The sequence below is a fragment of the Microcaecilia unicolor genome, chromosome 6 (genome assembly GCF_901765095.1).
Source record: "Microcaecilia unicolor chromosome 6, aMicUni1.1, whole genome shotgun sequence".
Classification (NCBI taxonomy): domain Eukaryota; kingdom Metazoa; phylum Chordata; class Amphibia; order Gymnophiona; family Siphonopidae; genus Microcaecilia; species Microcaecilia unicolor.
This window is the reverse complement of record NC_044036.1, coordinates 128,673,733-128,745,821: the sequence shown is the minus strand read 5'-3', so window position 1 is coordinate 128,745,821 and position 72,089 is coordinate 128,673,733. Positions and strand designations below refer to the sequence as shown.

The following is a 72,089-nucleotide window of genomic DNA, read 5'->3' as shown; positions in this document are numbered from 1 at the left end:
GCTGAATGTTTTTCTCATGGGAGTGACTGTGAGATTCTGTGAAATGTGTTGGCATAGTTTTCAGCTTAGTATATTGTAGGGGTCTGTGCCATTCTCTTCTTTTTGAGCCTGTATTGGGATCTTGTTTTTTACTAATTTGTGTTTCAAATTAGGTGGCTGTCGGAAGGCCAGCACTGGTGGAGCTGGGAATATCTCTTTCAGTAATTCAACCTCCTGGAGTAGTGGCTATAGATCTTTTATGATTCTTCTCAGTTTTCCTAGATCTGGATTGTATGTCACTACAAGGGCAATTCTTTCTGTGGTTTTCTTTTCTTTGTACTGCAGTAGGTTTTCTCTGGGTATTATAATGGAAGAGACAGTATTCTTGGAGATTATTTGGGGGGGGGGGGTTAGCTTTTTTGTTAGAAGGATTCAGTCAGGATTTTGAGGTGTTTGTCTCTTGGGTCAGATAAGATACAATGGCATTTTGTGACTTGGCTGTGCATAACAGATTTTTTATTGCATGCAAAGGGGGGAGCTGGAGTTGTGGAGGTAGCAGCATCTATCTGTAAGTTTCCTGTATATTTATTTTATTTTATTTATTTTTGTATTTGTACCCCACATTATCCTGCCTAATGGTAGGTTCAATGTGGCTTACAGACATCTTGGAGTACATGGATTACAGGTGTATTGGTTCAATGACATTTGACAGTTGTCTTGAAGTAGTTGGTTGCAATGTGGTATACCGTTGTGTTTGAGTAAACTGGTTATGTGACATAGATCTGTTAGGAGTGGCGCAAGCCTACTTCAGTTCTGTCCTTTGTACTGATTATGGGGTGTTCGCAGGTGTGTCTGCTTGGCTACATTGTGTCATCGGTAAGGAATTGTCTGAAAAAGTGGACTTTCAGGTGTTTTCAAAAGGGTAGATAATTATACATGAATTTTATTTTTTCGGTAGTTTGTTCCACAGTATGATGCAAATATATGAGAAGTTGGTTGTGTATGCAAATTTCTATTTTAGGCCTTGTTATCTAGGGTAGTGGAGGGTAAGGTAAGATTTTATGCATTTGGTTATGTTCATCGTAAGTAGGTCTATTAAGCTGGTTATATAGCCCAATGAGAGGCTGAAGTTTATTCTGTAGGTCAGGGAGAAGATTTGTATATAGCCATTGTTGATGGAAGCTGTTTAGTTTAGAAAGTTGACTTTTTCTGGGGCCTAGTCAATTTTGAATTTGATTGTAGAATGGTATGTATTGAAAGAACTATAAAATTGTTTGAGAATCTCTTCTCCCTTAGTCCAAATCACAAAAAAAAAAATGTTATCAATATACCAGTAGTATTTTAGGGGTTTAGTCTGATATGTATTCAAAAATGTTTTTTTCCAGTTCTATCTTGTATTGGTGTACTTAGAGAGAAGTCAGAAAACACCTCATATTTTTCCTAGGACTTTTTATTCTAATGATTGTTATTCTGAAGGTAAATTAGCAAACTTATTAAAAAAGATTTAGCACATAAAAGGTAAGTATGTGAACACTTATGTGCTCAGCACCTGATGCTCTCCACATAAGTAATTTTGTTTTGAAATTCTAGGCGACCAAAAGCAGAATAGTTCCACAAAATATCAAGGGGGCATGGTAGAGGTGTGTTTTGGGCAGGACTTGGGCAGGCACAAAATTAGGAGTGTATTTATGTTTGTTGTAATCACAATGAAAGATTGACTTTTCTGGGATTATGGTCGCCATAGGAAAAGGTTCCCATAGGGTTCAGTTAGGCTAGTCTGGGGTGGGGGTAGGGGTTAAGACTAGCAGGAAGGCTTCAGTTTCCTCTCAGTACCAGGTAGCAAGAGAGAGGGTCCAAAAGTACAGAGAGGAACAGCACACAAAGAACCACAAAAGGGACTTCAGGAATGGAATATTCAAAAGTCCTTTAAACAATAGACCCGACACAGGCCATGTTTTGGCACACGTGTGCCTGTGTCAGGGATCAAATCAAGAGTAAACTCTCGGAAATCCAAATGTCTATTTAGTCAAAAATGCAGGTAAGGTTAATTGAATGATGCTGAAGTCTTAGGTTAATATTAATCCAGCATAGTAGATCAGGCACTCGAAAGTGCAATGGAAACCATGAACTACTACTACTACTTAACATTTCTAAAGCGCTACTAGGGTTACGCAGCGCTGTACAATTTAACATAGAAGGACAATCCCTGCTCAAAGAGCTTACAATCTAAAGGACACGTGAACAGTCAGACCGATAGGGGCAGATCGATAGGGGCAGACAAATTGGGGCAGTCTGGAATTCCTGAAAGGTAAGATTTAGGTGCCGAACGCAGCATTGTCTTCTGACAACTAAGATGCCCCTGGTCTGCGCATGCCCTTCCTGTAGTAATGCCCTCTTTTCAGTTGCACTCTGAAAAAGTTACACCTAACAAGATGCACATGTATATTCAAATTGTTGCCAATTAGCACCAATAATTGATTGCTAGTGCATAATTATTGGTGTTAATTGGCTCATTATTCAATTAAATTGAACACACAAATTGTAAGCAAATATTGGAAATGAAATATCTTCATATGGGGCCCTTTTACAAAGGCACACCAAAAACTGGCCTGCGGCAGTGTGGGCATGTGTTTTTGGTGCATTCTAGACCCTTATTGTACTGAGTCTGGAAAACAGGAATTTTTTTAATGGGCCGTAAAATGGAAGTGCGTCAAAATTAAAACCAGTGCGTGTCCATTTTGTCATCTGAGACCTTACCACCACCCATTGACTTAGCAGTAAGATCTCACATGCTACCCGGTTGGTAAGCATGCAGTGCATGACAACTGCTGTTTACCACTGGGTAAGCACCCCACAATGGAAAATAGAAAATATTTTCTACTGCGTGTTTTCAGCATGCGCCAAATTCAGAATTACTGTCTGGGGCATGCAGTAGCCAAGTGGTAATGCCGATTTGGTGCCTGCTGGATGCGCATAGGCCCCTATACACCTTTGTAAAAGGGCCCCAAGAGAGATTTATTTCTTAGCTGTGGAAGAGACCAGAACCCTCTTCTTCATAATCTGGAGAGCATGGTTGGATATTAAAGAGATCTAGAAACTCTCTATATTAGTTGGGAGTGTGTCTGGAGAAGAGGGAGGAAGCAAATGCATAGGCAAAGGATTATGAAGCAGATAACAGCAAGACAGTGGGATCTGAATGAGTGTCACTCTGTGCTAGTATAAGGCCAGAGGAGTAAGAAAGCTCTTTAGACTATGGAGGTAAAGGAATTTCAGCTAGGATTTTGAAATAACCCTTCACAAAACCAACAAAAATATGTTGAAAGAATTGTAATGCGGGGTCATTTCAGAGAGGGGGCGTGACAAGATGGCAGCCTAAGCGTTTGAGGACTGGCCACGGTGAACTTGCTGAGAGCCTTGCTTTTTCTTCTCACCTACTTTCTTATTGAAAATGCCACATACCAAAAGGAAGGGGATAGTAAAGAGCCAGACGCCAACGGCTCGAACTTCCTCCCCATTTCAGCAAACACTGGACCGGTTCACAGCGCCCTTCCCTGTTGTGAAGGCGAGCGATGCCGATTTGTGAGCCGTTGGAGGAGCTCCGGCCCCCTTGGCTTTAGAAATATCACTTTCACCGCCAGATAATCGTCCTCCGCACCCAGCGACTACGGGGCAGGGAGAGGAGGAAGAGCCTGCTACGGAAGTCATTTCAGACCAAACCTCAGTTGGCGCTAACCCTCCCCTGTACGCTGAGGCAACAACTTTGGAGGGGAATCCTCCGGCGGAGATAAACCTACAGGTGATATGGAGAATGCTGCAGGCTTTAAACCAGACAATAACAAAATCTGCTCGAGATACTTCTCAACTAGTAAGTAAAATTGACTTTTTGACCAACTCTTTAGAAAAAACTAAACAAGAAGCGACGTTATAAACTGAGGTATTTCAGCAGGAAGTAAAATCTTTAAAATCAGTGACTGAATCCTTAGTAACGGATAAAATGGTGATACATAGAAAAATTGAGCAATTTGAAAATTTCAATAGAAGGCTCAATCTTAGAATATTAAATTTTCCTTGGACTCAGGAATTGAGTCCTACTGAGCTCTTTAAGAAGTATTTAAAAGAAATTCTGCTGTACCCGGACTCAGCTATTCCTCCTTTAAATAGAGTATATTATTTACCAAGTCCTCTACTAGCTGAGCCGAGAGATAGTGGCAAGAAAAATAATTTGAACAAACCTTCGAACTTTCAAGCACAGCTGGATATTTCATTAATTTTGGAGACATCTATATCTGATATTGAGCAACGTAGATCTCTTTTAATATCGTTTGTCTTTGAACAGGATTTGAACGCTGTATTGAAGTTATACTTTAAAAATGCTTTGAAAATGTTTTGTGGTCAAAGAGTGTGGATATACCCGGATGTCTGTAAAACAACTCAAGACAGGAGAAAGAAATTTTTATTGTACAGAGAAGAGACCCGAGCTCTGGGGGCAACATACTTATTGGCTTACCCATGTAAATGTCTGGTTAAATATTTGGGCGTAAAATATACCTTTTTTGAACCGGAACATCTTAAAGCATTCTTGGAGATGAAAAAACTAGCTAATAAACCTGTAGAGTAATCGATATCATTTAAGTATTAAAGTAATGGGGGTAGAAGGCCAGGCCATATATGCATTTTCTTTTTCTTTCTTGTTTAAGATCTCCTATTATCTAAATCACTTCCCCCTCAAGGCAGAATTGTGGTCTAATTAATTGAATAGCTTGCTCTTCTCCTTATTGAAAGTATTGTAAGTTTAATGCTGTAATTACCTTTGTTTTTGATCAAGTTGTACAGTGTATTACATATTGCATGTTCCGCATGTAAAAAATTTAAATGATAAATAAATAAAATTAAAAAAAAAAAAAGAAAGAATTGTAATGCTCTGGAAATTGAATATATGTTGAAGATGAAGATTCATCAGACACTATAACCAACACAAGCATAGAAGGTGTAGATTGTTGAACAAAAGACTGTACAAAGGCAAACCGATCTGCACTGTGTCAGGAGCAGGGCTATTTTTGAGGGGGTACTTGGGGGTACTGAGTACCGACACTTTTTCCATTGTCTGCTTAAATTGACCCATGGTCCTCAAGCTTTAATGAAAGAGCTCAGGCTCTACACACCAATTCCTCCTTGTCATAGATTCTATGACTGGTTGCAGGGGGTCTGGTTATGGTGGGGTGGGTCCCTCAGTTATCACCCCACCTCTGAAGGGTGGTCTGGCATTTGAGTACTAGCACCTTTTTTGCTTGAAAAAACACACTGGTCAGGAGGCTGTATGGAGGAAGTGTTCACACTGCACTATTAGTGTTGTGTAGCAGTAGGAGTTTTTGTGCTGATGTATGCATTTGTCAGTGCATTGGCTAGGATTGATGAATGCAATTTTCTCTCAGGCTTTTGCGGGTGCTCCAAAAGTGGTCATGCTATGTTCTTGTAAACCTCAGGGGGTACTTAGCCCATCTTGACTAATGTATGGCAGTCCCTTTTTGCGCTGAAGGGTTGATGACCTTTCATTGGAAGATTCTCAAATGTATGTACAGATGAAGGAGTCTTTTGCATGGAATGATTTTCAAAGGAGCACTGTAGTTTTTTCTTGGCTTTGAAATGTTCTCAAAAGTGATTCAGACATTCTCTTCATGTTTGTGACAACATTTAAGCAGTGTTTACACAAGCATAAGAGATACTTGTTTATGTGTATCAAAATTCTGCATCTTTCTTTTGAATTTTGGACAAGGTCTAAATCCTAACTTCAATTACATTAATAATGTCTGCTTTTTTATGTTTTTTTAAAGAACATGATAAAGAAGAAACAAACACAAACAGAAGAAATAACTATTTAGAAACCAATCAGTATTTAGCCAGTAGTAGTCAGACTTTTTTAAGCCCTGACTTCTATCAGATAAATTAGACCCAGATATTCAATGATAAGCCATGTCTTGGAAACAGCATTGAATATCTGGGCCTACCCAGGCATACCCTCACTTCCAGCACTTATGTGGCTCCTGGACATAGGATATTTATGCAGATATCAGCTGAATATTGGGTCCCCCCCCCCCATGGTTCTGACCCTCCCTTTCCAGTTCTACCACTCTGCTCCCCAACCTACCTGTTCCAGTTCCCATCTTTCTCACTCCCTGATTGGGTGCCTCTTTTTTTAATACCCCCCCCCCCCCCAATGCTTCTGCTCGTTAATCCAATTTCCCCTTTCGGATCCCCCTCAATCCCTTGCCCAATCTCACTGATCCCTCCCCCACCCCACCCCACCCCAATTTTCTCTTATATAGAAGTCTAATCCTAGCGGTAGTACCACAACACTACCTGTGGGGGACAGCACTGCCATTTTAAACCTGGATCCATATGGGGTAAGAGTGGAAAGGGACTGCTCCTGCCCCATCTGAATAGACCAGCAAGGATTATCTCTGGGTAAATCCTGAGGATGGCTGTGGGTCTGGGGAGAGCTCGGGGTGAGGGAGGAATCTGGGAAATTGGACAAAAGATTGGGAGGTCAGACAGGATGGTTGAAGGACATAATAGAGGGATAAGAAGGATTAAAAAGGGGAATGATCATCTTGGGGAGCTGGGGGGATGGAACTGGACTAGGGAATTCAGTGGGGATTAGACAAGAGATTGATGGTACTGAAAAAGGGAGAGGGGAGGATCAGATTGGCAAATCAGAAGTTACGCAGGTGCTGACTGATATTCACTGCTAAGCAGGAAAGATAGGACAGCCTTTTGTGCAGTTGTGTCTGGATGCTTAGCTATGCATGCACAGGCTCTGAATATGAGTCCTCCCTGACTCCAACCTTGAACTATCCCAGCTCTGCCCAGATTTTGATTGTGCAGTCTAAACTGATATTCAGCAGCATTGCCCATTAAGTGCCACTGACAGGGCTGATGTTAGACATTCAGGGGCCCAGGGCAGAAACTGGGGAGTGGGACCAAAAGCTGGCCATTAGCCTATCTCCTTCAACTTAAGGTAGACTTGGGGCCTCCTATGGTATGGGGGGCCCAGGGGAATTGCCCTGTTTGCCATGCCCTAACACCGGCCCTGGCCACTGAATATTGGCAACCAACCTGCTCAGCATGGCTTAAGGGGGTAGGAGCCTCTCTTGCCCAATTAAACCATGCTGAAAATCTATCCCAAAGTTTTTATTGGAGAGCTTTGTTTTTGTATTCATTTGGCTAAGCAGAAAAAAAAAACTAAACTCAGGATCTGAGGATACCACTGTGTGCAAAAAGGGCCACACATACTCAGAACATGCTCAGTCATTCTATTTTGTTTAACCATCTGAGATCTTGTGGTTTTTCAGAAGTCATACTGGTATGGTTCTCTTCCTTTTTAAAGGGAATAAGACAAGAAGTACATATTGGTGATTTTACATCAGAGAAAAGGGATCTTGTAACAAGGTAAAAAGTACAGTTCACAGTTCAGCTTTATTTAATATATAGCAAATAATAAAAGATATCTAAGTGGTTTACACATTAAAATTATTAAGGTTAGAAAAATGGGTAAAGACAAAAGGTGAGATTAGGTTACAGGGAGGAATTTAATTAAAAAAAAAAAAAAGCATTTATTGGTCATTTTACATCGGAGACAAGAGATCTTGTAACAGGGGTACCTCAGGGATCATCTCTATCATCTACTTTGTTTAAAATGTATCTGATACCAATTTGTCAGAAAATGAAGCCATTAGAATATACATTACAGAGTGTATGCAGATGACAGACAATTCTTTTTTGCATTTGATACATCAATTGATTGTGCAGTTTCCCATCATCAGTATATATTTGTGACTGTTGCTGATTGGATGCAGAGGAAAGAATTAGTATTAAGGGAGGGGGAATTCATCAAGGTGAAGTAAAAGTTGGCCCTTGACCACATCTTGATTTCCCGTTGGATTCAGCAACCCTTGGGATCTCAGTACTGCAGGATGCTGAATTCCTTTTTAGAGGAATAAAGCTGTTTGCAAACAGCATTCTTCCCATGGACCAGCAGCATCAGACTGCAAAGCTGCAGCCCATTGCTCCTGGGCCTGCAGATCTGGTTCCCCCAGGCTCCCAGTAACTCCTCCCCCTGACTTTAGCCTACACCCCCCCCCCCGCACATGGCCCACCCACCCACCCCCCTAAGCGACTATCATTCAAAATCATTGGTAGTTCGAGAGGAGCCTAGGGAGTCTTCATGGAGTTAATCCAGGGGTCTTTTATAGAAATATGACCCTTAGCAGTAGTCACACAAGATTAATGATAGCTGCACCATTTGGAAGCCGGAGCAGCACAAAGCATGAGTGATTGGACATCGCTCCTACCAAAGAAACCTGGACCCCATATAACCCCACCTCCTCAGACCACCAATGAATTTTAAAGGTAGCCCCTGGGGGGGGGGGCATGTGCAGGGGTGGGCTAAAGTCAGGAGAGGGGTTACTAGGAGCCTGGGGGGAACCGGTTCTGCAGGCCCGGGTGCATTAGGTTGCGGCTTTGTGGCCCATTGTTCCCAGTCAGTAACATAGTAACATAGTAACATAGTAGATGACGGCAGAAAAAGACCTGCATGGTCCATCCAGTCTGCCCAAGACAAACTCATATGTGTATACCTTACCTTGAATTTGTACCTGTCCTTTTCAGGGCACAGACCATATAAGTCTGCCCAGCAGTATTTCCCGCCTCCCAACCACCAGTCCCGCCTCCCATCACCGGCTCTGGTACAGACTGTATAAGTCTGCCCTCCCCTATCTTCGCCTCCCAACCACCACCCCCTCTTCCCCCCAACTGCTCCGCCACCCAATTTCAGCTAAGCTTCTGAGGATCCATTCCTTCTGCACAGGATTCCTCTATGCATATCCCACGCATGTTTGAACTCCGTTACCATTTTCATCTCCACCACCTCCCGCGGGAGGGCATTCCAAGCGTCCACCACCCTCTCCGTGAAAAAATACTTCCTGATATCTTTCCTGAGTCTGCCCCCTTCAATCTCATTTCATGTCCTCTCGTTCTACCGCCTTCCCATCTCCGGAAAAGATTCGTTTGCGAATTAATACCTTTCAAATATTTGAACGTCTGTATCATATCACCCCTGTTCCTCCTTTCCTCCAGGGTGTACATGTTCAGGTCAGCAAGCCTCTCTTCATACATCTTGGAATGTAAATCCCATACCATCCTCGTAGCTTTTCTTTGCACCACTTCCATTTTTTTAACATCCTTCGCAAGATACGGCCTCCAAAACTGAACACAATACTCCAGGTGGGGCCTCACCAACGTCTTATACAGGGGCATTAAAACCTCCTTTCTTCTGCTGGTCACTCCTCTCTCTATACAGCCTAGCAATCTTCTAGCTACTGCCACCGCCTTGTCGCACTGTTTCGTCGCCTTCAGGTCCTCAGATACTATCACCCTCTCCCCGTCCGTGCCTATCAGACTCTCCCCGCCTAACACATACGTCTCCCTTGGATTTCTACTCCCCAAGTGCATCAGCAAAAAGTTGGGGTTATTTTGCCATGAGTCATATTAGGGTCCTTGCATAGTAATGAGATGCAAAACATGCATTTACATATTTTACATCTCATTACTGTATAACCCACAATGACTTAATTATTGCTGTTCTATTTCTAGTCAAGAGGCGTTAGGGCCCTTTAAGTTGTATCAAGGGCCAAATAACACAATGTAAAGCCCTAACGCCCTTAATGTTGATAAGACAGAAGTGAGGTTGGTGGGAGATATATATGGAGAAAATGTACCCACCAAAGTTGATCCATGTGGCATAGAAATTCAACTCGCTCAACAGGTTCCAACATGGTAGCTACATTGGATTAAAAACTTTTAAACAGTATATTTGTAATGTGGTAAAAAATTTCCTTCTTCAAGTTGTAGATGTAGAGCAGATTGAAAAGTTGTATTCCATTAGATGCGTTTAGATTAGTTGTGCAGAGCATTATAATAAGTGTATTAGACTATTACAATGTCTTTTATTTAGGATTACCAGCATTAAGCTTAAAGGCTCTGTACATTATCCAAAATGCTGCAGCTGAATTTGTGTTTAACCATCCATATTTTCAACATATTAGCCCAGTTCTTAAACAATTACACTGGCTCCCAATGGTGAGAGAATCATTTTAAAGAAAGCTTTAAAACAAGATGCAGATCAGTATCTTTCTATGGGTCTTACATTATATCCTCCAACTCTGATATTATGATCAGAAGATGAATGACGTTTTACCATTCCAGCATTAAGAAAAATACATTTCGAGGAAACTAGGAAAAACACTTTTTCAACTGCAGGCCCTGTAGCCTGGACTTAGCTTCCTTTATAGATTATAATGACAACTGATACGGAAACTGCTGAAGAGATATTTATTCACTAAGGCCTATAAATGTGTTGTGTTGAAGCCAAAGTTGATGATTAAATGGACACATAATAATGAACACGTAATGATGAAACACAAACAGGCAATAGCAGTTAGATTTTTGTCCTTATGTGATTTTCTAGCTTTTGATTTTTATTACGATTCTATATGTGTAATGCGTGAGCTGCTTAGGTTTAAGCAGCATATAAATGAATAAACTATAAACCATCTGTTCCTCTTCAGTACTGCCAGATGACATCACCCAACTTCTGTGCCTGACTCAATTCTACTTGTCAATAGAATATTTGCTGTGCACATGTAAAAATGTTTTGCCCTTTTTTTTTTTTTTAATAACCCCCATATTAACAATATTAAGCAGCTAACCATTTTGGTATATTGGAAGCAGGTGAAAGTTTGCTCTTCAACCAGGCCTTTAATGGAAGAAGTAACTAACTTGATAGTCTCTCACAGACACATACAAAGAGTAGCACCAGCTGCACATACTGTAGCAGGACACGTTTATCCACTCCTACCCTAGCTGAGATAATATTTAAGCACCTCTCTGACTTACATAGTAACATAGTAGATGACGGCAGAAAAAGACCTGCACAGTCCATCCAATCTGCCCAACAAGATAAACTCATATGTGCTACTTTTTGTGTATACCCTACCTTGATTTGTACCTGTCCTCTTCAGGGCACAGACCGTATAAGTCTGCGCAGCACTATCCCCGCCTCCCAACCTCGAGCCCCGCCTCCCACTACCGGCTCTGCCACCCAATCTCTGTTATGCTCCTGAGGATCCATTCCTTCTGAACAGGATTCCTTTATGTTTATCCCACGCATGTTTGAATTCCATTATCGTTTTCATTTCCACCACCTCCCGCGGGAGGGCATTCCAAGCTTCCACTACTCTCTCCGTGAAAAAATACTTCCTGACATTTTTCTTGAGTCTGCCCCCCTTCAATCTCATTTCATGTCCTCTCGTTCTACCGCCTTCGCATCTCCGGAAAAGGTTCGTTTGCAGATTAATACCTTTCAAATATTTGAATGTCTGTATCATATCATCCTTGATTCTCCTTTCCTCCAGAGTATACATGTGCAACTTTCTTTAAATTAGTCCCCTAATTTTCTAACTCTTCCAACTATCTTACATATCTATATGCTCCATCTTTGATTATACCCGATGCTGATAAAATATTTTATTACTTATTGTGTCGACATTGTAAGTAGTATAATACACCATACTTTGTATTGCTAATTGAATATTTTTACTGCTGTAATGGTCTATTGCCTATGTTTGTCTTATTCATGCTGTACACCTCCTTGCGTGAATTCCTTCAAAAAGACAGTAAATAAATCCTAATAAATAAATAAATATTATTTAGGTAAAATATTTTTGATAGCATAAAGGATTTAGGGCCTCTTTTACTAAATTGTGCTAGCGATTCCCGGCGTGGCAAATCAGAGGAAGCCCATAGGAATTGAATGGGCTTCCTCTCATTTGCTGCACAGGAATAACTAGCGTAGTTTAGTAATAAAAGGCCCTTAAAGAACAACTTAAAGATTTTCACCAGAAGAATAAGATGATAAAATTGCTTTAGCAAATATGATAACTTCAGAGGAATAACTGAATCAGTTAGAAACAAGAATTCATATTTTCATGGAGGGGTAGCCTGATGATTAGTGCAGTGGCCTGTGAACCAGAAGAAGTGGGTTTGATTCCCACTGCAGTTCTTGGTGACTCTAGGTAAGTCGCTTGACCTTCCATTCCAGAGGTACAAAATAAGTACCAATATATAATATGTGATCCACTTTGTAATCACAGAAAGGCGGTATATCAAATCCCATACTCTTTCCCCCATATTAGATAAATTAATGACCTGTCTGGGACTCTTAACTGCTAATGCACACTTAGGCTCAGATTCTGTATATGGTGTCTAAAATATAGGTGCGTTGGAATAAAGTGCATAGTGTTATTATATAAACCACAACTCCAGACTTCGCGCCTTCTGTCTCGCTGCACCCTATGCCTGGAATAAACTTCCTGAGCCCCTACGTCTTGCCCCATCCTTGGCCACCTTTAAATCTAGACTGAAAGCCCACCTCTTTAACATTGCTTTTGACTCGTAACCACTTGTAACCACTCGCCTCCACCTACCCTCCTCTCTTCCTTCCCGTTCACATTAATTGATTTGATTTGCTTACTTTATTTATTTTTTGTATATTAGATTGTAAGCTCTTTGAGCAGGGACTGTCTTTCTTCTATGTTTGTGCAGCGCTGCGTATGCCTTGTAGCGCTATAGAAATGCTAAATAGTAGTAGTAGTAGTACAGTAAGATACAGTTGATAGAATAGCGCATAGGCCAGGGGAATGTGTGTACATTTAAGAGCAGCCATTTACACCACTGAGGTGTAAATGTCTGTGCCTAAATGTACACGCATTCTCCCAAATTCTATAACAAAGCTTGCAAATTTGATTGAAACTCCTGATGCACCTACACTCCTCCCATGGCCCACCCCATTTTCAGCCACATGCATTGGAATTTACACACATCTCATTTTAGAATACGCCTAAAAAGAAGTGCATGTAAATTCCAATTGTCTGCCAATTATCATGACTAATTGGTTCGATACTCAGTTGCACACTACTCACTGCACCTTATATAGAGTCTGGCTCTTAATGTAGAAAAAAAGACTTACTGCCAAATGCATTAAAGCATTTTGTGGCAATTTGCCTGTCAGCATGCACTAATTGCTCACTATTGAATTTTAAAGTTTTTTTTTCCAGGAGGGGGCATGTCATGGGTGGGTAATGAGCATGGAAACATTATTCAGCTAGTGTGTTCTCATTAGGGTGTACTAACTGGATAATGCTGACTTAGTAGGTGATGTTATCAACGTGGACTACCATCAAGATGGGTTATTTTACTGATACTTTAGCTCAGGGTCCCATTTTATGCAATAAGAAGACCATGTGTTAAAATAGCATGAGTTGTGGTAAAATGTTAACTGTAGCCTACATTGATAACGTCCCTCCTCAAGTCCTGTGCACTAATGGAAAAGTTAGTGTGAGATCTGCAAAACTTATATACTTACAATAGCCTCAGCACTGCCACATTCAAAATGGGCTTAGGGGTGAATTCTATAAACGATGCTGAAAAATTAGTGCCGGAAAAAATTGGCACAGAGCACTATTTTATAAACGGTGCTCTGAGTTGATCGCCGTTTATAGAATAGTGCTTAGATCTGATTCCCAATCCCAGAAGTTGGGCATCCATATTTATGCCAGCTGAAACCAAGTATAAATGCTGTCACCCAACTGCTATGTTACTTAAAAAAATTTCTTGAAAAATCATTTTGGATCAATGCTGATTCACAATCTGCTGCTTAAGACACGTTGATTCTGCAGCACCTGTGTTGTTATATCTGAAGATCCACATTATTTAAATGGGATGTTTGCAAAGCAATTAAAGATATGTTGAGTTGCGAAGGATGCTGTGAATAATTTTTGATAGGTGCCTAACTCTTGGCATTTCGGTACGGGACTAGCAATTTTTTTGAACACCCTTGGCCCACCCTTGGCCACACCTCCTTTTGAGTTGCATGCTAGTGGATTTGAGCACCTGGTGTTATAGAATAGAGCACAGGGAGATGCATAAATACACACAGGCACCTCTGTTGTCTTTATGTAATAGCCCTCAGATCAGTGCCTACTAGGACTTCCTAACAAGATGACACACTTGGCTCATGATCTGTTGTAATTAATTACCCTAGGTTTGTGTGCTTCTGCACTGATGGAAAGTCCTGATGAAAACTAGCTAACTCTTAGGCTTCCTATCTGGATGGAGCTACAGCTGTGACTGAAAGACAGTACAGTATATTTAACTTTCCTTCAATTTAGTCAGACTGCATTCCATTTGAGTTTCAAAGAAATGTGAGGACGTGTTCTTGCAAAGCAAATGAATTTTAAACTACCTTGAGGAAAACTTAAATGAGAACTGTTCTGTAATTGGACAGTTAAGTCAGCATTTCAATCTAATTAACAACTCAAAAGGCAAGAGGCCTGAGGCACAAATCTTATGATTCAATACACATTAGGCTAATAGACAGTTAAAGATGGGAGTCTTGAACTCCTAGTTTTGTATCACTCTCAAAGAGATGATACTGCACTGGTCAGTAAGACATGAAAATAATATTAAAGTTCCAATGGTGCATATAAAAAATGAGGATAAGAAAGCAGAGAAATATTTTATTGAAAATACCATATCGATGATCTCTCTCAAGTCTTAACTGATAGCTACAATTTTTAATAAAGAATACTGACTTTTCAAAAAATACGGGGCTTGAAAAGTGATTTAGCTGGTTGCTGACCAGTTAAATTGCTTAGTCGGGGCTAGCCACTAATATTCAGCGGCATTTAACTGGCTAAGTGCCACTGAATATCGCGGTTAGTGCCAAACTCAAAGTCAGCTATGTTGGGGGTGTTCCAGGGAGCGGAGTCAGTGTTGATATTCAGCCATTAACCCCAGTATTTCCATGTGGAAATCGAAGCGTATTCCATAACAATTTGCATAACTCAGTTAACACACTAATCAGTGCTGATAATTGGATGTTAACAAACAATTATCAGCATTAATTGGCATCAATCAGAATTTATATGCACTACTTGCTAAGCATATTCTGTAACGTGGTGCATATAAATTCTAAGTCGCATAGTTGCAAAGTGGCTGTGGTTATGGGAATGGAATGGGTGGGTCATGAGCATTTCTAAAATCTATGCGCATTATTATAGAATACACCTGCTCTGTGTCTAATTTAGGGATTTACACTAGGTTTTAGTTGGTATAATTGACCACAACTAAATTTAGTTGTGTGGACCAGCTCATGGTGTATTCTATAAAGTTCGCCTAAATTAAAGTGCACTTTATAGAATATGCTTTGATTTTCGTGCAGAAATCTTGACACAATATATAGAATCTAGTCCTAAGCAGCTAGTTTTGCTGAATAAATGGGACTGGTATAAAAGTCTGTCCTATTTTTATATGGTAACCCGTGCCCACTGAAGTGATGAATATTGACTTAAGTGAGCCATGTGTTAGACAGTTAAAATAACCGGATATTCAGAACCAAAGCCTGAACAGGTCCTGGCTTTGAATATCTGGACATGGCAATAAAACAGAAGAACACAAACCCTTGCAGTCACACAAACTGCTGTTCAATTGTTTGTCACCCTCACTGTGTTTGACTCATTTGAATATCCGGACCCATGAGACTTAATTTTCAAAGGGGTTTTCTTTTAGGCATGCATTTGGAGAAAATCTCTTGAACCGGACATCTTGATTCTGCATAATATGAATGCTGTCATTAGATGAGAACTATAGGGAAGTACTTCATGTCCAAAATGCATTTCCTTGTTGAAAGGCAACAGATGAGAATGGATTATGAGAAGAAACAGTAGTCTTTACTCAGTCTTAATGTACATGTGTATTATATATGTGGGGAGGTAATTTTGTACAAAGGTACCCAAATGAAAAGTTCATAAAAGTATCTGTTTTGTGCTGATTTTTAAAAAAGATAATAAGATTTCTAGGTGTCTTTCTAAAATAGGCCCCTAGAACTAGCCCCAATAATATATAAATATTCTCGAACAAACGTCTACCTGCCAAAGAGAGAGTAAATATGTGTATATAATGTTTAATATCTGTTTTATACAGTTTGCTAGACTGCTCATAAAAATAAATACATTTATTTTACATTAAAGTGGCTTACACATCAAATTATCCCCAATCTAGACAAATAAACAACACAATTCAAACAGAATTCGGACATATAAAACAGTAAAAAGACATGGGGCTCCTTTTACAAAGCAGTACTTCCAATTAATGTGTACTGAATATGAAGAAGCTCATGGGAATTGAATGGGCTTCTGTGCATTCAGTACACCGCTAACCGGTAGCGCAGCTTTGTAAAAGGAGCCCTTGAGAAAAGGCCTTCAGGTGAGGACAGTCAACAAACTATAATCCCCCTTGAAAAGCCTGCTAAAACAATCAGGTCTTGAGTGCTGCTTTCAATTTATCTTGGAGCATCTTTGTGTGCGGCCATGCATATTATAAAATATTCAAATATATTGCAATTCTGACCCCACTCTTCACAAACTATACCACCTGGAATGTCTACATGTGAACCACATTAAAGCACACATACTATTTTGATATTCTTATTATTTACCTGATAAAGATTATTATTATAAAAAGGCTTGATATACTGACCTTCGAGTCAAGAATCAGAGCCATATACAAAACAAAACTAATCCGAAAAGAGAAAGGAACTCCATAAACAAGAGACACAAGGAAAGCATTGGAAGGAAGAAAAGGAAGGAGAGAATAAAAAAAGTTCTGTTCTCTTCCAATGGCGGGCAGCCTGACAAAATCAGATTAAATCAAAGTCAAGCAGCCAGAAGAAAAGGGAATACTTGGGTAAAGAGGTGAGAAGATCCCGAAAATGGGGAAAAGAGGGCTCATAGCAAAGGTCAACTGGAAGGGTGTTCCAAAGATAGGGTGCAGTACAAAAAAGAACAAAACAAAACAGAATGATGAGTAGATTCCAGACAGGAACAGTGGGAGCAGAGAGTAGCGGCCCGGAAGGGGTATTCAGGGAGATAAGCGAGGAAAGGCAAGAGGGAATCCCAGAGTATAGAACCTTGTGAGCAAGAGTAAGAATTTTAAATTGTATACAGAAGGATGTAAATTAAATCATCGTTAAGTTCATTTTAATATCATTGTTGAACCATTTCCCCAATTTTCATATATTTTTTCAGTTCGTTTGACACACTTATTTTTAATGATTATAAAAAAAAAACTAATGCACTTAAGAACTTTTTAATTCATGGGTTAACATGTACGCAAATGATTTACCCCCCCCCCCCCCATTTACTAAGCCATGCTAGTGGCTGCCGTGCGCTAATGCTGTTCTTGTCAGGAGGTTGAGTTGGTATCGGGAAGGATCAGGTGATGTGTCTAGGGTTGGGTTGATGTTGAGGGAGGGTTTGGGTTATGTTGAGGGGGGGGGGGGGGGGGTCACGATATGGTTGCACAAACCCAGCCAGCTGTCATTCTAACATTTAGAACCTTGAGCTGTTAACATACCTGAGCCCATAACATTGATAGCCTATACTATTGGCCCAAGCATGTAATGTGGTGCCTGGTGAGCATACCTCCTTCATTTACCACACAAGTTTTACACTTACTGCATGTTAATTTTTGCAGTAAACATGCAATAAGTGAAAAAGTACCACACTTTAGTAAACCAGCCCCTGAATCATTGGACACCGCAGTCTATAATGAAGATTATGACCTGTTACTCTATAGTAACTGTGCTTTGAACAATAAGAAAAGGGTTTGTATTTGGAAAAAAGAAGGAAACTTCACCCACGTAAACTGGGTTTATGCCTTTGAGATGATATAGAAATGTATACATCTATCTATCGATAGTACACTAACACTAATGTAGTTTAATACCACATGTTAAAGCAAGACCATTTGTCTTCAATAAAGCCTATTCACTAAATATGACTTTAACTCAAATTAACACAAATTACTGGGCACTGATGCTCGTTGGTGCATAAGGCCCTTAATTAGGATCATAATTTTGATATTTACTTTGAAATCTGAAGTAAAATTTCAGTGAACTGGAGCAGATCCAGTCTGAACAGCCCACATAAATAGGAAAACAATCTACTTGTAGTTATAGATATTTCCTTTCTTCTTTCTCTTCTTTAGCTTTCACAAAAATGAGAGCCATCTCTTCTGGTTACCATTTTGCTGCTTCTCTCTAAGTTCTTTGTAGGCATCAGACCTTAGGAAACGAGGGAAAGAGTCTTTGGCCATTAGACGTAGAATGATTTTTTGAGCTTCATCGAAACAGGCTACAGTTGGCTGTGAGATATTCTTTGAAATGGTGTCCCTGGTTTTGAAGTCAATGTTAATCTGCAGAAAATCAGTGTGTATACAGTTAGTGTTCAATGTCCAAAGAGAGGTCACTTTGTACATTGTTTGCATAGCAATACACATAAGCAAAAAAAAATTATCAAAAGAAGACCTGCAATCTGATGTTAAATAACAATTAAGAGGGTAATTTCAATGAGTAGCTGTTCAAACATGGAAACATTTCCACTGAAAGTTGGTCTCCCTCTCCACCACTAAATATATATTTGAAAAAAAAAGTGCAGATGTTGTTCACTGGGTGGATACTTACCTATATCCAAAATAGAGCACAGAAAGGGTAAGACTAGTCCTGGGAAAGGAAAATACACACTAAACCTTTTTTTTGAAGGTTCTTTGAACATGTGGATATTTATGGATGCTATGTAGCTGCTAACTTTCTGCTGGCTTGATTTTTACAGGGAAACCCTGTGTGAGGTTTCCCTTTAAAATTATACTTGCATTCCCATTGATACAAAATATTCATGGGACTACTAGCTTCATGATTAGTATACTTAAAAATAAATGGGTAGCTATCCAATATGGCTTAAACAGGCAGGAGAGGCTCCTACACTAACACATACTAGACGAGGCTACTGGTCACTCTGCTTTCTTCTCCTTCAAATCATTTTTGGGCTCCTTATCTTATTTTACTTTTTTCTCTATTTTATGGCTTTTGCTAATTTCTCTTTAACCGTTTAAGTTGGAGTTCTTTTCTTATTGTTTTATGCTTTGATAATTTTATTGTGAACCACTTTGATTGTATGAAAGGAACTTATTAAGTTACAATAAACTAAACTACCATTTAAACCATGGTGAATATCAACTCTGACCTCCCAGGCACAATAAGTTAAGTGATGCATTGTCATGGTGTCCTTTTGAAATGTTTTTGTTGCACAAATTGACTTAAAATTTTTGAATGAAAAAAACAGGAGTTTTTAAGACCGATGAGAGTGGGCTGCTTACAAGAGTGCAGCAGTACAGCCAATGTGCATGCAGTTTGAAAACAGTAGAGGTCTCTGGGGTCTTTCCTCCTCTGAAATATAAATATAAATTAAAGCAAATGAAAATTATTAGGAACTAGTTGTAATAACAACAGTAGATAGAGCCCCCTGTATGTTTTTCTGGCAACACATATGTAAATATTTTTGTTTGTAACAGTACCCTAGGTTGAATACCATCCGGTCCAGGAGATTTGCTACTCTTCAGTTTGCAGAACTGCTTCATTACATCTTCCAGATTTACAGATATTTCAATAAATTTTTCCAACTCTTCAGCTACGAATACCCTGTCCGGCACCGGTATCCTACCCAAATCTTCCTCAGTGAAGACAGAAGCAAAGAACTCATTTAGTTTTTCTGCTATTTCTTTGTCTTCCTTGATTGCCCCTTTTACACCCCGGTCATCCAGAAGGCCAACCGATTCTTTTGCGGGTTTCCTGCATTTAATGTATCTAAAAATTTACTATCAGTTTTTGCCTCTAACGCTCTTTCTTTCAAAATCCCTCTTTATTTTATTTTTGTTACATTTGTACCCCGTGCTTTCCCACTCATGGCAGGCTCAATGCAGCAGGCAATGGAGGGTTAAGTGACTTGCCCAGAGTCACAAGGAGCTGCCTGTGCTGGGAATCAAACTCAATTCCTCAGTTCCCCAGGACCAAAGTCCACCACCCTAACCACTAGGCCACTCTCTTTGCCTTGCTTATCAGCGCTTTGCATCTGACTTGACATTCCTTATGCCGCTTCTTATTTTCCTCATTCGGTTCCTTCTTCCATTTTCTGAAGGATTCCTTTTTAGCGCCAATAGCCTCCTTTATCTCACTTTTTAACCACGCCGGCTGTCGTTTGGTTTTCCATCCTCCTTTTCTGATACGTGGAATATGTTTGGCCTGGGCCTCCAGGACGGTGTTTTTGAACAGCATCCACACCTGTTGTAAGTTTCTTACCTTCTCAGTCGCTCCTGTACGTTTTTCTTTTACCGTTTTTCTAATTTTATCATAGCTTCCTTTTTTAAAGTTAAACGCTAACATATTTGACTTCCTATGTTTACCTTTTTGAAAGGTTATCAATAGAAATCAAACAAAATAAAACATGGAAAAGAAAATAAGATGATACCTTTTTTATTGGACATAACTTAATACTTTTCTTGATTAGCTTTCGAAGGTTGCCCTTCGTCGTCAGATCAGAAATAAGCAAATGTGGTAGCAGATAGTATATATAAGAGAAACATCAAAGCATTACTTTGACAGTCTGACAGAGTGGGAGGGTGGGGGTATGCATGGGGACATCAAAGCATTTTATTGATATTCTAACAGGATGGGTGTTGATAGGTGAGAGGAGGTAATAAACAGAGAAATAAACAGAGAAATATAGCTTTATGGTTTATAATGGGTTAGAAAACCTAGATCCTTATTAAGTCCTGTTTGTTGGGTGTCAAAATATTCAATCATTCCTATTTCAAAGGTCTTACGTTCCTGTATTGTTTTAAAATTACCTTTCAGTATTCTTACTGTGAAATCACTGGTGCAGTGTTCTGGTCTTGTAAAGTGTTGGCCCACAGGGGTGGGGGCTTGACTGGCACCAGCTATTTTCATGTGATGTCTGTGCAGATTGAATCTTGTCTTAAGCATCTGGCCTGTTTCTCCAATATAGCATCCTTTGTTACATTTTTTACACTGAATGATATATACCACATTGGAAGATGAGCATGTAAAATAGTCCTTTATGTTGAATATTTTTCCCTTGTGAATGACTGTGGGGTCTTGTGAAATGTTTTGGCATAGTTTGCAGCTGGATGTGTTACAGGGAAACGTGCCCTTTTCTTTTTCCGTCTGTGTTGGGAGTTTACTTCTGATCAGCTTGTTTTAAGTTTGGTGGCTGTCGGAAGGCCAGCACTGGTGGGGATGGCAATATCTCTTTCAGTAATTCATCTTCCTGGAGTAGCAGCTTTAGGTCTCTTATGATTTTCCTCAGTTTCTCCAGCTCTGGGTTGTATGTCACTACAATGGGAATTCTGTCTGTGGCTTTTTTTTCTTTGTACTGTAGCAGATTTTCCCTGGGTGTTTTGAGGGAGGAGCCAATATTCTTGGAGATTATTCTGGGGTTGTAGCCTTTCTGTTTGAAGGATGCAGTCAGGGTTTCAAGGTGTCTGTCTCTATCCTCTGGGTCCGAGCAGATACGGTGGTATCTTGTGGCTTGGCTGTAAATAATGGATCTTTTTGTATGTGAAGGGTGGAAGCTGGAGTTGTGGAGGTAGCTGCATCTGTCTGTGGGTTTCCCCCCGGACATATCCTCTTTTTCAGGGGACTGTCAGGGGTCAGAGAAGTTTTTACCAGCCTGCCCATTTGTCCAGGTTTCTGGATGGATGGGCTGGCTGACAGACAGATGGGCTGACTGGTTGGCGGGTGGATGGATGGACTGGCTAGCTGGCTGGTGGGTGGACCTTCTCTTTCCCCTCCTTGAACCTACTGTAAAGCACCCTGGTGGTCTAGTAGCCCGTTGCTGCTGCTTCTTTAAAATGGCTGCTGAGACTTCAAACAGCAGCCTTGCGAGAATTCCATGGAAGTCTTGGGAGGTTACTGCTTGAAATCTCAATAGCCATTTTAAAGATGCGGCGACAGTGAGCAGGAAAGAGTGGGGTTCTTTCCTCCCCTGAAGATGTGCTTAGACTACTGGGGCTGTCAGGTAGGCCAGGGAAGGGGAGGGGAGGGGAGGGGAGGGGGGACAATATGTTACACATGGATGGGATGGGATGGGAGGGGAGGTGACATGCTGCATATGGATGGGAGGAGAAGGGGGGATGATATGCTACACATGGATGGGATGGAGAGAAGTGGACAAGCTGCTCATGGATGGAAGGGAGAAAAGAGGACAAGAGCTGCACATGGATGGGAAGGGGAGAAGGGGGCAAGCTGCTTATGGATGGGATGGTGAGAATGGGGAAGCTGCACATGGATGTTAGGGAGAGAAGTGGACAAGCTGCACATGGATGGAAGGGAAGGGGGAGAAGAGGGGTACATGCTGTACATGGAGGGAAGGGAAGGGAGACGGGAAGAGAAAAGAGGGAATGCATGGATAGAAGGGGATGTAAGGAGAAGAGATGGGGTCAAGCTGCTCTTGAATGAGAAGGAAAGGAAAGGAAAGGGGGACCTGCTGCTCATGGATGCTTGCTTTTTTGAAAATGCACATATTTTCTAATTTTGTATTTAGCAGAATATGGGAAAATGCATTTCTGTTACTTTTACCAGTATTTTCACTGCTTATGGAATCTGGCTTTCTTAGGGGGTCAAGGTGACTGTGTGGCAGGATGCGGTGTGGGGCTGGGGGCAGGCTGGTCAGGGCAGAGGGTGAGTCTTAGGTGGGCAAGGGTGGGGCATCATTTTATTTTTTGTGTTCTCTTTTTGTGTCTGCAAATATGGTAAACCTAACCCCAGGTTTCCTGGAGTGTTTGGCTATGGGCAGGGTCACAGCACTGACTGGATCTTCAATGGTAATTTCAGTGGGGGACTGGGTCAGGGTCTGAGGAGAGGTCAGCAGCAGCATACAAAACTGCAGACTCACCATGTGCTGATAACTCTTCTCTGTGCCAGTCTAGCCAGTCTACTTAGCAAGGCATACTCCTCTGTTGCTTTTCCTTTCCATGCTTCTTTTCCTACCAGCAAAAGGATCTCCAATAGAGGCACAGTCCTTCGGATCCCATTGTGCTCACAGCAGCTTGTGCTTCATGTTTGATCCTTAGAAGCTCTTAGGCATTTTCTCAGGCTCCCCGCCTGCTCAGTGTGGTCTCACTATGGAGCGATCTCTGTCAGCAATCTCAGTCAGTCTGGAAGTGCTGGCTGAAGTGTGCCAGTTCGTGCCTATCTGGCAATGCATCAACAGGAGGATCGTGTCTTCAGCACCTAGGAAAAGGAACTCCCAAGGGTTACTGCTTCGCTTTTAAAGCTCTGTCTAGTGGTGTAGGCAGAACCCCCTTCCTGACAAGTGCCACAACACTGCAATGTCTGACTAGCGTGGGACTAATTGCAGCACATGCCAGGAAGGGGACAGGGTGATCCCTTCTATCAGTTGCCACCTGCCACCATGTTGTGCCCAAGCCCAAGGGCACTTTGGCTTCCAACTTAGCATTTATGAGATTTCACGTTCCTTCCTTCCTGACACCAATCTTTTTCCTGGATTTCAAATTTTCTTACTCCATACTAATATGCTGCCAGTATGAGACTTCAGGCCTAAAGCTGGCAAGCTGTACACTTTAATTTGTGTCTGGATGATGGTCTACCAATTCATATTATCTAGTTAATAGTACAGGCACTGTTAGTACTGCAGTAATGTTTTTATGGCTTGCAGGACACAGATTTTTCCACAAGTCAGGGATTTGCTAACATTTGCAGGGGTTAAACTAATTATACAAAATACTAGGTATGATAATCTGGGGACACTGTGCCTAATACATATATGAACACTGTTCATATGATATATGTATTAGGGTAAATTAATTATTTCCCTGTTTTATTGTCAAAAGCCTTATTAAATCTAATCAGCTGTGACTGATGTGCAATTTTAAGATAAAATAGTTCTACTTCAAGACTGGTAAAGAATAGGGATTCAGCAATATTAACTATGAGAGTTAATTACCTATACTTAGGGATCTATGCAGCAAAGCGTGTTAGGTATTTAAACCCTGGAGGAGCGAGCTGCTCCAAGTGTGCCTGTTGGAAGAATACAACATACAATTGGAGGAGAGAACAATGGAACAGTAGTGAGGAAGCTGGTGGTCATCACTGTTTTTCAGGGCTGATACTGGTATGGTAGAAATATCCTTGGTGTTAGTTGGTGAGGCTTAATCTCATCTTGATTGTGGTGGATGGAGCATTGGGATGGAGCATTGGGCTCCCTTTTGCTCTTAGATGGTGAATTGGGATGGATAACTTTAAAGTGGCCTATATCTTTTAATTTTGAAATGTTATGGGAGGTCACTGCGAAAATGCAAGTTTCAATTATGGGCCATATAATTTAACTTTCATTACTTTGAAGATAGATTTTCCAGAATTTTCTTCAATGAAACACAAGTGGCAGAGGGGAAAAGAAACTAAACTGTAGGAAAAGAGATTAAAACAGTGGTCTTCATTAATTTTTAAGACAGGGCCACTTTGGATCCAAATAAGCTAAAGGAGAGCCACCAAATATCTTCCCTGTGTGAGGCCGTGACACCGGTGATCAATGTGTCAATGACGTCTACTCCACCAGCCTGTTTCAGACTTTTTATTGAGGATATCCTCAAGGAGGTGAGCATTTCCAAATATATTTTCTTTGTCTGTTGAGAAATGCCTTGTCCTTCAAGCATGCGTTTTCCCCTCTCATCCACTTTTAACTTTCTGTCATAACATTGGGTAGACAGGCAAAGAGTAGCAGAAAAAAAGCCAGGATGATGATGAGGCCACCTCAGAGGTCTCCAGGGGCCTTCATTGGGCACCAAGCCTTGCATTAAAGAACACTGTTCTAAAGAGATCAGAATCTAGCCATTTCTGATGCTGAATGATGATGTCACTTTGCACAGTATGCTTGAGACTTCAGAGAATGTGGTCAGGAACAGAAATATGTGCCTGATTAATTTTCTAAAAATGATTTTGGTATGTGTATATGATACGTATAATATTTATTTGCTGGAGGTGTTAAAAGTTCCTTAAAAATGCAGATTGCTAAGTTAGCCCTTGATGTTGATAAGGAATGGCTAATTAAAACAATCTTTAAATTTAGATGGATACCTTTTTTTGATGTTTCTAGATGTGGTCCATAAGGAACAAAAGAAGAAGAAGAAGCTATTTTGATTGCTCAAACCCAGGTTATAGCAGATGGGGACTTCATCTCTTTTGCATTGTCCTTCTAAAGGTAGCAGTAAATTTCAGGGTATTTGTTGTGTATTTTGTGGTTCAATTTGACTGGCAGTTTTTTTGAGATATCAAACTGTTACTAATGTGTCTTTCTAGAACATTTTAAATTTTGGAGTCCCCTCTCCAAGTGGAGAACTAAATAAGTAAAATGTCTGTTCCAATAAGGGATAATAATCTTGGAAAATTATAAATAAAAAATATTAGAAATTAAATAACGAATTATTAGAAATAATAAAAAAAGAATAGTGAATAAAATTAACCCTCCCCCACAAAAGGAACCAGACAAAGGGGGTATTTTACTAAGGTGTGCTAACGTTTTTAGCTCGTGCTCACAATCAGCTGGTTCTAAACACTGAGGTGCCCATAGGAATATAATGGACATCTCAGCGTCTAGTACCAGCTGATTTTTAATGTGAGTTAAAAACTCTAGCGCACTTTATTAAAGACCACAAAAGTGAAAGATGACCAAAGAAAGTGCACACTCCTAAAAGCATCTGGAGAGGAAAGGAGGCACTTTTGTTCAATGAGGATGATCAGAGAAGAAAAATAGTTACAGAAGTAATCTGCCAGTTCATGCACATGTGTTAACTGATGATTCATGGTGGAAATGGCTATGATAAATTAATAAAACAAAATTGTGTTATCTTAAATCCACATAATTATTCATTGCTATTACATATTTGGCACAATGCACTAAATATTACATTTTTGGAACACATCCAAAGACATATTAAGATTAATTACCTTGGACTGTATCCATATTGCATATCATATATACCTGAATTGTGATCTGTGGGGATGAGATTTTTTAATTGTCCATTTTCTCTCATAAAATCAGCAATCAAACCATCAAGATAAAAATCTTTGTATTTTTAAAATAATGCATTTTGAATGTAGGTAACTTTTTTCTCTCTCTTATCTTCTTATTCTAGTTTCATAGAGTAAGGAATGCTTGCATGGCTGAATCTTCCAGTGAGATTGGTATTTATGGGAACTGTTCCCTCTAAGTTGAACAAGTCTAAGCTGAGCAAGCACCACCCTTCCAACTGCATAGCTGCTAGTGAAGGGTGGTGCTTTAATATTGGGTTTTCAGTCACTAGTAACAGATAGCTTCCCTGGAGTCCTGCAGAGCTTGCCTGTCCCTCACCAGTGAACATGTGATAGAGAAACAGCACCCCCCACTGGCAGGATTGTATGTGGAGGACTCCCACTCAGCTTAGAGGGAACAGTGGTTACGGGCACTGTGAAGGGGCTGAGGCTGCATTAGTAACAATGCCACCCCTATGTATCTAGTGAAAACTTGCACACATCAATAAACATTCTGCAAATTCTGATCAATCCAAAAGTCTGTAAAGTTTTAGTAAGCTCATGTTTAAAAGTATGTCTGTCTGTACCTCTATTTTATTTTGAAACTTTGTGAAACTTGAAGGTGAATGCAATGTGAGATTTTCTTTTCAAACAATCCACTGTAAATTTGCAAACAAATGTAATTTTGCCAGAGATGCTAATATTTACTTTTTTCATATTAAACGTTTGCTTAGAGCACATTGTGGCATAAATGAACAATGAGTTCAAGTTAATTTCATTTAATGTGACGTTATAGAACACTGCCAATCTGCATATCTGTCTATCATGTTTGTGCATTTAAAAGCTCACCACTATAGAAACAGGATTGTGACTATTAAGGAGGGATAGTTATCAAACTGCAGTACGGCTAGAACATACATTATTTGCCCCCTACCACGTGTTAAAGGGCACTAATGCAAGTTTCAACACATATATCCACACCCATCCTGTTAGAATATCAATGATATGCTTTGATGTCCCCATGCATACCTCCGACCCACCCCCATCCTCCCGCCCTGTCAGACTGTCATAGTAATGCTTGAATGTTTTCACTTATATACACTGTCAGCTAGCACATTTGCTTATTTCCGATCTGACGAAGAAGGGCAACCTTCGAAAGCTAATCAAGAAATGTACTAAGTTATGTCCAATAAAAAAGGTATCATCTTATTTTCTTTTCCATGTTTTATTTTATTTGATTTCTATTGATAACACATATATCAAAATGTTCTTAAGTGTCTTCCAAAATCAAAATGTGTTCAAATAACTTCTAAATCTTGCCTTTATCAGCAAAACATCAAATTCTATACACACTCAGCAGAGTAAGATCTCATAACTTTACGGCACTTAGCTTTGAGAGTGGTCCGTCTCAGACTCGATCCCAACGATCCTAAGCAACACTTACTCCTCCTTAGGAGTTGGAACATGAATATTTATACACCTACTTCTTTATTTATTTCTCTTCCTTTTGTTTTTGTGCAGCTTATTATGACCCTAGTTTCCCCTGAAGAAGCCAGCATTGGTGAAACGGGTCCCTGTTGGGATCGGGTCTGAGATGCAGCACTCTCAAAGCTAAGTGTTGTAAAGTTATGAGATCTTACTCTGCTGAGTGTGTACACATTTTGATTTTGGAAGACATTTGAGAACATTTTGATATATGTGTTGAAATTTTTAAAAATTTCAGGAAGTTTTTGCCAAAGATTGGTCTTGGTTAACGATCTGCTGTGGTCCTCCTGATGGAGTGGATTTAACAAACGTTTGAATTCCATATCAAACAACCTGTGACTACTGAGGCTATTTTCCTCCTGTTAGTCTCTACATGAATGTATATATAAAAAATGTTGTGTTATTATGGAGACAATTTATTTTTATTTTTCATTATTTTGTAAAGTTGTATAGAGTTCCACAGTTTTTTAATTTGAAGCTGGGCTTTTAGATGTGGGATTGTTCTTTGGCATTTTTGGTTTTTCACAACTAATGAGATGTAAAACATACAAATGTATGCAAAACAAACTATTTACATATAAATGTAAAAACAACTTGCTGCAGTCTGGAGTACGGATCTATCTGTTCTAGATATTCGACACATGACAAAGAGTGTCTGTTATTGGGAATTACAGTATAAATTTGCACTCTGCATTTATGTGACTTCACAAAGGGTGCATTGCACGGGTATTACATCTACTGGTGAGTGTCTGGAATGCCATGATACTGAGGTTTCACTAGGACATATGTTTTGGAGTTGTCCTCTTGGTTTTTAGCACTGGCTATTGGTGGCTGTGTCCTCCCTTTGGACTTGTGGAGTGCATCTTGGCCCTTTGTTACTGTGCAACCTTTTCTCTACCAGTGCCAAAGGGTATGAAGGGTTTTGTGAAAAGAACAGTACTCATGGCAAATAAATCAATCTTTGTGTTTTGGCTCTCTCCCTGCACCCAGGGGTGTGCTGGTAAATTTTTAACAACAGGCTCTTTCTCCAGACGTAGCCAGCTCTGCAGTTGGAAGGGCCAGGAGTGGCCGGGTGGGGGTGGGGGGAGCAACACTTGCCTCTCTCTCCTTCCTTCTTTCGTGCAGGCATGCTAGGCATACCTTTGCTGGCAACCAATAAATGGACTGCCACCACTCCCAATGTCTTGCTCTGAGCAGCATGCTGAAACTTCTCACACATGCTGGAGAAGTCCTAGCCTGCTGCTCAGAGCTGGAAACAAGAAGCTGGGAGCAGCAGCAGTCTATTTACTTGGCTGGCAGGGCTCAGCATCCCCACCAGCAAAGTAAAAGAGAATTCAGCAGGGGGCCCAAGCCCACATTATGGGAGCCAGTTGTTAAAGTAGCCATGGAGGGCCCTACTTTAACAACCGGCTCCCAAAATTCTTAAAAACTTAACAACCGGCTCTTGCAAGCCTGTGAGAGCCTGCTCCAGCACACCATTGCCTGCACCCCAACCCTTCAACAGTGGTGTTCTTATATGACTACTCTCCTAAAGATGGAACAACTTGCAGTAAAGGACATTGCTTTCTCTCATGGTTTATAGTTTCAGAGTATCTGGAATACATTTTGGAATACATTTTCTCCAGAAGCCCATAGCAGATTATTGAATGTGTGACCCATTATGTCATTGACTATGTTTGGTGGGATGGGGGATGGGGATGGGGGGTTCGGGTGGGTTGGAGTGGGGGGGATTCTTCTTCATTCTTTGATGTGTATTCTCTAGTTGTTGTTTTTTTTGGATAACTAATAAAAATAATTTGAATCATAAATGTAATAACAAGGCTTGTAGTGAACATCACAAGCTGCATTATTTCAGGAAAAATACCTCCACCAAAAGCTGATGATATTATTCCACCTGGGAACCAGTTAAAGGGGCCACCTACACTCCCCCATCCCCCTGACCAGTTCATACTCCAGAACCCAACCCCCCGATCACCCCCTGATTAAGATCCCCTCCCCAATCAGACCCTCTTCTCAAACAGAACCTTCTCTAAAACAGGACCCCTAGATCAAAACCCCTCTCCTCAAACAAGATATCACCCTCCCTAAACAGGACTCCTCCAGGTCAAGATATGATCTCCCAATCAGGACCTCCTTTAATAGAACCACCCCCCCAAAGACCCACACTCACAAAGAGATCCCCAATCAAGCCTCCTCCAAGCATTCCCCTCCCCCGACACCCGCCGTAGCCCCTTTGGGTCTACCTTCACTTTTCTCTGGTGGATCAGTTGATCCTGCCTCTAATGGTTCAAAATGGGTTCAAAATGGTGATAGCAGTCTTGTGGTACTACCAGTAGAGGCTCAAGGAGGAGAATGCTTGGGGGGGGGGGGGGGGGGTTCTATTTGGGAGATCTCTTTGGGAATCAGAGTATTTCATGGAGGGTTCTGTTTATGGGGTTCTGGGAGATATCTGATTGGGGGATGTCTTAACTGGGAGATGCTGTTCAGGAGGGGCTCCTGATCAGGGAAAGAGGGTCTTGATCTGGGGATTTATTCAGGAGGGGGTCCTGATGGGTGGATGCTCTTGATCTTGGGGTCCTGTTTGAAAGCTGGGACTGGTCAGGAGGGGGAGCTGATGGGGGATGAGGTCTAGAGGGGGTCATTTTTGAGAACAAGGACTGGTTGGGGGTTCTTCAGGAGGAAGAGACAACACAGACAACCTCTTTGACAGCTCCTCAGAATGTCAGGCCACAGGTTAGCAGCCTAATGTTCCTGTCTGGAATAAAGAACACAGCTTACCAGGTTTATCACAAGTTTCTTTCTTCATATACCAAGAGAGTTACTAACCTGCGGCCACTAAGATACCACAGATTAATCACTGCCATGGCAACTTAAGGTTAGGGGTAAAATTAAGGTTCCATGGCCACCGTCTTACAGTCTATATCAACCAATATTTTTTCTTGATTCTGATGAGTGTTGGCATCAGGAACCTTAATCCAGCATTTGGTTCATTCTGCAGCAATACAGACAAAGAGGGCACTACAGTATACAAGCAAACAGGTCCAAAGAAAAAAGCAACACTGGGCCTTCAGAACTAGGACAACAGGAGTACTTTATTGATCAAAGACCCGACACGGGCCGTGTTTCGGCGCTGACAGATGCGCCTGCTTCAGGGGTCTAAATAAACATATAAATACATATATAAAAATGAAAATAAATACATATATAAACATTAATAATCGATATGATAAAACATAATGGACGCATTGCATTTAAATTCAAAAACAAACAATATGTCACAAATAAATGTATCAAGGAAATTGTTATACAAGACATAAAGCAACCAAAGGAAATGAGTAATCATGAGATGAATATCATATATATAAAAATGAATTTCATTTTATAATTCGAAAAGTACATTTGGTTTTAATGTTTAATGTAAATAGCCCTAAAGGCTGTTTGTATGTGTAAAATAAAAGAATGCTAATAAAACAATAAAGGATCTTTACATGTATATACATCCATATATAGAACCTGTAGAGCAATGTAAAGCAGTAAAAGATCCTAACATGTGTATACATATACATCCACATATATAGATAAATAAATAAATATATATAAAAAATGTGAATTTATGAATCTCTACGATCATTATTAGAAATGTATGTGTCCAAAGATATAACCTAAAGCTTTTAGTGTGAATATATTCACTGTATCGAGTGCATTATCTATATCTTTAGGTAAAAGACCATGTATATGGTTATAGGGAGAAATAAGCAATCTTACCGATATGTTGCCGCAATAGTGTGCGGATGACAAGGCGCGTTTGCCTATATAATAAAAAGTATAATGATGAGGGTAAGAAATAATCAAGTGTGTGGATAAAAAACACAAATATGTTAGTATTGGCTCACCTGAGGGGTTGTATTAATTGAGACGAAAAATATGTATAAAAGGCTGAGTTAGCATTACAAAGAATTATATATAAATAAGGCAGTATCACTGAGAGGTATTCGGAGCCATGTTAGATATACATAATGCGTAAAGAAAGGGCATAAAGGGTCAGTGAGGAAAACTCCTACCTTAAACCACCGGGAGATGGTCGTTTATGATAAAAAGAACGCAGATAGCGCTTGCAGTATCTCCTGTGTTCTGATCCGGAAAGCGCTAAAAAGCGCTACACCCGATTGAAAATGAGTTCTCTCGAAAACAAGGGTTTAAAAAACCAAAAAGGGACACTCGCTTATCCAGTCCTATATATTTGAAAAAAAGCGCGCCAAGATCTAAAAGACGTGATGATGTAGTCACGCAAGTGTGAATGATGGTTAGAGCGAAGCGTTTGCGTAATGACGTCATGTTTTGTTAATCGAGAGATTTAAAGGGGAACAGATAGATATACTGAGTATCGGTATAAATGATGTAAATGGATGTATGATGTATAGACATTATTCAGAAAATATTACATTCGCTAATCAGAAAATCGGTCATAATTAATATAGAATAATATGGACATTGTATATTTCTAAATACAAGTGTTGAATTACAAATAAAAAACAAATACATGAAATTGAACAATGATATAATAAAAAGGCAACCATTACGTTAAAATACATTAAGACAACAGGCGAATTCAAGATTCTTAAAAAATATATTGTAGATGTTGGTAATAAATTGATAACAATTACAATAAGTTAGGTTAAGTTATACATACATTGGAACAGCCAGGAAAGATTTTTGCTTGTAGATGTGAATAAATCTAATTTAAATATAATAAAATAATTGTTAAAAAATAAAATAAAAACAATTAGAAATTTAAGCTTCTAAAGTTAAGCTTAGTTTGATATTTATTAGGTGTTGTTTTAAAATCTAGTAAAATTGGTTATGAAGATATGACAATTTATTGTGTATTTTTTTTTCTTTTATTTCCATTAATATATCCAATTTGATGCTCCGTAACAAATGAATTGTGTATAGATAGTTTGAACATATAAGGATATGTAATAAGATGTACTTATGTCTAAAAATTGAAACTCCTTATGAGGGGATGACAGTGCAAACGGGAAAAAAAGAGGAGGATAAAATATATAGTCAAGAGAAGACAGCTAAATCCAATTCAGCATTTAATCCTGCTGGATAAAGTGTGTTCAGCTCAAAAATGGCTCTTTGTTCTTGTTTAAGCAAAGTAGAGTCCAGGTTTCCACCTCTCCATGGTTTTGAGACTACCTTGAGGACACAGAAAAGAAGTTCACCAAATTCGTGAGAGTGTTCTATACAATGATTTACCAATGGTGCAGAAAGATCCTTGCGCCTAATACTACTTCTATGTTCTATCATTCTGGTTTTGACTTTGCGAATTGTTTTTCCTATATATATTAGATGACAAGGACACATAATTAGGTATACAACACCCTCTGTGTTGCAATCTGAGGAATGATTAAGTGGATAGTGTTTCATTGTGATTGGATGTATAAAGGTATTGGTGCTCATTGAAGATGCACATACCGAGCATGCACCACAGGGTTTATGTCCAGTTGAGAGTTGTGATGTTGGTCTTGTATTGGGGAGGGCAGAGGGGGCAACTATTTCCTTGATGTTTCTGTTTCGTGTATGTGCTACAGTGAGATGTTTGTTCTTAAAACAATCCAAGTTCTCCAGAATATGCCAATGTTTCTTCATTATTCTTTGTATATCAGATGACATATTTGATACATTTATTTGTGACATATTGTTTGTTTTTGAATTTAAATGCAATGCGTCCATTATGTTTTATCATATCGATTATTAATGTTTATATATGTATTTATTTTCATTTTTATATATGTATTTATATGTTTATTTAGACCCCTGAAGCAGGCGCATCTGTCAGCGCCGAAACACGGCCCGTGTCGGGTCTTTGATCAATAAAGTACTCCTGTTGTCCTAGTTCTGAAGGCCCAGTGTTCATTCTGCAGCACCAGCTCTGCTTTAGGATTCTGCCAGGTACTTGCAACCTGGATTGGCCACTGTTGGTAGCAGAATAAAGTGCTAGGTGGACTCTCGATCTGATCCAGTATGGCAATTCTTATGTTCTTAAGGTTAAGATTTATTTCTATTCCACTTTTAACAAGGCAGAGTATAATGAGATAGACACAAGGAAGCTACTGCTTACCCTGGGATAAGTAGAATGGAATGTTACTACTATTTGAGTTTCTGCCAGGTAGTTGACACAAGGAAGCTACTGCTTACCCTGGGATAAGTAGAATGGAATGTTGCTACTATTTGAGTTTCTGCCAGGTAGTTGTGACCTGGATTGGCCCACTGTTGGAAACAGTATACTGGGCTAGATGAACCATTGGTCTGACCCAATATGGCTATTCTTATGTTCTTAACATACATGAGCCCAATTATTTCTATTCCTTAATCACTATCTCCTAAAATACCTATGGGTGGATATTCAGCCCATAGTGGTCAGTGTTTTTGGAAACGCTAACCACTGCAGTCAGATTTAGAACCTGATATTCAGTGCTCAGCCACATCTGGTTACTGGAACTAGACATCCAGGTTTTCAATCAGCCTCAGAAGTTATCTGGGTATCACTGATGTTCAGAACTGGTACTGGGATAGCTATCCGGGCAAGAACAGTCTTTTATTGGAGGACAAGACCTTTTTCAGATATGTAAGTGACAAGAGGAAGTGCCATAATAGCATTGTGAGGCTCAAAGCTGAGGGAGAGAACTATGTGGAAGATGATAAGGATACAGCTGAACTGCTTAACGATTATTTTAGCTCTGTGTTCACGAATGAAAGACCGGGGGTAGGGCTGCAGAAAACAAAGGCTTAGGGCGATGGATGTATGGTAGACCAAGACCCGTTTATGGAGGACTATGTTCATGAGGGGCTTGCCAAACTAAAAGACAGAGCGATGGGGCCTGACGGGATACACCCGAGGGTGCTTAAGGAACTCGGAGAAGTTCTGTTGGCTCCAATGACGGACCTCTTCAATGCTTCCTTAGAAACTGGAGTGGTCCCGGTGGACTGGAGAAGGGTGGATGTGGTTCCTTTGCACAAGAGTGGAAGTAAGGAGGAGGTTGGGAATTACAGACCTGTCAGTCTGACCTCAGTGGTGAGTAAGCTAATGGAAACGCTTCTAAAGAGGAGGATTGTGACATTTCTTGAACTACATGGAATGCGCGACCCGAGGCAGCATGACTTCACTAGTGGCAGGTCATGTCAGACGAATCTGACTGTCTTCTTCGACTGGGTGACCAAACAGTTGGATGTAGGAGGGGCGCTTGATGTGGTATACTTGGATTTCAGCAAAGCCTTTGACACGGTTCCGTACAGGTGACTGATAAATAAATTGAGTGCCCTCGGTTTGGGACCTAGAGTAACTGATTGGGTTAAAAATTGGTTGAATGGTAGGAGACAGAGGGTAGTGGTAAATGGAGCTTGCTCTGAAGAAAAGGATGTCGTCAGTGGAGTACTGCAGGGATCGGTCCTAGGGTTGGCTCTTTTTAACGCCTTTGTGAGCAATATTGCGGAAGGGCTGTCCGATAAGGTTTGTCTCTTTGCGGATGATACTAAACTCTGCAACAGGGTGGACACCCTGGAGGGTGTGAATAATATGAGGAAGGACCTAGCGAAGCCAGAAGAATGGACCGATATTTGGCAATTAAGGTTTAATCCCAAAAAATGCAGGGTCATGCACTTAGGTCGCAAAACTCTGAGGGAACGGTACAGTATAGGGGGTGAAGTGCTTCAGTGTGTGAAGGAAGAGCAGGACTTGAGGGTGATTGTGTCTGATAACCTTAAAGCTTTCAAACAGGTAGAAAAAGCGACGGCCAAATCCAGAAGGATGCTTGGGTGCATAAAGAGAGGCATGACTACTACTACTACTATTTAGCATTTCAATAGCGCTACAAGGCGTACGCAGCGCTGCACAAACATAGAAGAAAGACAGTCCCTGCTCAAAGAGCTTACAATCTAATAGACAAAAAATAAAGTAAGCAAATCAAATCAATTAATGTGAACGGGAAGGAAGAGAGGAGGGTAGGTGGAGGCGAGTGGTTACAAGTGGTTACGAGTCAAAAGCAATGTTAAAGAGGTGGGCTTTAAGTCTAGATTTAAAGGTGGCCAAGGATGGGGCAAGACGTAGGGGCTCAGGAAGTTTATTCCAGGCGTAGGGTGCAGCGAGACAGGAGGCGCGAAGTCTGGAGTTGGCAGTAGTGGAGAAGGGAACAGATAAGAAGGATTTATCCATGGAGCGGAGTGCACGGGAAGGGGTGTAGGGAAGGACGAGTGTGGAGAGATACTGGGGAGCAGCAGAGTGAGTACATTTATAGGTTAGTAGAAGAAGTTTGAACAGGATGCGAAAACGGATAGGGAGCCAGTGAAGGGTCTTGAGGAGAGGGGTAGTATGAGTAAAGCGACCCTGGCGGAAGACAAGACAGGCAGCAGAGTTTTGAACCGACTGGAGAGGGGAGAGGTGACTAAGTGAAAGGCCAGCAAGAAGCAGATTGCAGTAGTCTAAACAAGAGGTGACAAGGGTGTGGATGAGGGTTTTGGTAGAGTGCTCGGAAAGAAAGGGGCGGATTTTACGGATGTTGTAAAGAAAGAAACGACAGGTCTTGGCAATCTGCTGGATATGAGCAGAGAAGGAGAGAGAAGAGTCAAAGATGACCCCAAGGTTTCGAGCTGAGGAGACAGGGAGAATGAGAGAGCCATCAACAGAAATAGAAAACGGGGGGAGCGGGGAGGTGGGTTTGGGGGGGAAAATGAGAAGCTCGGTTTGACCAGCAGGAAAAAGGAGGTGATAGTGCCGTTGTATAAGTCTCTGGTGAGGCCCCATTTGGAGTACTTCATGCAGTTCTGGAGACCACACCTATGGAAAAATATAAACAGGATGGAGTCGGTCCAGAGTATGGCTACGAAATTAGTAAGCGGTCTTGAATGCAAAAATTATAGGGACAGGCTTATGAACCTCAACATGTATATGCTGGAAGAGAGGAGGGAGAGAGGTGACATGATAGAAATGTTTAAATATCTCAAAGGCATTTATGTACAGGAAGAGAGCCTTTTTCAAATGAAGGAGAGCTCTGGAATGAGGGGGCATATGACAAAATTAAGAGGGAATAGGCTTAGGAGTAACCTAAGCAAGTATTATTTCACAGAAAGGGTGGTGGAGGCGTGGAATGGCCTCCTGGTGGAGGTGGTGGAGTCGAGGACTGTTCCATAATTTAAAAAGTCATGGGATAAGCATGTGGGATCGCTTAGGAACAGGTAGAATTGGGGGTTACAGAGGATGGGCAGACTGGATGGGTAATATGGCCTTTATCTGCTGTCATGTTTTTCTATGTGATCCTACTTACCCAAATAATTATCTGTACACCAGCACTGATATTAGTGGTGCCTGCATAATTTCTGGGACTGCCCAGACCAAGGAGGTTTGATAACAGGAGACAGTATGAGCCTGTCTGGCCCATATGTGGGCTGAAGCCAACAGGCGGAGCTTGTCACCCTATCAATTTCATTGTTTTGGGTGTACCAACATGGTGGTGGCTGCATTGGGGAGAATTAAAACCTCCTTGGGTGACATAGTTGGAGACCAGCTTCAGCCTTGTGACAGCATGCCGCCTCCTGTTATCAAACCTGCTTGGCCCAGACTCTATCCAGGATTGCCTCATCATTAACTGCATAGTGACAGAAGAGGCCAGATTAGCCAATGTGAATGGCTGTCATATATCTTTTTAGTGTGTAAACCCATTTTTTATGTGGGATATGAGCCAAAGAAAGACTGATTGTGTCTCAAAATATTTCAAGTTCCTGGAATATCCTGTTTAGCCATTTGCAGAATAGTTAAGGAATTATTTTCAGAACGAAAGTGTTGCATTCTATAGTGCAAAGATTCCTACCTATTCTGTAGTAGATCCAGATACACTAGAAAGACATACTAGTAACAAAACCAGTGAGGATAACGGAAAAGGTGGGGCTGAAAATAAATCATTTGACTATAGGCAGTTTCCCTGTTTAACAGTCTGCTCATCACAACATTAGGTGTGTTCAGCTCCAGATGTACTGTGTCACTTTTAACTAGGCAGGCAGTAACATTTTTTCACTATAATAATTGCACGCCATGCCTCCCAAGGATGAAAAGGGTGGGTAAGGGAAGCATCATTATTTATTGAAGCTATTTGACTCCAAGTGCTGGAAGATGTGAGTGCAACCAATGCAGCTACTATCAAACAAGTTTGTCTTAAAGTACTCAATATATTTGGAGTATCCTGGCTGTTTCTCTAGGGTTTTTGTGACAATATAATTCTTATGGACTGCAGCTTTGAGCACATTTGTACTCTTCCAGAATCATTAAGATTCTGAGTCATTAGCATGTCCAGCTGTACATAAAAGCAATTAGCCACACAGTTTACTCTTCAGCTGGGATTTATTCTGCATATGTTCAGCCTTTAAGGAATAATTGTATTGAGAGAAATTTGCATCTGAAATTGTCTGGCAATGAAACACCAACATAGTTTTTGGACTGCTCCAACATAAGTAAAATTAGGTAATGTCCCCAAAAAGCATCTACTCTAACTGAAACTGAAAATACCATTTTTCTTACTAAACATTTTTTAAAGTCATTAAAAGGGCAATTCTATAACGGGGCATTTGAAAGGAGCCTATTCTACATAAGAAAAAGGTGCAAAGTACTACAGGTACATGCAAATCTTATAATATTCTATAAGGTAAGCCTATAAAGGTGAATCACACCCACACCCTGCCCATGTGTATGCAAGATACGGAAATATTGAGCCCAATATTCAGAGTGATTTAAGCATGCAAGAGAAGCTCCAGCTTGCTTAAATTGCAGTGAGCTGCCCAATTGCTGATATTCAGCTGCACTAAATTGGGCAGTGCCACTGAATATCATTTCTGACTGCCCCTGCTAAAAGTCAGCAGCTCAGGGGTAGTACAAGGGGCAACACAGGGGAGAACATGGTGGTTATGTGAGTGCTAGCAATATTCAGTGCTGGACCCACATAGCTAACCTGGCCAAGTTAGGACAGCTATAAAACTATTTCGAGTTTCCACAAGAGGTTGCAGCAGCCATTTTTTTTTGGCAGCTGAAAGAGTAAAAATCGAGAGGGCTTCACTCCTGCCCGCATCGCCTCCACTTGGACCATCAGATATATCATATAGGCTCGGGGGTTTGGAGGGCCATTCCGGGAGGGGAAAGAAATGAATTTTTTTTCCAGGGGTCAGGAGTGGGATCAGAGGTTAAAAGACCCAAAATGTTTTTGAGTCCCAGCTGATATTCAGCTGGGACCCTCATAACTGTCTTATGCGGGCCCCAATTAGATATCAGTCAGGACTTGCGTAAGCTCCGGCAGCTAGATCCCTTACAATTAGGCCCAGATTTTCAATACTGGTGCCTGGATATGGCCTGACACTGAGTATCGCGGCCTAATCTAGCTGACAATAGGTTGTATTTTTTTTTAAATGCTGACCATCGCAGGCTGAATTTCGGTTGGCTTGTATTTATAGAATAGCATTTACTGTAGGTTGACTATTGGCATATAAGCATATTTATGCACACTTACACACATATTATGATTAATAAGGAGTCTGTGACAATCCCCAGTGCTCTTGCTGCTTGCAAAGGGTATAGGAAAGCTTTGAGAGAAAGGTAGAAAATATGAACTGGGAACCTTAAAGTAGGAAAAGATTAGGAAATCCTAGTGGGCCTTAGTGCTGGGAAAAGGAAAGGCCCAGGGGAACAGGTGTAGCCTAAGGAGCGTGGCTACCCAGACACCTCTCTGGAAATGTCATCCTCAGCATAAGAAGAGTCTGGGCAGCAGAGGATAGAAAAAAGAGAGAGAGAGAAAGAAAGAAAGAGGAGAAGGCGAGAAAGGAACTCTCTCACAGATGGCTAGCAGGAGTAAATGGGCTACCCAACCCAGGGCAGGAAATACCCCAAAGTAGATGCTGTGCTAGGAAGCTGTGGAAAGGCCTAAGGCTCTGGAGGTAGGCAAGGCCTGGGAGCAAGGATCTTAAAGGTGCAGCCCTAATACTATAGAAGGGAACCAGAAATGAAGCTACGTTTTAGATGATTTGTTTTCTAACCTTTTTTTTCTCCAAAGCAAAAAGGTTTATTTGAGCTGCTCAGTCTTGATGGTTAAAAGGGTAAGAAAAGCCAAGGCTGCAGTTTTCTTGTGAGCTTGACTATAGGCCCGCTTGGATAGAAAGTTTGTGGACATAGCAAAGGTGAAGAAAAGAAAACTGCTTAATGGAAGTAAGAAAGGGGAGAGAATGATCCAGTTCTCCAGAAGGGGCTGAAGAAGGAGGAGCACCCCTTGTTTCCCAAAGTGTTTAGAGGGTTTGTAGTATAAGTTGACTGACACAGAAATTTTCCAGTATGTGGTAGAGTATGGATTTAAATTTCCTGCACTACCCTGTCAGCATTTTTTACGTTGCAATAGTGATACAGAGACTGCATTTGTTTTGGAAGCAGTTCCTTTGAGACTTCTGCATTGTGCGGTGTTGGCAAGATACACTTGATTATATGAAAGAGCGCCATACTGGCAGTTACTAGTTTTATCAAAACATCCTTTGCAGACTCCTGAGGCAGGCCAGATTAGCCGATACATGACTTGTGTTGAGTCTCCATGTTAATTAATAAAGCTGTGGATTACTGCTACATTATCATTTTATTTTTTCAAATCATCTTCGCTGTGTTTTGTGTACTTTTGAGACTGTATTTTATCGTAGAGTATGGAAGCCACAGGAGTACTGCAGAGTTACTTAGGATGCGTAAGCTAGAGTTACAGGAATACTACAGAACTAATCAGGATGTTTAAGCTAAAGCTGTATTTTGCTTCGTGAAACTCAAAATAAAGAACTGTGTTGCTTAAAAAGGGACTTATGCTTCAGGTTAATTTTTGCAAGAAAGTGGCTGTAGGGAAAATATACAGGAAGCTGAGCTAAACCACACAGGAGATGTTGTCCCCCTGACAATATATGCTAGTGTTCTAAAGATTTATGTGACTAATGTGTGTGTAAATGTTAGGGCCTGTTTTACAGAATTGCTCTCAAAATGTGGTCAGCCCCAGATTTATCTCTTGAAGGTCATTAGTACCTACTTCACCCCCACATTATAATGATATAATGGATTTCATTTTCTCTTAGTTTTTGAAAGTATTCTTACAATAAAAGAATAAAAATACAACTAAATAATATAGGGGTGGAGGAGTGGCCTAGTGGTTAGGGTGGTGGACTCTGGTCACTTCAGGCACAGGCAGCTCCTTGTGACTCTGGGGAAGTCACTTAACCCTCCATTGCCCCATGTAAGCCGCATTGAGCCTGCCATGAGTGGGAAAGCGTGGGGTACAAATGTAACTAAAATAAATAAAAAAAGAAAACAGTGTATATGTGAAAATTCTCCCCAACCCATGAAGCTCTTGTCAATGCGCAATGTAGTATTCAATGAAAAGAAAAGCAAAATCCTGACTACCAGGCAATAAAGAGTAACTATAGAATCAAGGTTCGCAAATATACCCCTCGATATTTAGCCGCATTTGACCGACCAGGATCAGCACCTGGCTAGTTAAATGTGGCATAACCGGCTATCTGCCAATAATCAGCAGTACATAGCCGGCCATGTACCACTCAATATTGTCAGCAGCTAGGTGGTTATTCTGGTTGATGTAACCAGTTATCTACCGGCACTTAGGTAAATACTGATAATCATATCCTGCACAGAAAAATTAAACCGGACAAAGACAGGGTTGCTTTTTATGCGGTCCTATTAGTCTGTTTAACTTATCTGGCAATGGCTGAATATTGGCAGTTATCTAGATATGTGCTAAATCTGTCCCCTGACTGCCCACTGAATAGTCAGTTTTGAGTTAGGTGGTTAAATGGGATATTCAGCAGCGCATAACTGTCGCTGAATATCTCCGAATAGGCAGATGATCATCATATAATTGGGTAGGAATTTGATACAAAGCAAAGTATTGATTAAGAAGGCTAAAACAGAATATGAAAAGAAACTTGCTGCAGAGGCAAAACCTCACAGTCACAACTTTTTTCAGGTACATCAGAAGCAGAAAGCTTGCGAGGGAATCCGTGGGACCGTTGGATCATGAAGGAGCAAAAGGGGAGTTCATGAAGGACAAAGGCATAGCAGAGAGACTGAATGAATTATTTGCTTTACTCTTTACATAAAAAAGATGTAAGAGATCTACTTGCACCAGAAATGGTTTTTCAAGGGTGATGATGTGGAGAAACTGAAAGAAATCTCAGTGAACCTAGACGACGTAGAGGGGCATAATTGAAAGTGGGTGCTCATCTCCATGGGCGGCCATGCGAAGGGGCGGGACAAACCGTATTTTCGAAAAAAGATGGGCGCCCATCTTTTTTTCGATAATACGGGTTGGGCGTTTTTGAGCTGGGCGCTATCGGTTTTCAGCGATAATGGAAACCGAAGGCGCCCAGCTCAAAAACAAACAAATCCAAGGCATTGGGTCATGGGGGGGCCAGGATTCATAGTGCACTGGTACCCCTCACATGCCAGGACACCAACTGGGCACCCTAGGGGGCACTTTTACAAATTAAAAAAATATTTAAAATAGCTCCCAGGTGCATAGCACCCTTCCCTTGTGTGCTGAGCCCCCCCAAATCCCCCCCAAAACCCATTGCCCACACGTCTACACCATTACCATAGCCCTAAGGGGTGAAGGGGGGCACCTACATGTAGATACAGTGGGTTTTGGGGTTTTTTGGAGAGCTCAACATTAACCACCACAAGTGTAACAGGTAGGGGGGGATGGGCCTGGGTCCACCTGCCTGAAGTCCACTGCACCCACTAACAACTGCTCCAGGGACCTGCATACTGCTGTGATGGAGCTGGGTATAGCATTTGAGGCTGGCATAGAGGCTGGCAAAAAAAGTTGTTAAAGTTGGGGTTTTTTTTGGTGGGAGGGGGTTAGTGACCACTGGGGGAGTCAGGGATGGTCATCCCTGATTCCCTCTGGTGGTCATCTGGTCATTTAGGGCACTTTTTTGGGACCTGTTCGTGAAAAAAAGGGTCCAAAAAGTGACCTAAATTCTCACTAAAAACGGCCATTTTTTTCGATTATCGGCCGAAGGTGCCCATCTCTGCTCGGCCGATAAACACGCCCCAGTTCCGCCTTCACCACACCTCCAACACGCCCCCGTCAAGTTTGTTAGTTCCCGCGACGGAGTGCAGGTGCAGGCGCCTAAAATCGGCTTTCAATTATACCAATTTGGGCGCCTTTGCCAGATGGGCGTAGTGCATTTAGATCTTTAGAAAGCTTTTGACAAAGTTCTTCATGAAAGACTCCTGAGATATTAAAAGTCATGGGATAGGAGCCAATGCTGTTTTGTGGATTAGGAATTGGTTATAGGACAGAAAACAGAGAGTAGGGTCAAATGGCCATTTTTATCAGTGGAGAAGGGTGAATAGTGGAGTGCCACAGGAAGCTGTACTGGGACTGGTACTTTTTAACATATTTATAAATGATTTAGAAATTGGAATGACAATTGAGGTGATTAAGGTCCTTGTACATGTGCTAATGCTAGAGACACCCATAGGAATATAATGTGTGGATGCATGGAATATCCTCCCGGTGGAAGTTGTGGAGACGTGGAGGGGTATTTTTGATGTGTCATCTAAATCCGACTTTGGATGTTTTGCTGAAAACGTCCAAAAATCAAGTGGTGAGTGTGGCCATTTTTGAACCTAAAAAATTTCCTAGACATTTTTTAGACGCTTTGCATTTAGCGTGTCTATCTTTTTGGACCATTTTCAAAAAAAAAAAAAAGAAAACATCCAAGTGAATAATGTACAAAATTAAGCCATTGGATGCAGGAGGATCCAGCATTCTTAGTAGAGTGGCCACACAGACATCCCAGCAGAGAAGTGGGGTACCCTAGAGGGCACTGCAGTGGAATTCACAGAAAAGGTCCCAGGTAAACATCTCACCTTTACCCCCTTATATTATACGGTGAGTCCTCCAAAACCCACCGAAAACCTACTGTACCCAATTATACACCATTACAATAGCAATTATGACTACAAGTGTCACCTATACATGGGTACAGTAGGTATTTGGTGGACTTTGAGGGGCTGACACTTTCCACCACGTGTAACAGAAAGGACTATGGGCCCTGCACTGACCACTAGGCTATTCCAGGAACCTGCTTGCTGCTTTAATAGGACTGGCTATAATATCAGAAGCTGTTATAGAGGCTGGTATATACTGTTTCATTCACATGTTTGGGGGTGGGAGGAGTTCAGTGACCAATGGTGGAGTAAGGGGTTGCCATTTCCTTTATTCCTCCAATGGTCATCTGGTCATTTAGGGCACTTTTTTGTGGCTTAATCATTATTAAAAGAGCTCTAGATCAAAATGTCCAACTTTTAGCCCTGGACATTTTTGTGTTGTTCCATTATGGCAGAAAAATGTCCAAGTGTCTAATTGTTAGAAATGCCCAAATTCCACCCTCCATGACATCTTGTGATTTGGATGCACTGCAGATGAGCAGCATAGAAAAACGTCTAAAAATGGGTTTCAAAAATAGTTTTTGTGTTAAAAACATCCATCTGCCAGTTTATGCCACTTTTGGGGTATTTTTCTTTTTTTCAAAAAATAAGCCCCAAAGACTATATATGAATACAAGAAAGTATGGGACAAGCACAGAACATCTCTAAGGAAAGGAAAGGATAGTAGAGATTAGTAACTGCCATGGATGGGCAGATGGGATAGGCTACTGCATATGGTCTTTATCTGCTCTCATTTTCTATATTTCTATGTTCCTAGTTATACATGTCTTATAGCAGGTGGAAATGTCAGCAGGGAAATTTTTTGAAGAATATGTGTGCTGCTTTTGCAAAACAAAACAAAGTGTTTATTAAATCTCTTTGGTTTTGCTGCCCAGGCAGAGAGCAAGTGCGGCTGCGCTGAATTGCTGACGGAAGGAGGAGGCGAACTTTGATGTCATGGAGTGCCCACCCAGGACCTTCAAGTTTTTGGATACTTTCTTTGTGTATCGCATAAGAAGAAATAGCATTAAAGCATTTATAACACCATCCAAGACTCCTGAGGCAGGCCTGTGGCCGAAACACAGTACTGTGTCGAGTCTACAATAAAGTTTGCTCCTTTATATATCACCACAGTCTCTATGTCCTGAAGTCATTGGTCCACTTCCCACTTTGTTTTGTGTATCTTTTACCTTGTGGGATTTAGTGTTCATCCACCCTGTGGAGAGCCTACCCCATTTTTGCTTTTGCAAAACAGGACATCAATATTTACTTTAAAGGTCTATCCAAACCATTTCCAGAACATGTCCCTTTCAAATCTGTGTATAGCACTTGCATCTATGTAAAACTATGTCTTCTTCTAAAATTAATTCATGCTGATTTACACATATACACCTAAAAACTTCTCCTTATTGTCTGTAATGCTGCATATCAAAGGACTATGAATATGCCAAGGCAAAGACTTACTTCTTTTGGTGCTTCATTTTCGATGAATTCAGAATAAATTTTCCTGGCTTTTGACATAATTTTAGTGGAGGACCGGGTTTTCTTATAGTCCTCACAGGCCAACCAGAATTCAATGTTCTCCTCACTGAATTCAGATTTCAGGAATGCTCTGAAGGCAGCCAGTCCTACTATGAACACAATACATTATAAGATGTGCATGAGATTTTATTTCCAAAGCATGTTTCAGTGCCTACAAATATTGATGTACAGGATGAAGGGTACATTTAAACTACTTGATGGATCCAGCACAGATATTAAGCTTTCTGAAAAACTAAACCAAGGAATGCTGCAGCCCTTGAGAGGATAGATTCACAGTCATCCTACAATGGTGGCACCTCTTGACCAGATTAAGGGACCACAACTACAGAAATCCAGAAAGAGCCCTGGTACATGCTAACGGACCCACAACTATCACTTCAATGACAGGAAACAAAAGAAAAGTCCCCAAGTAGGTGTAAATGAAGAGTCATGACACCAACATTTAGGGCCCTGTTTACTAAGCCGTGCTGTAGCCCCGCTATCGTTTTTAGCGTGCACTAAAGTTTAGCACACACTAAAAATGCTAGCACGCCTTAGTAAACAGGGCCCTTAGTTCCAAGTGAGCCATGTAGAAAATGCAACCTACCTCCACAACCCCCTTCCCCAATAATGAATGAAAGAAAGAAAACAATGTCTTTATTTATTTATTTTTGCTTCTCTTGCATTCTCACCCTGCGTAAGGACAGATAGGAGATGTCGCTATAATTAATATATATTTTCAAGAGCTAAGACTAAAGAGGTTGCTTACACAATCAGATAAAGGTTAAAGCATATACTTGAACAGTTACATTCACATGCCAGACTGGATATCTAACACTATTTGTTGACAGAAAAAGAGGACTGTTTCTTCTGCAGCAGAGAGAAATGATGCTATTATCTGGGAAATAGGATTTTGTTGGCCCTTTATTTCTGGTGGATTAGAGCAGGGTTTCAACAAAGTTTCATTGGATCTAGGATCCAATCCAAAACTCTAGGAGCCAGACTTATAACAACTGGAATTTTTATTCATTTATGCGCATTTATAAATTGCAGATTCATAATCTACTCAAGATGATGCACAGCAAGTTGTTTAACACAGTAGCATGTAAGGAGCAGATAGGAGGCAAATGCTTTCCCCTTTGCCACCTACAGCTTACCATTTGGCAATGGAGGGAGGCTTTAGGCTGTGGTTGGTGGAGCAATAGGAGAGAAGCAGAAGCTGCAGCTACTAAGGCTGGGTGGGATGGTGCATCTACCCCTAAAAGCTGCAGCCCTAGCCTCTCGCCATTGCCCACCTGCCCTCAGCAGCTGCAGTTTTAACCCCTCCTCAATGCAGGCCCCATCCATTCCCAGCAAACACAGCCACTTTTCATCACCTACCCAGCTACTACAAAAACAGCCTTGGCTCACATCCCCATTCACAGTAGTAGCCTCTGAATCTCTCCTCAGGGCAAGATGACTGTGCATGCCTGCTATACACAGTCACAGGTAGGCAACAGCTGTGCTGTTCATTATCTCTCCCCCTCTTCTCCACTGAAATCACATTGCAAGAAGAGGATAGCGTGAATGGTCGCATATTGGATGTTTCCTCCCCCTGGGCCTGCCTAGAGAGCTGACTGTTCATGTGAACTGTAGGAGGCTGTACAGAGACCCCTGCAGTTCATGAGCAATTGGCTGTAAGCAGACACAGGAGGAGGAAACAGCCCAATATACAGCTGTTCACTTTCTCCTCCTCTTGCAATGTGATTTCAGTGGGGGAGAGGGAGAGAGAGTGAGCAGTGCAGCTTGTGTGCAGAATTGGAGTCGGACTCTTACTCTGGGGACTTACAATCGTCGGTTGTGAGGATCAGCACCGTCAGTAGCTGCAGCGGCGAGCAGGTACTCCTAAGTCCTGGCTCAGTCTGGGGGGCAGGGGTCATGTTGGCACTAGCAGGACACAGAAAGCACAGAGGGGAGCAAAGCAATGGTGGATCTGGGGGAGAGGGGCGGGATGGTGTTGGCCATATCTCTTTTTGCTTTCACTTCTGGAGCGCACGGGAAGTGAAAGGAGCGAGTACACTGTGCAGGTGCAGACTCCCGGAACTAAAACCCTAAAAATGATCCCTTCTTTTGACAGAGTGAAGACATTTGCTCAATATTAGGGGTGCTCAAGCATCCATAGAGCTGGCACCTATGAGTGCACACACACAATCATACACACAGCTCACACACACAACACACACACCCATAGATCTGACAATCACCACCCCATATACCCTTCTGTGGAGGAGTAGCCTAGTGGTTAGTGCAGCAGACTCTGATCCTGGCAAACTGGATATGATTCCCACTGCAGCTCCTTGTGACTCTGGGCAAGTCACTTAACCCTCCATTGCCCCAGTTACATCCCTCCTCGAAACATCTTTATACATTCTTCCTTACTCACAACACATTACCCCAACTTTCACCCTCTCCCTGTTACCTACCTCTATCACCTTTCTCCCTTTTCCTTTTTATTGTCCACCTCTTTATATACTATGTTTAGATGTTTTATTCATTTTATTTTATCTTGTAAATTAGCTATATTATGTAAGCCACATTGAGCCTGCTGACAAGTGGGAAAGCGCGGGTTATAAATGTTACAATACAATACTATGTAAACCACTTTGAATGTAGTTACAAAAAAACCACAGAAAGGCAGTATATCAAGCCCCCATATACTCTTCCCCAGTAGCCTTCTCCCAATGCTGACTTTTCCCTCCCCCTCAAACTGGATTCTCAATACTGCTCTCCAGTTTTTTTTTTAATCTTCTTCACCTGTACATACCTCCCCAGCTCCTGCACCCCAGCATACTTACACCAGTTTGCACTCTCCCTCCCCTCTCCAGCAGCACAGGCACTCAGATCACGCTATCCCTACCCCCAACAAAACTATAGAAACAGAAATGGAAACTGAAGATATCAGAGATGCTCATTTCCCAAAGCTAACATGGCCCAAAAGATAATTATAAAATATTTTTCTAACTTTGTGGTCTGAGCATTTTATTTTCCATTCAGTTTGGTCTGCTTTTCTCTGTTTTCCCTACCTTTCCAGGGTCTCCTGTCTATCTGACAATTCTTCTCTCTCTCCATGTCTGCCATCCATCGTCTCTCTCTATCCCTATCTGTCCTGTCCTGCATTTCTCCTTGTTCTTCCCCCATTATATGAGGCAGCTTGTGCTATCTGTTTTATAATATCCACAATGAATATGCATGAGTTAGATCTGATGCACTGCCTTCTGTTATGTTATTCTATCTCATGTATATACTTGATATCACAAAAACCACTAGCTGTGTGTGCTCTGAGGACTACATTGAGAACCACTGCTGTATTGATTTATGCATAGTAGACGACTGTGGGTTGCCATTTAAATGATTAAAAATGTTCCATATAAAAGGTTCATGTTTAATTTTGTTTTATTTACTAAACTGTATTAAAACTGGGTATTAACACCCAATTTTTAACATGAGTTACTTACCATGGTTTACAGTGAGCACCATAGTTTAGTGAATCCTATCATAAGTGTTTCCGTGACCAAGGTTTACAAACCTTGCACACAGGAATGCACATTCCCAACCATCCTAGGCTGCCATTTTTAAAGGTCAACATGGGTCAAGATAGTCCCCCGAAGAGGTAAAACAATAATTTAAGCATTGACTGTCACCAGCTAAATTAGACCCAGATAAATAAATATTTAGTGCCAGGCCATATTTGGTCATTGGTACAGAATATCAAGGCCTTTACTGGTGCTGGAAGTTAAGTGCTGTACCCATATTGCTAACTGGGCAAAGTGAGAACTGCCTTTTGTGCAGTCTATCTTGCTTGGTTATATATATAGGAACCAGCATTAACTCATATCTGCGCCCCAACTCTGCCCCTAGACAGTCCCGACACTAACCAGACAGTGTTGTAGTAGTGAGAGCTGATATTCAGTGGCATTATCCAATTAAATGCCCCTGAAGATCAGCTCCCACCCCACTTAATGTGGTTTAAGTGGGCAGGAGCCTCTCATATCTACTTAAACCATGCTGAATATTGGCCTATTAGTTAAATTGAAGGAATCCAAAATAGAAAAGCCCCTTCCTCACTATTCCTCTTAATTTTAACAGGTAAATAATAAGGAGCTCGCAAGAGGCAAGCATAGGAGATGGAGGTATAAACGCAGAGCTTACTCCCTTGATTAAGAAAATCATAGTAATAGCGGTCAATTCAATTTTTTTTTCACTGGTAAACTTACTTTAAGTATAATGCTTCACGTTAAATCTAAAAAGTAGGATGGTCCTTCTCCTTCGATGGCTTCATAACGATCTAAGTGCGACCCACCAACACTGGAAAAAATGGCGCTTCAAACTGCCTCTTCCTCTGATATAATAATGGAGGAGTTACGGGCTCTCAGGGACTTAACGATGAAACATTACAAGACTACTTGTACCCTCAAAATAGATCTAGCAAATTTATCCTCAGCTGTAACAGATTTTCAGGACAGACTGGCTCAGGCTGAAGAAAAAATAAATCAAACGGTTCAAAATTTGAATCATTTCTCTGCTACAACGGCTGACAAGATTACTCATCTGGAACAACATTTAGAGGATTTAGCAAACCGAAGCAGAAGAAATAATATAAGAATTTTGGGCTTGGCCGAGGGAGCTGAAGGAAAAGACATTATTGCTTTTCTCAAATCTTGGATTCCAGCGATACTAAAATTATCTTTGGACTCCGCTCACAGAACGCCCGGAAGGCCTAAATTGAATAGTAAATTTCCCAGGCCAATCATGGTGAAGTTATTAAGATTTCCACAGGCCCTGTCTATTCTTCTGAATGCTAAATCCCTGCCTTCTATACTGCATGAGGGTCGGAAAATTTTGTTTGTTCCGGATCTGGCCAAGACTTCAGCAATCAAGAGGAAGCAGTTTCTCCAGCTTAGACCTCATTTAAAAGATCTTGGTGCATGTTATGGATTGCAATACCCAGCGAAAATGACTTTTACTTTGCACAACGTAACGAAAACGTTTAATTCTCCGGATAATCTGCAAAATTATTTGGATCAAAGAATCTCCTCTGGAATGGCTGACTGATTCTCTCCTTTAACTTTACCAGTATTAATCCATAATAATGGAGCTATTATTGATCTTATTTCTCTCTACATGTTTTATTGTGGGAGGTTTCATACATATTATTCCTTCACCGCATCATTATCATCTCACACACGCACTTCTCCCCTCATCTTTCATTCTAAACAGTGGAGCTCTTAGCTCTTTTGCTGTTAGGTTTTTACACATAGGCTTAACTTTTTTCGTTCTTGTATTATTTTGCCTCAAAAGTAATATGGATTGCATTTATATATTTACATGCCTGACAGGACCAGGTATATGTTATTTCTTTGTGTCATCACACCAATTGTGTCATTTTTCTAATGCATATGTTATAGACTTTTCCGTATCTTGATAATGTCTCAATTGTTCTCATGTAAATTTGTTTCTTGAAATATTCATGTCTTAGGCATCCTGTTAAAAGGAAGACGGTCATGCTGGCATAAAAAAAAATGAATGCCCATGTGATATTTTTGCAAGAAACCCATCTTCCTGAAGTAGAATTTTTTTTTTACTAAAAATACCAATTGGATTAACCTAACAGTTAGTTCACCCTCACAAAGAAAGAAAAATGGTGTCTCAATTCTTCTCCACAAAGACCTAAATGGTCAGTTAAAGTATCAGATTTCAGATAATGAAGGAAGATGGGTTTTGGACAAGGTTTCTTTATTAAAACAAGAATTCCGTTTCTTAAATGTATATGCGCCTAATCAGGATTGTCCCTCCTTTTTTCACACCATAGCAAATAAAATTGCAGAATGTGAACCTCTTCCTTTAATAATTGCAGGTGACTTCAATATACCTTTAGACTTTTGGTTGGATAGACAATCCAACGCTTGTTATCATGTCCCCAATGCTAGAATCACCTTTTAGTCATTGATGGACACATATCACCTTTCTGACCCATGGAGACAATTTTCACCCTCTGGCAGGGAATACACCCTTTTTTCTGCTCCACATCACAGTTTCTCACGTATTGACTTTTTTCTTATTTCTAATAACCTCCTCAGGAGCGTTCTTAAAGTTCATATAGAACCTATTACAATCTCAGACAATGCGGCTACTTCTTTTTCTTTATGTTTAAATTCTCCCAATCCTAAATTCTCAATTACTCTCAGTTGATGCTTATGTTAAACAAATCTCAGAATTTAACAAGAATTTCTTTCAGCAAAATGATCCATCTGATACTAATGCAACAATAAATTGGGAGGCTTATAAAACAGCCTTACATGGAGAGTTTATTTCTATCTCCACGCATCAATACAAAGTCAATAATAAACAATTAAATGAACTGGAGATTCTCATCAAAGAATTAAAAATAAATATCAGATGGATCAGGATCCAGAGATATTTAACTCCCTCATTAAAAACAAATATGAATATAATAAGATCTGGAGCCAAAGAGCTGGTGAGGCTCTTTTTATACAGAAACGTTCTATGTACTTTGAAATGAATCAAATAGGGTCTTCTTTGGCTAATTTCTTGAAGCGTAAAAGGCTTAAAACACAAATTCCAATAATCAACCATAATAATAAAGTTTTGTCTTCTTCTAAAGATATTCTAGAGGCATTTCATTCTTTCTATACTGCTTTATATAAATCAGAATTTTCAGGTGACTCAATAGACTTGGATTCCTTTTTGCAGACACTTTCAAGTAACAAATGGAAGGTAAATGACATCAAACATATGTTGTCTCCCATTACCTCAAAGGAACTCCAACAAGCAATTTCTCAATTGAAAACTAAAAAATCCACATGGCCCGATGGCATTTCTTGTGAATTTTATCAAATATTTCTAAGAGATGTTTTGCCTCATTTACTCTCTTACTTTCAATCTTTAGAATTGAATCAGAATATTAATAATAGATTTGCTGAAGCAACTATTATAGTCCTCCCAAAACCTGAGAAAGATCATACTTTAATTTCCAATTATAGACCAATTTCTCTTCTTAATACAGATTATAAGATCTATGCAAAAATATTATCTAACAGGCTCACTAAAATTATTGGAATTATTATCCATCCAAATGAAGTGGGTTTCATGCCCCATCGCCTCACTTCAGATAATTCAAGACTTTTTCATGAGATCTCCATTTTAGCCAAATCCCATTCACTCCCAATTATAGCTCTTTCCATAGATGCGGAAAAGGCTTTTGATAGAATAGAATGGCAGTTTTTATTTAAGGTTCTTGAATAGTTTGGAGCTCCAGATCTCTTTGTAGCTCAAGGTAAAGTATTGTATATTAATCCAACTGCGCAAATTTTAATAAATAATACCGTATCAGATCCTATTCAACTAGAAAGAAATACTAGGCAAGGTTGCCTTGTGTCTCCTTTTCTATTTAATATAGCTCTAGAGCCCTTCCTTATAGCAATTAGAGATAATATAGATATCTCTGTTATTTCTATTGGAAATTTGGAGGTGAAAATCTCTGCATATGCAGATGACATAACGCTCTTCTTATCAAATCCTAATGACTCCCTTCTGGTCTTGTTTCACCTTATCTTTGGCTATTCTAAACTCTCTGGTTATAAAATGAATAAGCAAAAAACCAAGGTATTGCCACTTAATGTACATGTGACTCCTGACATAATTTTGCCGCATGGTCGGATTTGGTCGTCCAAATGTATTCGTTCACTAGGTATTAGTATTTGCCCCTCTTGGGAAGATACATTGGATTTAAACAAAAAATATGTTGGAGATGATTAAGAATCTTACTAATTCCTGGCATCCTCTTCATCTTTCATGGTGGGGCCGCCTAGATACAATCAAAATGATGCTGATGCCCAAAATCAACTTCACTTTCAGTATGTTACCAATTCTTTTTCCCAAGACTTTTTATTCACAAATTGATAATATTTTATCAAACTTTTTATGTAATAATAAACCTCTAAAGATTGCTCTGAAAACTCTTAAGCACACTAAAGAAAAGGCTGGTGTCCTGTTTCCTGATTTCTATATTTATCATAAAGCATTTATTCTACAACAGGTAGTGTATTGGTTAATCAAGCCTTTACATTATTCTCCAACTTGGTTAGCAATAGAGCAATTTTTGTGGGGTTTTTCCTTGAGTCCTAATCTTCTACCAATGTTTCTACCAAAACATCTTAGACCTAACAATATAATTTCTTCTTCGTTTTCTTGTTTACATGAACTAGATAGTTATATGGAAATTCCAAGCAATATTTCATTACATTCCACATTATGGGACAATCCATTGATTAAAATGAATAAGCTATCCATATTTTGGGAGGTATGGTCAAAGTGTGGAATAAAAACAATTGGTCATGTTTTCTCTGATAACAATGTCATTTCCTTTGAAGGTTTATGTTCTAATTTCTCTTTACCTTCCAACCAATATTTTAAATGGTTACAGATTAAGCACTGTCTCACTTATAATAATAATGTAATCTCCAATCTCAATTTAAAATCACCTTCAATTCATGCTTTTCACTTTAATAGATCCCATAAGGGCCATGTGGTATCAGAAATATACAAATTCGTTTTGCAAAAAAATCCCCACAGAAAGCTTAGCTTATATTCAGTTTGGGAAAACGACCTCCAAGTTTAAGTTACCCCTCAACAGTGGATTTATCTTTGGCCTAAATCAAACAAGCCTATAGTATCAGCCAGTTGGTCTTGCCACTTGTATCCTGGTTACACTATTACATATGATTTTTGAATGTAGATTAACTAAGGAGTTTTGGGAGCAAATATGGACTTTTATAACTAATATTCTTCCTATATACTGTCCAATCACGTTTCCCATTATCTTTCTTGTTCAGTACTAGTTCAGGACCAATTGAATAGTTCCCCCAAAAATTACTGAACATTTTGCTTACTGCTGCACTTAAAATGGTTCTTATGCATTGGAAAGATAATACTAATCTCAACTCTATATTTTGGTGACACATAATTTTACAAATCCATAAATATGAAATATCCTTAGCAGGAAAATTGGGCAAGACATGTTGGACTGCCAAAATTTAGTCTCCTGTTGATAAATATTTAGAGTCTTGTTATTCTTTGTAGTTACCGTCAGGTCACAGCACTCTGTTATACTAATCTTCTTTTCATAATAAGTTGTATGAATGAGGCATTTAATCTTAGTGTTATTATTCTATTGTAACTTATGTTACATCTGTTGTTATTATTTTTGACAATTGGCTTGTCTTGTTTCAAAATTGCAAAATTTCAATAAAAATTCATGGACACAAAACAGGTAAATAATAATTCAAATAATAATATTGTCTGCTTCAGGTATTAAGAACATTTCCTTAAAGTACTTCCTCAACAAAATCTCTGGGGACAGAAGGCGTTATCAAAGAACAATAGTGGTTAGTGCAGCGGACTTTGATCCTGGGGAACTGGGTTTGATTCCCACTGCAGCTCCTTGTGACTGTGGGCAAGTCACTTAACCCTCCATTGCCCCAAGTACAAAAAAATAAGTACCTATATAAGTGTAAACCACTTTGAATGTAGTTGCAAAATACCACAGAAAGGTGGTATATCAAGTCCCATTTCCCTTTCCCTTTCTTGCTCTCAATTGAGTCTCCAAAAATTCAAACTGCCTATGCAATACTGAGATGTTTTTAATTGCAAAGGCACCCATTGTCTGCAAAGTCAAAACCTGAGGTTCAAAGGAATTCTTACAAGTCTCAAGGTGAACTAATCTAGAGTCCATGTCCATCATCTTATCCACATAATTGAGACACAGAAGCTTTCACCATCCACAGTTCTTTTCGCCACTTTTCACAAATCTAGAATAGATACTGAGGATACTTCTTGGGGAAATTCTTCTGCAATTACCCCAGAATCTCCCAGAGTGTGACAGGTGACAGCCACTGTCATGTGGTGAATTGGAGATAGGAAAAGACTTGAGTGACCACATTTTTCCAAAGGAGAGGAACCAACTGGGAAGACCCCCTACTGAACCTAAGGAAGGAATAGGTTGGGATGGGATGGGATAGGTCTGCCCCCAGTACTCAAAGAGATCCCAGAATCAAGAGTTTCAGGGTACCATGTTTATCATGTTTCTTTCATTGATAAGCTAAGCAAATCACTCTTACATTTCACCTTATGCTTTCTCATGTATAATCAAAGTACTTGGAACTGAGGTCCAGAAAAAGATCTTCAGAGCCATATCCCACAGATTTTCCCTGGTTCCACTTGGCTGCACTTGGGCTCTGATGGGGCTCCAATGAGGAGTTCCCCTGTGGGTATGTCTCTTTGGGAATACATCTGTGACCATGCTGCAGTCCAGCATAATCTTATACACCATGGTCAGCCTTTCCAGTCTGATTTCCAATGCCAATAGCTCCTTAACACACAGGTCTCCACCTTGATGTTACACTGGACTTCACGTCCATCTAGTTATCTCCCATCCTGCTTCCAACAATGGTGGCAATACAGCATGATTTCATATACTACAGTCGGCCTTTGCAGATGACATCACCAGCCAGGGCTGGCTCAAGGGACTGTGGTGCCCTGAGCCAACTTTTGCTTCTGTACTCTCCCTCCCCCCACATTGGCATCCTTCCCTCCATGTATCAGTGCCCACAATGTTAGCTCCCAAGCAGCTTGCCCACCTCTTCTCTTAACCATCCAACCAACCAGCTTTATCCCCCCCACCTCCATACATCTAACTTCCAGCCAGCTCCTCTCCACCTGCCTGCATACCTCAACTCACCCCATGATATCCAGAATGGATAGGGATAGGCATGATCCTGACTCAGTTCTGCCCTGACATCTTCCTTGTTCAAATTGGTGCTACTGATCCCTAGCCATAGTCACGTGGTATTACCACTAGGGGGTCAAACTGCCCTATAAGAGAAAAAGTTCCTTCTTGCTCTTCCTGTGCTTTGTGGCTACAGACCTACCCAAGTTCTTAAACTCATTCTATCACATGTACAATTCTTACATGAATCTCAGGAGGTATCTAGCTAGGTGTCTGAAAACCCTACTACTTGGAACACTATTAAAATACAATAGGTCTCTTCAACACCCAGGAGAAGATGCACTAAAAAACTGTTAAAGCCCTTCCCTTACCGATTCCCTTAGCGAATCGGTAAAGAACGGGCATGCATCAAGGAAAAGGAATGCAAATGAGCTGCTCGTTGTAGCTCACTTGCATTCTCTATTCCATCGGTAACCAGTCGGCCAGTCAGCCAGCTGAGTATGCGCAGAGCAGCCAAGCGTTATGCCAGCTGCTCTGTGCATACCAAGGACGCCGTTTATGGACGTCCTTCACTCAAAAAACAACAACAAAAAAAGGACGTCCCTGACGAGCAGGAAACTTGTCAGCAGCCTGAACCTCAGAACAGAAAGAGTGCTGAAAAGAGCCCCAGTTAATTTAAGTGCTACTGCTCTTCGCTTGTGTAACATTTCCATTGTTTACTGCTTTGCATGTTAAAGGCAGGCTTACATCAGGCAATTAGGAAGGACTTCTGTGAAGAAAAAAAACATCCAAGTGCTCATCAGGGACGTCTAACACGAGCTGGACGTCTTCCTGCAGCTTTTGTGATGGGCGTCCTTCTTGGACGTGTTTTCCCTACCTGCAATGTTTTCAGCTTGCGGCCCCCCCCCCCCACAGGATCGTAATGTGCGAGGACGTCCAAATTAAAACTTTTTGGACGTCCCTTCCTCCAGGTCTCTCTCAGCCAATTCCAGCGTGTTTAGCTGATACTAGTAACAGCTAAACGCGTTGGGATTGGCTGAGAGAAACCTGGAGGAAAGGACATCCAAAAAGTATCAGGAGAAGGACTTCTCTGAAGAAAAAAAAAAAAGGACGTCCCTATTTTTCTTACCTGCCTGAACTGACCATTCTCGTAGCCCCGTCTGATCACTGCTTCCCATGAGTGTTTTGGAGAGAGAAGGCAGAGTAGTAGCCCTTCACTTACGCTGCAAGTGCTCGTCAGGGACGTCCTTTTTTGTTTTTATGAGTGAAGGATGTCTATTTTAGGCACTTTAGAAGGACGTCCCTGACGAGCACTTTTTTTTTTCCCTTCCGATTCCCTCACAGCAGCCCCAATAAGAGGTGCAGACCTCCCGTTAGGGTTTCCACGGTAAGGGAATCGGAAAATGGTAGTGCATCTCATTACAATACGATTTCTACACATTATAATACTATTTTGCTCATCTGCATTCTGTTTTCGTTAGCTGCTACCGTGATCGGAAAATGGCTTGGAGAAACATTTAGTGCATGCAACGGTTTACTACTTGCTCCTTAATGGCTCGTTATTGGCTTGTTAATGGCTCGTTAAGTTTAGTGCATCTGGCCCTCATTCACTTAAGGGTAAACAATTTCTAATTAGAAATGTGATCCTTTCACGTAGCCTTGAAATTCTATGCCTTACAGAAACATAGCTCTTTGATTCAGATATTGCCTATCTGAATCAGGCTCCCCACTCCCTCCCGGTTTTTCCTGTTTTTATGTGAATTGTCCTAACAAAAGAGGAGGAGGTTTAGCTATTGTCCTTCACATTCAAGCTATCTCAATACACAATACATCTTTGCTTGCTTCAGCTTATTCAAGATTTACATCTTACTCATCACATCTCTGTCCTACCCATTTGGCAGATCATATGCTTGGCAAGATTCTTTCTCCCCCTTTATGAGTATTTGATCTTCTATTATCACAGTCTGTACTCTTCCTATGAATGGAACATTTTACCATATGCTTCAGCTCCAGGCCAAGATCGTTCCCAATTGCCCAAATACCACCTCTGGTAGTTCCAATTAACAGTTGAGTCCTTTGTTCATATTGTTTCTCTTCCCAATAATATTTTATTCATGATGCCTCTAAAAGAGTAGACTAAACTTTGGTGCTATTGAATACTTTTAAAACATTGGCCCCACTCAAGTCAACCTCTATCTCTATCAATAATACCAGAATAAACTCTTGGTTTAATCATAATGTCCTTCTTCTGAAAAGAGAACTCAGACGGAGAAAACTGCTGGAGGAATTCTCACAATGAGGCTACTTTAAGGAAATATAGAACCGTAGCCCATATTTTCACAATGGTTATTCTAGCTGTTAAATGGAAATAATACTCTACTCAAATCGCTCAAGCACTAAAATCTACAAATGTCCATAACATTCTGTGAATATTAACCTCAGAAGCCACTGCATCATCTTCCTCTGATACCTCTCGGATGACCAACAAATTAGCATCCTAGTTTTCAGAAAAAGTAACTACTTTACAATTGTCCCTAAAATCAGTCTTAATACCTGCTGACTTGCTGATAACTTCATACATACTGATTTCCTATTCACCCTCACTATATAGTTTGATGTCACCTTCTACTTAGTTCAGACATTAAAATCCTTGAAAAATACCACAGCACCTCATGACCATCTCCTTTCCTGCTTTATTAAACATTTTGAACACATATTGCTTTCTTATTCACACTCTCTGGCCACCACCAGCTTGGAATAAAGCATCATATCTTCATTCTGGAAATTTACTTGTATTAATCCAAAAAGTAAAGATCTTAGCCTAGTCTATTCCCTTAAGATAAACTTTTGTTTGATTGCTCAACTCCCCTTTGATTTTAAAGTAGCCAAACACACAATTCTTGATCAACTAGACTACCCAAACAAAACCAATATTTTCCATCCAAACCAATAAGGATTCAAGAAATCCCACAGCATAGAAATAGCACTTATTGGAATAAGAATATTATTTATTTATTTGTTTGTTTGTTTGTTTGTTACCTTTGTATCCCACATTTTCCCACCTATTTGCAGGCTCAACGTGGCTTATATAGTATCGTAAAGGCATTCGCTAATTCTGGTATAAATTAGATCAGGGAACAACAGGCCAATCTTTCTGCAAAATCCAACAGGCCAATCTTTCTGCAAAATCCAACAGGCCAATCATTCTGCAAAATCCAATACTTTAATAAACAAAGAGCAGAACAGACAAAATAAAAGTCCAGAGTATATTTATTAGAGATAAACCATTCAACAATGCCAGACACAGGATGTATTTTGCCCACTCATGGTCTGCATTAATCAAACAAAAATACATTCATATTAATCTAGACATAAAAAAACAATAACAAACAAAATAATTTAAAAACCATGACATGCAACATATATATGCAAAGAATAAAAATATATTTTAACATACCAATCAAATGTTGAAACCTGGACACATTCACATATGATGTGTAAATAGTGTATACTCAATGATCAAACTGAAAAAAACAAAAAAAGGAAAAAATGAATAAATCTGAAAAGGCTGCTGAAAGTCATGACTACCAAAAATAGTGTCCAAAAGCAACTTTGCTTATCCATACAGTAAAAATGCAACATCTAATAATAAGCCAAAAACCAATTACCCAAGTCAAAATACCTCATTCTCAAATTAACTTTAAGCAAAGGACCACACAAAAATTATATATTGAACAGCAGAGATTGTGACATTTGACCCTCTTTGGCAGGATTTTATACTCTTTTGTGGTGGAGGCAATACTCATTTAGACAAGCAGAGATGCTATTAGATGCTGCCATCTTGTGGATTTTCTTGGTAAGGTTCACATTCTACTATCGATACATTGGATTGCTGCGTTATGCTGCCATCATGTGGCTCTTATTAAAGATTATTTTAAGTCATCTCTCTTCTGATTTTTACAATTTGCGTGTGTTTAGACATTAGCTACTATTTCTGTAGTGTCAAGCAAAGTGACTCCTAGATGCTATCATTGAGGTGGCGGTAAGGGCTCCTGCGGTAATTTGGCAGAACCGGGCAGTGCATGGTGATGCCCACCACCAGGTTAGCGCTGCGCTACAGAAAAAAAATTTCCAGAGTGCTAGAAATGGTGCACACTTCAGATGGAACTACTGTCGGCAGCCATGTTGTGCCGGCAATAGTTCTGTGTTAGCAAACGGTAAACCTACATTGTGCTTACCACCGCTTTGTAAAAGTCCCCCTATGAGAGTAGCTCGATGCAAAATTTCAGAGTCTGAGTATTCCATAAACCTTGTTAACACCACATTATCTATGAGATGTTTAGAGAAATTAGTTTCCATTTTTGTATGAGCCATAACCTTATCTTTGATCAGGGACACTTTAACCTTCTGAAGTTCAGCAGTCTGGCCTTCCAAAGTGTCCTGCTTTTGCTGAGACTTTCTTGTATCTTTTGCAACCAAATCCAAAGGAGAATATGTAGAAATTATAGGTTTAGCCAAAGCACCACCTTCTATGTGGATAGCAAAATGTTTCTATTTTGGCAATAATGACCATGCCTTAATTTTCCCATTAGCACCCTTCCACACCTAAGGGCTCACGTGCTAACCAACCATGTACTAATCTGTTAGCACATTGCAATGTTGAGGCACTAACTGATTAGTGCAGAACACACCTACTCTCCCCAGCGCTAAAAAATAAAAATGATTATTTAGCGCGTGGGTAGCACTCACACATGCAAAAAATACCTGCGGGATGTCTGAGTGCGCCCCATGATAGTGCCTTTTAACCTAAAGTAAGCACACATTAGTGCTTATTGTAGCTTAGTAAAAGGACCCCTTGGTGTGTGTGGGGGGGGGGGGGGGGGGGGGGGAAGAAGGGTGCGCTAATGAGAAAACACATCAAGTTTGAAATTGGTCATATCAATCCATGGGTTTCGGAGCACTAAGCTTCCCCCAAAATGGCCCAGTCCAGTTCCGGCTTCTGCAGCAAAGAAAATGACACAGTGAAATATAGTAATTAGGGAAACTATTCCTTTCAAACTACTTCTCATGTGTTCTTTACTATCATGGTAACTGTGGAGATACACAGACATAGACAAACAATATGCACACAAATGCAGATTTTCTTACACACAAAACATAGAAGTGCACGCATACACGCACACGCACACACACACACACACACACACACACTGAAATAATCCCATTAGTCAATCTCCTGATGCTACCACCCCTCTCCCACCAAGTGTTGCCACACCCATGTCCCTGTTGAGCATTTTCTTTGATTTGATGTAAATTCATCTATGAATCCCAGAGTCTGATCTGTTCAGGTCTCTTAATGTTTACTGTGTACAGTGATACCTAGTGACTGAACTGTGTAGTTTGCTACTGGTTGCTATGTATGTGGCCTCCTAATGATTGGGAACCATGGCAATATTTGCCATCTGCTATAGTGGCATACTGTGCTTTTAATGTTAAATTAATCTTTTCAAATCTTTCAAAGTGCTAGTGACATGTAATATTGTCACATTTGGATTTAAGTTATTTTTCTTTTTAAACCAACAAAATGTTTCCATTTTGGTGCATTGAAACTGCCTCTTCCAAGACAGAGACAAGCACAAAAGCAACAAAGATACAAACATATATACACACAGGTTGGATGGAATTCTGAAAACTATGCTCAGCATGCTTTCTCCGCTTGTTGAAACACAGTATTGTTTTTTTGTATTTGTTGCTTCATGGCTTGGCTTTGCTCTCAGATATATTATATTTTTCAATGGTTGTTTAAAAATGCAGGGAGCATCTCTTACCTTTGCTGGCCAACAGTGTATCCACAGATTCTGACCATGCCATTGCTTCATTGGAAGTAGACCTATGGAAACAACATCTACCCTTGAAAATAGCATTGTGATCTTTTCCCTAAGCAGTCTATGATATTCTCACACTTGCACAAAGCCACTGTGCTGTTTTAATGAACTGAAATGAATAACTTTAGTCACTGAAGCATGAATCAAACAGCAAAAGGTCATCAAAAGATATGACATTTTCTGGTGTATAGCTAACCATCAGTGCTACAAAATGGAATGCAATGTGACATCTGCAACTTGACTGTTAATCTACTAGGCAGAAATAATAATGTTTTCAATTGGTTGAACTATAATAAAGACACAAGAGGGTGATTCCTTATTGCTCTGTGACAGAAGTAGTGAATTTCCTCTCAACACTGAATGTATCAGCCATTAATTTCTATGACATATTTTTGTAATGAATGACTGGAAAAATCCACAGGTTATCATGCTAGCTATGGTGTGATAAATGGACTTCTTCTAATTTTCAAAGCAATATAAAAAAGCGTCAACTTGGAATTCATACTCAACAAGGTAGTGATAAAAATTTTGTTTTTTAAAAAGTGATAATCTTTCTGGGTATTTGTCAATTTCGCACTCATTCTGCTGACATCCTTTCCTGTCATGAAAGACCATTGGAATTTTCTTTTTATTTAAAGTTGTACATGCTCCTTGGAACAGAAGGCAATTTCTCAACCTTGAGCATGTTCTTTCAAAGCTGTAGTCTAATAGTGTGGCAAACAAAGTTCAATCAAGTTAGGCTAAGTAAAAGAAGATCTGGGTGTCTTACACTTGAATCTTCTGAGAAAAAACCTAAACATGTCTACTTTCTGATGTGACAAGTCATGATAAAATTCATGATTTAGGGGTAGATTTGGTGAACAAACATGTGGATAAAGGTGAGCCAGCTGATATTATGCACCTGGATTTTCAAAATGCATTTGACAAAGTACCTCATGAAAGACTCCAGAGGAAATTGGAGAATCATGAGATACGAGGTAGTATTCTACTGTGGATTAAAAACTGGTTAAAAGATAGAAAACAGAGAGTATTTTTATTTTATTTATTTGTAGCGTTTGTATCCCACATTTTCCCACCAATTTGCAGGCTCAATTTGGCTTACATTTACCGTGGTGGCGATTGCCATTTCCGGTTGACAGAATTACAAATGGTATTGCATTAAGGTGCATTTATACATTGTTAAGAGGAATGCATTATGGTTGTTTACGGTATGCCTTCTTAAACAAGTCAGTTTTCAGTAGCCTTCAGAAGGTAGTTAGGTCTTGTGTTGTTTTTATGGCCTTCAGTTAAATGGTCAGTATTCTCAATGGAGAAAGGTAGATACTGGGGCTCCCCAGGGGTCTGTGCTGGGACTGCTGCTTTTTAACATATTTATAAATGTTCTAGAGATGGGAGTAACTCGTGAAATAATTAAATTTGCAGATGACACAAAGGTTGTTAAATCGCAAGAGGATTGTGAAAAATTACAAGACCTTACGAGACTGGGAGACTGGGCATCCAAATGGCAGATGACGCTTGATGTGAGCAACTTCAAAGTGATGCATGTGAGAAAGAGGAACCCAAATTATAGTTACGTGATGCAAGGTTCCACATTAGGAGTCATCGACCAAGAAAGGGATCTCGGCGTCATTGCTGATGATACATTGAAACCCTCTGCTCAGTGTGCGGCGGTGGCTAAAAAAGCAAATAGAATGTTAGGTACTATTAGGAAAGGAATCGAAAACAAAAATGAGGATGTTATAATGCCTTTGTATCACTCCATGGTGTAACTGCACCTCAAATACTGTGTGCAGTTCTAGTCACCACATCTAAAAAACGATATAGTGGAATAAGAAAAGGTAAAGAGAATGGTGATAAAAATGATAAAGGGGATGGGGTGACTTCCCTATGAAGAAAGGCTAAAGTGGCTAGGACTCTTCAGCTTGACTAAAAGACAGCTGAGGGGAGATATGATAGAGTTCTATAAAATCATGAGTGGAGTGGAACGGGTAAATGTGAATTGCTTGATTACGCTTTCCAAAAATACTAGGACTAGGGGGCCCACAATGAAGCTACAAAGTAGTAAATTTAAACAAATCAGACAAAATATTTCTCCCCTCAATGTGTAATTAAACTCTAGAATTTGTTGCCAGAGAATGTAGTAAAAGCAGTTAGCTTAGCGGAGTTTAACAAATGTTTGGATAGCTTCCTAAAAGAAAAGTCTATAAGCCATAATTAAGATGGACTTGGGGAAAATCCACTGCGTATTTCTAGAACAAGCAGCATAAAATGTATTGTACTGTTTTGGGATCTTGCCAGGTACTTGTGGATTGGCCACTGTTGAAGGCAGGATGCTGAGCTTGATGGACCTTCTGTCTGTCCCAGTATGGCAACACTTACGTAAAGCCCTAATTCATTTAAATTTAGTGGCTACCTAGTGCAAAAAAAATTTATTTGCTTCCCCATGGCTGGGAACTTTGTGTATTCTTGTGCAAGCAAAAGAGAAAAAAAAATGAATGAGATTTGCTTTTTATTGATAGTTAGCCTCAATCATGAGGTCGTCCAGCTCCCATGTGTGCCTTGACTCTATGGTAGGCCAGTGGCTCACCTGTTCTTTCCTGCTCCCAAAGCTTTAAGCAGACAAAAAAAAAGTATTCTCTAATATCCATATCAGAGCCACCTTTACAGATTGTCTAATCACTGTGGGCCAAAGCCCTCTTTCCCAAACCCCATTCTAAGGCTTGAAGTTCAAATATGTGCCCCAAAGTTAAGGCTTTTTAAAGCCTTGTTCCATATACCCTGCCCCTGTGTCCTCCTCAGCTCTTTCCTTGAGCCCTCATTCACCCCAAATGGTTGCTGCCCACTAGGGGGCAGGAAGCAGCCATTTTTGTGTTTTTGTACATTTATTGGTGTTTTTGCTCTGGCAAACACACAAAACCCCTTTTCAAAAAACTTCCCATTTTGGTACTTTAGGGCCATTATTCTGTCTCAGCCTGTATGAAGAGGACTTGGGGATTAATATTCAGTGTGATTTAATTGGGCATACCCCCAGACTGCCCACTTAAATGTGCTGAATGGACAATCCCCAGATTGTCAGTGGTGCTTAAACTACACAGTGCCACTGAATACCCCTCTTACTGTCCAGTTAGTACCAGGGCAGTCTGGGGCAGAGCTAGGGCAGAACCATAGGATATGTGGGCACTGGTGATATTTAGTACTAGTATATCATACCTAACAGGACAGATAGGGCCACATAAAGAACAGTTCTATCTTTGTCTGGTTAGGTACACAGGTGTTGGCCCTTAATATTGGCTGGCACCCACATAACTTCCAGATCCACCAAAGACCTGGATATCCAATACCTGTGCCCAGATATAGCCCGGCATTGAGAATCCAGGTCTAATTCAGCCCGTGGATGTCAGTGGCTATCAAACCGCTATCATTGATATAGAATGTAAGCTCAGTCCCTTTGACTATTATTTTCACCTATCCTCTTTCCCCCGTTAATGCTGACAGGAAAAAGCACTGGGCTCATAATCCTAAGGGCCCCTTTTACCAAGCTGTGACAAAAGATTGCCTGTGCTGGTGTCAGTGTGCGTTTTTGATGTGTGCCAAGGCCCCCTTTTACCACAGCGGGTAAAAGGTAGGTCTTTCTTTTGTTCAGAAAATGGAAATGCGGCAAGTGAAGCACTTGTTATGCAGCCATTTCAGGGAGGAGCCCTTACCACCACCCATTGAGGTGGTGGTAAGGGCTCCTGCGCTAACCCAGTGGTAACCAGGCAGCATGCAGCACTGCCTGATTACTGCTGGGTGCACATCAGTACTACAACAATAAAAATATTTTTGCAGCGCCAGATATGATGGCGCCCTGGGGGTGGAAACTACCGCTAGGCTGCTATAGTAGCCCGGTGGTACTTCCTTTTTGAGGGGGCAATAAGCCCGTGTTGGGCTTACCGCCACTTTATAAAAGGGTCCCTAAGAGAATTGTGGAGCATGAAGAAGTTGTGGTCACCTGGGACATTTGCATTCCAAACAATAACAAGCTTTATGCAAGAAAGCCAGACATAGTGCTAAAAGGAAATATCATAAGCATAGCATTGATAAGAGAAGTACCAGTTCCAATCAATTATTCTGTGAATCAGGAGGAGAGGAGGAAGATCTTCAAGTAGCAAGAAACGCAGTCAGAGACAAAAAAAATGTGAAAGAAAGATAGAGAGAGAGATATTTTGCATTGTGCTAGGTGCATTACAGCAAGCAGCTCTCTTTGGCAAAATGCACATACTACAGCGAGCATTGCTTAAATGTGTAATTAAATTTCACTAAGTTATCATTTCCAGCAGAGGATGTCATTTGATCCACAAGGATCAGAAAATGAGTTACACTGAAAATAATATCTTTTAAATAAGAACCAGGCTAGAAATTCTTGTTAAGTATTAGATCATTGATGGCTGGGGTCCCTCAGGGCTCTGCTTTATCAGCCATGTTATTTAACTTATCTTTGATGCCTGTATGTTTGAAAAATCGTGACATGAATATACTTTACTGTACTAATGTTGATGACATTCATTTCTTCTTATCATTTGATGTTCCTATTTTGCGAGCACCTGAAAGACTGTAGCCATGTCTAACAGCAGTTGTGTTCTGGGTGTCCTCTAATAAACCTCTTTTGAACATAGCCAAATCTGAGACTAGGGTATTGAGTCATTCTGTTGTTTTTAATACACCCTCTAGCATTCAATGCATGGGATAGCCCATTCATGGACTGCTGTTTCATCATAAGCCTGTAGTTTGAGTGTCATACTTGACTCTAACAATTCAATGCTGTAATCGATCTACATTTCTTTAGGCTATGTTTCTTAAGGAAGAAAAAAGGGAATAGTCATACTGGGTCACCAATGGTCAATCCAGCCCAGTATCTTGTTACCAACAATGGCCAATCCAGGTCACAAGTATCTGGCAGAAACCCAAATAGTAGCAACATTTTATGCTACCAATCCAGTAACAAGCAGTAGCTTTCCTTTGCTTATCTCAATAGCAGACTATGGACTTTTCCTCCAGGAACTTATCTAAATCCTTTTTAAACCCAGATATGCTAACAGCTGCTACCACATCCTCCAATGAGTTCCAGAGCTTAACTATTTGTTGATTGAAAAAATATTTCCTCCTATTTGTTTTAAAAGTATTTCTATAAAACTTCTTAAGTAAAAAAATGAATTCACTTTTATCCATTCTACAGCACTCAGGATTTTGTAGACCTCAATCATATCTTCCCCAAGCCTTTTCTTTGAAGCTTTTCTAATTCTGCTATATTGTTTTTTAGATAAATCGACCAAAATTGAATGCAATATTCAAGGTGAGGTCTCATCGTGGAGTGATACAGAGGCATTATAGTATTATTGTTTTTATTTATCACCCCTTTCTTAATAATTCCTAATATCATGTTTGTTTTTTGGCTGCCACAGCACACTGGTTAGAAATTTCCATCGCATAGTTCTTTTTCTTGGATGCTGACTCCCGAGGTAGACCCTAGCATCAGGTACAATGATTCTGATTAATTCTTCACAATGTGCATCACTTTGCTTTTGTCCATATTAAATTTCATCTGCCATTCGAATGCCAGTCTTCTAATTTCCTAAGGTTTTCCTGTTGTTAAAACACAGTCTGCATGTGTTTTAACAACTTTGAATAGTTTTGCATAATCTGCAAATTTAATCACCTCACTTTGTTGTTCCAATTTCCAGATCAATTATAAATATGTTAAATAGCATCGGTCCCAGTATAGATCCTGGGGCACTCCACTATTCACCCTCCTCCATTGAGAAAAATGGCTATTTAACCCTACCCTATGTTTTCTGACCAATAACCAATTCCTAATCCACATCAGCACACTGCCTTTTATCCCATGCCTATATTTTAAAGCCTATGGGGGGAAGTTATCAATGTGGACTATCATTAACATGAGTCATTTTATTGCTAACCCATGTTATTAATAACGATCCTGCTTATTTTCGAAGGAGAAGGGCGTCCATCTTCCGACACAAATCGGGAGATGGCCGGCCTTCTCCTAATGCCGGCCAAATCGGTATAATCGAAAGCTGATTTTGGCCGGCTTCAAACTGCTTTCCGTCGCAAGGCCGGCCAAAGTTCAAGGGGGCATGTCGGCAGTGTACCGAAGGCGGGATGGGGGCGTGGTTAAGAGATGGCCGGCCTCGGCTGATAATGAAAAAAAGAAGGCCGGCCCTAACGAGCATTTGGCCGACTTTACTTGGTCCCTTTTTGTTCATGACCAAGCCTCGAAAAGGTGCCCGAACTGATCAGATGACCACCGAAGGGAATCAGGGATCACTTCCCCTTACTTCCCCAGTGGTCACCAACTCCCTCCCACCCCCCAAAAAAATTAAAACACATTTTTTTGCCAGCCTCTATGCCAGCCTCAAATGTCATACCCAGCTCCATCACAGCACTATGCAGGTCCCTGGAGCAGTTTTTAGTGGGTACTGCAGTGCACTTCAGGCAGGCGGACCCAGGCCCATCCCCCCCTACCTGTTACACTTGTGGTAGTAAATGGGATCCCTCCAAAACCCACCTGAAACCCACTGTACCCACATGTAGGTGCCCCCGTTACCCTTTAAGGACTATGGTTGTGTTGTACAGTTATGGGTAGTGGGATTTGGGGGTTTGGGGGGCTCAGCACCCAAGGTAAGGGAGCTATGCACCTGGGATCAATTTGTGAAGTCTATTGCAGTGCCCCCTAGGCCAGTTGGTGTCCTGGCATGTGAGGGGGACCAGTGCACTACAAATGCTGGCTCCTCCCACTATCAAATGGCTTGGATTTGGCTGGGTTTGAGATGGCCGCCATTAGTTTCCATTATTGGCGAAAACCAATGGCAGTCATCTCTAACGCCAGCGATCTCTAAGGGTGGCTCATATGTTGAGATTTGGCCGGCCCCAACCGTATTATCAAAACGAAAGATGGCCGGCCATCTTGTTTTGATAATACAGTCGGGTACGCCGCTTGATGGGGCCATCATTAGAAATGGCCGCCCTTATATATGGCTGCCCCCATTCGATTATGCCCCTCCACGTCTCATTGCATAAAATAGGAACTGTGCTAAAATAGCACAAGTTCTAGTAAAATAACTCATCTTATTGGTAGCCTATGTTGACAACTTCTCCCCTATGTTGTCAGTTTATTTTATGTTACATTTGTACCCGCACTTTCCCACTCATGGCAGGCTCAATGCAGGGTTAAATGACTTGCCCAGAGTCACAAGGAGCTGCCTGTGCTGGGAATTGAACTCAGTTTCTCAGCTCCCCAGGACCAAAGTCCACCACCCTAACCACTAGGCCACTCCTCAGTGTTACAAATTTGATATTTTCCAGACTGGACTATTATAATTCTTTTTATTTAGGGCTTTCAGAAGCCAGTACCAGGGACCTCCTGGCGGATCAGAATGCTGCAGCTAGATTGCATCTAGGTGTGTCCATATTACACCCCACCCTAAGTCCTTCCATTGGTTCCTGGTTTTTTAGAAGAAAGTCACAAACAGTGTGTTTTGGTTGAGCTGAATCACATTCTCCCCTAGCCATCGCGCTGCAAAGCATTATGGTAAATTGACTATTCATGGCAATCCTTATTGTAATTCCTGATTTTGTTTTACAGATCAATGTACATACAACTATCGCTCTAATTTTAGAAAATCAAAACACATTGTTTACAAAACGTACAGCATACACCTGTGCAAAAAATGCATAAAGTTTATTATGTTGGCCATGTGAGGAGACAAGGTTTCTATTTTAGGATGGATTCTTTTGCTCTATATGATGAAAACTACTGCACACAGCATGCAATACTGGAGAGAGAGAGAGAGTCCCAGTGATCACAGAATAGGGAGGCCTGCAGAGATCATAACATAAAATTCAACAGCCAGGCTGGAGAACTGTTAAGTATCTGCAAGGGGGGCGAGAATAAACTAATCTTGTTAAGTCTTGCTGTGTGCTTTCAAGTGGCATCATATTGTAGCACATCTATACCAAATGTCAGCAAGGGAATCACTACAACAGATGTATGACAAGCCGAAAACTAAAGTCATACTAGCTGCACATTGCCCAGGATAACAGGTGCCCACTAGGGATTTGAACTCGATAATGAAATAGTTTGTTAGTGCACCTTAAAAACTTTAGCAATAACAAAATAGATTTAACATGTGCTAACCTATGAATTAATGTCTGTTCAACTGAGTTGCATGCGTCAACAAGTTCTAACATGTCATTAATTTATCTTAATTAAAACCTGTGTGAAATGAGTGAAATGAGCAAAAAAAAAAATTCTGAATTCAAGAAGAAGTCTGAAAAATCCCAAAATGGACCACATCTCATTTGGCTGTGCACATCCCTAGTACCCACCTTTATCCTAAATACTAGGTGGCCCTGTTTACTAAGCAACATTAGAGGTGCGTTAATGTTTTTAATGCACATTAACCATGTATGCACGTTAACCATGTACGTGCCTACAATATCCCTTTAGGCGCCTACATGGTTAGCGTGCACGCTAAGTGTAGGTGTGCTAAAAACACAAATGCACCTTAGTAAACGGGACAATAGGGAGGCAAAGAAGGTAACATCCCTAGTGTAGCTGTGAATCTGCTCATGGACCTACTGTGACAGAGGACAGACCATAGCCGTTAATGCAAAAATTAAAAGCGTCCTTTTACTAAGCTGCAGTAAGCACTAGCACACACTTATCATAGGTTAAAATGGCTTACCGCAGAATGTGCTCAGGTGACCTGCAGTAAGTTTTGGATCTGTGCATGCAGAGTATGTGCTAAAAAAAATGTTTAAAAAAAGATTTTTCTGGGAAGTGGTGTATTTAGTGCAGGAATGCCCACTCTCTGTCTGCAATCAGTTAGCTTATCTACATTATTGCATGCTAACTGATTAGCACAGGATTGGGATGTGAGCTTTTACTGCCTACAAAATAAGTGTTGGTAAGTGCTCATGGGGTATTTTTTTTAATGGCCGCACATTCTTTTGTAGATGATTAATGTTGATACATCTCCTATATTGTTCATAACGCTGGGTATGCATTCTTTGTATACATGTATACCACAAGATGAGGCACTACAAGTAGTCCTGGCTGCCCTTTTTTAGTGAAATTGATGGAGATTGCTATTTGCTAGGGTCCACCTTAGGACTCAGCACTCAAGAAAAGATCTAGGTGTCATGGTAAATAATACACTGAAATCTTCTGCCTAGTATGCAGCAGAAGCGAAGAAAAGCAAACAGGATTCCAGAAATTATTAGGAAATGGATGCAAAATAAGACCTTGAGTATTGTGTTCAATTCTGATCGCCATATCTCAAAAAAGATATAGTGGAATTAGAAAAGGTTCAAAGAAAAGCAATCAAAATGATAAAGGGGATGGAACTTCTTTCAAATGAGGAAAGGCTAAACAGATTAGAAAAACAGCTTGGAAAAGAGACGATTGAGTGTGGGATATGCTTGAGGTCTATAAAATCCTGAGCGGTGTAGAACAGGTAGATTTGAATCGATTTTTCACTCTTTCAAAAAGTACAAAGATTAGGGACACTCAGTGACATTACATGGACATACACTTTTGAAACAAATAGGAGGATATTTTTTATACTCAAAGAATAGTTAAGCTCTGGAACTCACTGCTGGAGGATGTGGTAATAGTGGCTAGCATATCAGGGTTTAAAAAAGGTTTGGACAAGTTCCTGGAGGAAAAGTCCATAGTCTGTTATTGAGATAAATATGAGGGAAGCCACTGAATGCCCCAGGATTGGTAGCATGGAATGTTGCTACTAATTGGATTTCTGCCATGTACTTGTGACCTGACTTGGCCACTGTTGGAAGCAGGATACTGGACTAGATGAACCACTGGCCTGATCCAGTATAGCTATTCTTATGTTCTTATAAATCGAAGACACTGGAACTGGCAGTTCTAAATAATTACATTGAATGGAACTCTTTTTTCTGATGACATATTGTGAACGTCATTACCATGCCACTTTGAGATGTTAGTCTTTCTGGTTAATGATTGGTGTATGTGGGTTTTGACATCTGTTTTAAATGACTTTTTTTGCAAGTGCCATGTTGTCTGACTTTGTTTTCTATAACCCTTGATGCAGCATTGGTGAAACGAAGGGGCCCTTTGTCAGGTTAAAGTTTACAAGAGTGAAAACCAGAGGGTTCCAAGTACACCAAGAAACCAAACCAAGCCAAAAAGTACAAATGGACCTCCAGGAACAGGACAAAGGGAGACTTTATTGTAAAGACCCAATACGGACTGTGTTTCAGCGACCAAGCGCCTGCATAGGGTTCAAAAAAGAATCCTATAATGGTAATTTTAGCAATGACACCACTGTT

At 40.5% G+C, this 72,089-nt stretch overlaps 1 protein-coding gene across 1 annotated transcript; it reads right to left on the bottom strand.

Moving 5' to 3' along the window:
- Positions 1–18,141: 18,141 nt before the first annotated feature.
- On the bottom strand, positions 18,142–61,707 carry RGS21 (regulator of G protein signaling 21). Its single transcript, XM_030206758.1, has 4 exons — positions 61,665–61,707; positions 60,075–60,302; positions 44,997–45,163; positions 18,142–18,345 (listed from the first exon to the last, which is right to left on the bottom strand). Exons 1-4 carry the CDS (start codon positions 61,705–61,707, stop codon positions 18,142–18,144), a joined length of 642 nt encoding a protein of 213 aa, XP_030062618.1.
- Positions 61,708–72,089: the final 10,382 nt, after the last annotated feature.

Coding starts and splice junctions, on each gene's coding strand:
- RGS21 (XM_030206758.1), bottom strand. CDS start 61,707: ATGGCATGGTCAGAATCTGTGGATACACTGTTGGCCAGCAAAG. Junction 60,303..61,664: donor TACACTGTTGGCCAGCAAAG/GTAAGAGATGCT, acceptor TGGTTGCAAAAG/ATACAAGAAAGTCTCAGCAA. Junction 45,164..60,074: donor GGGACTTTTACAAAGCGGTG/GTAAGCACAATG, acceptor TTGTGTTCATAG/TAGGACTGGCTGCCTTCAGA.